Source organism: Panthera onca, chromosome F1 (genome assembly GCF_046562875.1).
Source record: "Panthera onca isolate mPanOnc1 chromosome F1, mPanOnc1 haplotype 2, whole genome shotgun sequence".
Taxonomy (NCBI): Eukaryota; Metazoa; Chordata; class Mammalia; order Carnivora; family Felidae; genus Panthera; species Panthera onca.
This window is the reverse complement of record NC_138355.1, coordinates 36,994,001-37,066,089: the sequence shown is the minus strand read 5'-3', so window position 1 is coordinate 37,066,089 and position 72,089 is coordinate 36,994,001. Positions and strand designations below refer to the sequence as shown.

General features: G+C 45.6%; 2 long non-coding RNA genes across 2 annotated transcripts; one reads left to right on the top strand and one right to left on the bottom strand.

The window, feature by feature from the left end:
• Window positions 1-36,842: 36,842 nt before the first annotated feature.
• LOC132685742 (uncharacterized) lies at window positions 36,843-46,570 on the bottom strand. The gene is made up of 2 exons (XR_009613297.1): window positions 46,204-46,570; window positions 36,843-36,983 (listed from the first exon to the last, which is right to left on the bottom strand). It is a non-coding gene; the product is annotated as an uncharacterized LOC132685742 (long non-coding RNA).
• Window positions 46,571-51,157: 4,587 nt separating this feature from the next.
• On the top strand, window positions 51,158-55,113 carry LOC144614908 (uncharacterized). Its single transcript, XR_013553212.2, has 2 exons — window positions 51,158-51,414; window positions 54,663-55,113. It is a non-coding gene; the product is annotated as an uncharacterized LOC144614908 (long non-coding RNA).
• Window positions 55,114-72,089: the final 16,976 nt, after the last annotated feature.

The following is a 72,089-nucleotide window of genomic DNA, read 5'->3' as shown; positions in this document are numbered from 1 at the left end:
CTAGGATTATTCGAACCAGATGGCTCTCTGCCTCCCCGTAGTTAGCTTGGACCCTAAGAGGTTACAGTTAGGGCAAGGGATCCTGATACTTGTTATTGGCGAGAACCAAAATACACATATGTTATCTACAAAACCCCAAAAAGAGGCACACTGAGGAACCCTAGGCGGGGACATCCATATCAATACATCCTTTGTTTCTATACTTTTATACATCGTGCTCTTATATGCCCTGCAACCCTTTCCTACAGAGAAGTAAGAAAAGTATGCGTGTATTAAGTACGTACAGACATAGATCATGAGATCTGGTTGGGTGATGATCATATGTCCTGGTTTTCCAGGAAAGGTCTGGTTTATATCCATTGTCTTGGTATAATTATTGAGTGACTCCTTACAACAAAAGAAGTGTCCAGATTCGGATGATACATGGTTATTCTCGATTGAGCTGATAGTATGGTTACGGGGTGTGCTCGTGTGGGAAGGCCCCGTACATTAGCAAAAAAGGATACCGTTGAGCACACGGGACCCTGTCAAGCCTGTGTGCAGCACTGGTCCAAGGTGAACCCAGGTGACCAACAGGAGATAACCTGATGGCTCCAACTCCGTGTGACTTCCCCAACTCGGGAAGCCACAACTACCTGAAGGTCTGAATGAGACTGCCAAGATGTTGATGCTTCTAGTGGGTGAAGAGTGAGAAGGAAGGCATTCCCTGTGGGAAAAGCATAGGGACATGCATGGTGGTTAGAACATTTGGAAAAACTAGCGTCCAGTTTATCTCGAGAATAGGATAGAAGTACAGGAAATACCAGGGGTGGACTTCAGAAGTATGTATAATGGCCACAATATGGAGGACTTTGAATGGAAGGTAAGAGCTTGAAACTTATTTCAGTACCTGGTGAGAAACCAGCTAAGGTTTTTTTTTTTTTAATTTTTTTTTTTTTTTTTACGTTTTATTTATTTTTGGGACAGAGAGAGACAGAGCATGAACGGGGGAGGGGCAGAGAGAGAGGGAGACACAGAATCGGAAGCAGGCACCAGGCTCTGAGCCATCAGCCCAGAGCCCGACGCGGGGCTCGATCTCACGGACCGCGAGATCGTGACCCAAGCCGAAGTCGGACGCTCAACTGACTGAGCCACCCAGGCGCCCCACCAGCTAAGGTATTATAAGGAGACGAAAGATGACAGTTGCATCTTTGGAGGATTAACCACAAGACGAGACAGAATCTAGCTGACTTTTGAAAATTGCTCCTTGACTAAAGAGATAATAAGAGCGAGACATGGCTTTAAATGTTTTCATTATTAAATAGAAAGTCAACAAAAAAAGAATAAATAAGTCAAGCAGTCAACTCAACAGATTAGAGACAAACTGAAGTAAGGGCAAAAATGAAAGATAAAAGGAGAAATCAAGAAATCAGTAAGATGAACAGCAAATTTCTAAATGTTTTTAAGAGACAGTTCTGTGAGAAAAAAAGTTTTTCATCTTTTGACATCTCCAAGTAAGAAATAAAAAGTACAAGTATATAAGATTTGTAACCGGAAGAGGGATATATGATCAGTATAAAGGACATTTTAAAAATTCGTAAGCCATGGGGCACCTGGCTGGCTCAGTCGGTGAAGCGTCCGACTTCTGCTCAGGTCATGATCTCACAGTTTCTGAGTTCAAGCCCCGCGTTGGGCTCTGTGCTGTCCGCTCAGAGCCTGGAGCCTGCTTTGGATCCTCTGTCTCCCTGTCACTCTGCCCACCCCCACCCCCGCCTCCCTCTCTCTGTCTCTCAAAAATAAATAAATATTTAAAAAATTCATAAACCAGACTGTACTTGTCAATAGTGATAAGTTTTAAGTTCTGAATGAAATTGATGATATGCTGGACAAAGTCTATATACTAAATTTATTTTTTTTTTTAAGAAAACCTAATAACTTGCCTTAAGAGTCACTCTTCTCCCACAAAGCTCAGCTGTAGATTATTTTATAGCTGCTTTCTGTCAATTTTTCAAACAACAATCTCCAAAAAGTACAATTGATTAGTCTGCCTAGAAAAAAAAATAAAAAATCTTCTAATTCATTTTAAGAAGCAAGCATTAACATGATACTAAAGCTTGACAGAGTGCCACCTCCACAAAATGAAACAAAACAAAACAGAGCAGAACACTGGCAGGACAATCCGAGTTATAAATATTGATGCCGAAATCCAAAACAAAAGATCAGCAAATCACATTCATAAGTACATTAAAAGAACTGTGGTATCATATAAAAAAAGTACAGTTTATCCCAGGATTGCAACACAATAAATATGACAAAGTAAAGGGCTTAGCCTTAATAGAACTCATTTGAATTCATAAGAGAGCTCCTAAAATCCCAATAGAAAAATGGGCAGGATGTGAATGGACAATTCACATAAAAAAATAAAAATGGCTAATAAGCATATGAAAAAGTATTAACCCCGTTCGTTATCAAAGAAATGTAAATGAGGCATCACTTTTTGTAAATCAAATTAGCAAAGCTTAAAAATAAATAAGAGTAACACGAATGCCAATAAACATATGAAAATACGCTCACCCTCATTAAAGCAGGAAAATGCAAATTGGAACCACAATGAAATGCCATTTTACACCCACTAGCTTGGCAAAAATGGAAAACTCTGGCAATACTCAACGTTTGGAAGGATGTTCGGCAATTAGGAGCTCTGCGGTTCCGAGGGGGTTGGACAACTTGAAAAGCAATGTAATATTATCTAGAAATATTGGAGGTATGCACACCATTTGATATCCTTCCACATGGGGGTGTATTCCCTCAAATAGTGGTTGTCAGTATTTTCACCTGCATACATACCCCTAAAAGAATTCTGAAGAACTCTGCGGCACTGGCACGATTTTACATTGTTATCTCAGGTTTTCATTGGATATTTTAATGTAGGCCACAAATATAATTTCCTGCCTATTGACTGTAAATGAAAACAAACAGGAACACCTGGCTGGCTCAGTTGGTGGCCCACGTGACTCGATCTCGGGATCATGAGTTGAGCCCCATGTTGGGTGTAGAGGTTACTTAAAAAAACTCAGGGTCAAGTTCTTAAATGGTTTAAGATTTTGCAATCACTTCTTTTACTCCTTAGGCCTGTATTTTTTATTCTATGTCTCCCTACATAATTTTATCCAAGTTGAATAATTTTTTTTTCACTTGAAAATCTTTAATTGGTTACCCTGCCACACATCTTTAGAGCAAAAATATATGTATAAGTTCAGTTTTTCAAAGGTATGCTGTATGACCATGAGGTTCTAAGTATCAAACCTTCTGGTATTAAAGTATCTAAGTATCAAGATACCTAAATATCAAAAAGCAAGTTATCATTACAGTTATTGATAGTACATGGTTGATTAAAACAATATGAATAAAAATTTTTTTAATAATTATGAAACTAAAATTTTATTGAAAACATATTGAAGTGGATAGAAATTTTTTCCATTGGTTTCATGTATCTAAGGATAAATATTATTTATGGCTAGCATGAGACAGATTACAGCATTAATTTTATTCCTATTTATTGTTTTTATGGACATAGGTGCTAAGAATTTCCGTTCTTGTAAATAAACAGAGGAATTGAAGGAGTTTTGTTTAGCAATGTCACTCAATTCTTTGAATTCATTCCCAACTATAAGCTAAATATCACCTAGTGATTTATGATTGACGATTTTATCATTGGAAATTACTTTTAATAATCTAGCAGCTGGAAGCTGGGTTCTGTGGACAACAAAGGACTGGAATGCACCTGCCTTGCAAAATGATTTGTTATCCACTCATTAAAGTCATTCGCTTTCTCAACATCATCATAAAAATTTAAAATATCCCTTTGTTTGTCATTCTGGAGTTTTTTAGACTCCAGTTTAACGCGGTGTATTAAGAATCTGGATGAGTGAGAGGTATGCTTTTCTTTTGTAAAGTGGGAAAAGAGCTATCAAATATGAGAGGCTAGAAAGCATTCGTTAAAGGGAAACGTATGAACAGAAATTGGTGATTTGTAAATTGATTCCCTGAAAGCTGTCTATGCTCCTGTGCCTTTGGAAAGCCCCATGTCTCCTCAGAGCCACACACATTCCTGGTTGTAAATCACAGCCAGGGAGAAACTCTCCTTCAAGAATCTTCTCAGCAGCATTATCCAAAAATAGACCCAAACGAGAAACAACCCAACTATCTATTAACAGGAGAAAGGATCAACCACGATGCATTTACACAGTGAAATACTTTACAGCAGTGAAATAAATGAGTAAAAAAATAAAAATAAAAGGAAACTTGCTGAAAAATACATACGGCATCATGTTTGTAAAGTTCAAAATCAAGCTAAATTATGTTGTGTAGCGTTTAGGTGATATGCGTATATGGCAAAACTATAAAGGAAGCAGCTGACAGAAACTTCAATGTCATGTTGACTTCCTGGAGGTGGGGAGGCTGCGGGAGTGTAGGGGAGAAGCACGTAAGGAACTTCAACACTTCATTATATTCTCGTAACTTGTCTGGCAGGTTTCACATATTTCTTCATGCTTTAAAGCTCTCATAAATTATTTTAAATTGTATACACATTTGATACCTGCAAAGAATAATATATTCCTTTGCATGTATCATATAGTTTGAAATTTTAAATGGAAAAAAGTGCACGCATTATTCCATGTTTGAGATGGTTTTAGTAAAACCAATATATATATATATATATATATATATATATATATATATTTTTTTTTTTTTTTTTTTTTTTTTTTTTTTACTTGCTTCTTCTGGTACCATGCTTCTGGAAAGTGATTAGAACTATTTATAAAGAGCCTTAAACCGTTCATACTTGGTAATTCAATAATACTACTTGTAGGAATATGTCTCAAAAATCATTAGAAATGTTATCAAAGATTAATACAAGGGTATTTATCACAGTATTTTTTGTAATGGAGAAAAATTGGAAATAATATAAATGGGCAATAATAGGAGAGGGTTTTAATATATTGTAGCAAAGCAATATGATAGATCATTCAGCCATTAAATTATATTTTAAAATAATATTTAATTATCAGCATAGCCAAAGCAGCTCATGATTTATTAAGGAAATAAAACCAGAAAGTTCTGTGGACATTACGGTTCTAATTACGTGCACGTGAATGTACAGCTGGTACGCCACGCTTTTGTCTTACACAACACTTGAGCCTAAGAAATGTCACTTTTCTTTATCTTACTAAGTCTGCCGCATCATCTCCTACCTGAGAGGGAAGCCACTTTCAACTGGATTCCCTCTTTGACCTTCTCTAGTGGATTACCTCCCCGGCCACCCAGCCTCACTCACCTGGAGCCTGGGAGGGTGTGATGCCTCCATGGATGTCAGAGGGCCACAGTGCACGTGGCAGACACGGGAGAGAGTCAGGCCATGTGAAATCAAGTCCCCATTGTCTTCTACAACCACGATTAATAATTGATGGGTCTCCCTACTTGGCTATGACTTTCCTCGTCTACTGCCATCCAAGTTCTACCCAATTCCCCAACCTATATACCCCTGCTCCTCCTCTGTGAAACTTTTCTTTCTGTATACAGCCCTCATGACCCCGCTCCCTGCTTTTATCTGCAGCTTTCCTGCCCCCAGCACATAATTTTACAATTTTCCTAGTGTATACAGAACGCTTTAATTTTATCTGCACCTAAGAGACTACTTTTGAAATTACTTTTATTCTTACAGTCACCAAAGTACTTAGTAGAGGGCTGGGGACCCAGGTGGCAACTATCTAGTGGCAAATTGATTAATTGATCAAATTGTAAGAGGTTAAACCTAGCTTTCGGTATTAGATCTAAAATCCAGACTATGGCACATCAACTTTCCCTTCTCTCTCTAAAATCGCTCCATCCTTTTCAAAGAGTTTGGCTAAACACAGTTCAGGTACTGAGAAGGAAAAAAGAAAAGGCAGGAGGAGTTAGGCCCTTTGATGTGCTCGCTACAGAGAGAACTAAGGAAAAATTCAAATGTTCCCTTCAACTAAGAGAAGCTTATCAATATTAAGAAGTACAGGGACGAGAAGAAAGAGGGAAGAAGAAAATATATAACACTTAACAAGAGGATAATTTAGCTTGTTGGCAAGCACTTAGGAGTCGGGTTCATGAAAAATTACTCACACAATTGCATAGCAGGTTTTTCTGGGCTTTTGTGTGTGAATCATGGTATTGATTTCATGCAAATAATCACATTCTGTTGGGTGTTAGGCAGTAGAAGGGTCAGTTGGGGAGGGAGGGGTAATTGAGGGAGAAATCAAAGGGGGGTGGAGAAAGAGAAGCCTGTTGATCTTCCAGGCCTTGCTAGAATGACCAGAAGCTAGAGGGCACACACGGCTAATTAAAATATGGCAGTGGCCTCCTTCTGCTTCCTTTCCTCAAGGGTTGCTCTGGAGAGACACGTGCCAAATAGAGCCTTTTATTCTCCTGTTTTGGTTGAGATCAAATTATTGGAAGGGAGAAGAAAGGAAAACTGTGGAGGTACCTTAGGGATAAACATAGACTTGATTTTTGTTAAAAAGACAACCTCTGTCCACGATGGTGGCAGCACACAGTTGGGACTTATTTGGCTGAGAAGAGCCCACTAATTTGTCTGCCAGTTGGCCCATTTTGGTGCCTTTCCAGAAGCGACAAAGTTTGCCTTTTATTTATTTTTCTAAATAATTCGTTGGCTTTAGTTTTTCTCTAACAGCTGACAGAGAGGAGCATTCAGAGGAACTTGGGTTGGGACGATGCGGTGATGACAGCAGAAATATTTAAGATTTATCGGGCGTTCACTCGTTGGCCACCCGCTTCCTGGGCACTCTATGTGTTTCTATTCCCTCCGTCTTCAAACCAGTCCTATGAGTTAGGGAGTCGCCAATGAAGAAATGTTAATATTCTGGCATTAGGAATCGTGGACGCCCCGGAGCTCACTTCTGTTCATTCGTGTCTCTTGGGTCCAGAAGGGACCCATGATTAATCACAGGGGAGGTGGGAAGAAGTAGTCATAATGGTAAGGATTGCAGAGGGCTGGAGTTATAAAGGGACCTAAGATGTTACCCACGAGTGAAAGCCCCCAGAGGCGCCAAAGAGAGAGAAAAGAAACATCGCACCCAGAAGTCATGGGGCCAAGAGTCCCACGTCTCATCTACGCAATGGATGTTCAGACCACCCAACACAGCGGTGGATGAAGCCCCGCAAAGAGCAGGTGGAGCCTTGGGAGAACACCGCGGGTCCCAACACTGACAAGCAGGCCCGGAGGTGGTTGCTACGTCACGGCACTCGATACTAACCACTTACATGGAACCGTGATACTCAAGAAAGTCAGTGGATGGAATGAAATCTTGGCCACTGGTTGGGATGATTCTGAGGCTATGCTCCTAGTGAGCTCAGGGGGAAGAAAAACAAAACATAAGAGAGGAGTACATTTATCTCAGGTCTGCTGGTTGTCAGTGCAGGGAGGGTAGGGGAGCCCGGCTTGTCTGAGCTGGGATTATCGCTCAGACTAGAGTCATGATTCTGTTTCTCTTTACTCTGTTCCGTGGCTACACAGAGACAGGCTGTCGCTACTTTATTTCGGGGGTAGATTGTCAAAATCAGGGGTAAACTCTTCTCTCATTTACATGTGTTTTCCAGTGCTTTCCCTCCCACTGGGCCCCTTGAAAAGCCTTTTCCTTATGATTTTTTAATCGCCCGTGTTTTGAAGCTTGGCTAACTGCATGGCTAACCTGGGCAGCTGGTCCAAATCTCAGGGCCACGCTATTTGGCTGGAAAGAAGGAACCGGCTTCATGAAGTTGCTGCGGCGTTCCTTTGGGCTTTGAACAAATTGCTCTAATCTGAGAAGTCACCACCACTCTGCTTCCTGGTGTCATTAAGGAGCCCCATGTGAAGGAACGATATTAGTTTTCACTTAGAGAGCGAAGGCCACCAACAACGGGAGAAAAGAAACCTGAAATGTGGTTAATGGGCCAATTTGGTGACCCGTTTGGGAGCCCAGACATTTTGCCTCCTGCCAAGCTCTCTTGAATTTGTATGATACAGAAACAGATCAGGAGAAGTCTTGCAGGGCATGGCGGGAAGAGTAAGTCCACGCACTTGCTCATTCTCTTAAGGAGAAAAGGGAAAAGGGGTAGTTTTTGTTTCTGTCTTTCAAAATCAATTCCTCCACCTCCTAGGCGTGAGAATTACATAGCACTGTCTTTTGTTCAGAAAGCTGGAAAGTGTCCCAGCAGGAATAGGTCAAGTTTTATATGTAAGAAAATTTGACGAAATAATCAGGCTTTCACCCCAGCGCTGTGTGTTGTCTTAAAAACTTAATAAATATTAATTACATGTTAAGTCTTGCCCCATTTCCTTTTACAGAGCTAACGCACCTAAACCTTTTTCTTTTTTTTAAAGTAGGCCTCACACCTATCGCAGACCCCCACGGGGGGCTTGAACGCATGGCCCCGAGATCAAGACCTACGCTGAGATCAAGAGCCAGATGCTTAACCAACTGAACCACTCAGGTGTGCCATGTCCGAGCCCTTTTTAAGTCTGCAAAGAAAGGACTATTTTCTTCTTTTATAAGAACTCCTGTAGCATGACTTGGCATTCTATCTGTTTCGTGTTTTCTTTCTAATTCTGAGGTTATGACAAAATTGGACTATGTTTTAATATCTAACTGAATTGGGGGTTTTGGGGGGTTTTTGTTTTGTTTTGTTTTGTTTTTTGTTTTTTACCACGGGCGATGAACAAAGATAGATCTGACAGGGAAGCAGAAGACCTGCAGAGCAAGGAATTCCGCTCAGAATTGTCCAACCTTGGATCTCCTTCCCCTTGCCAGAGCACTCAGTCTTACCCTCAGTCTTACCGGATCATGACAAGAGGAGAATTGCATCCTCGTTGGGGACTTGTTGCTTTCACCTGTGCAGCATTCTCTCTCCTCTCCTGACAACAAATACCTAATTCACTTGACGAAAACCCCTTCCTCATCCTGAGTCCCTGTCATTCGAGCGGTGGCTTCGGGAGTAGACAAATGACCTGGGCTAGCTCGGCCGGAGCATCCGATACCCTCACCTCATTGATGGACTCGGGGACAGATGTGTGATCCAGCCCCAGCCAGGCAACACCATCCCCATTTTGTAGGCCATGATGAAGAGTTTAAGGATGCGCACACACCTAGGTTAGTCCAATAAAAATCAATTCCAGGGTGATCATTTGAAAGGGGATTTCCTTTTGGGTAGGCGTAGAGCTGGAAAGTCATATGCCTGGAGTGGATGGAGGCCACTCACAGAGAAGCTCTGCTTCGGAGTGAGGCCACCATGAAGAAGAGCAGAGTTAAGACTTAAGAGTTAGGACTTGAGCCCCTAGTCCAGCCATGTCATGGACCGATTTTACCTCTGGACCTTCCTGAGAAGTTAGCCATGTGCAGTTATCAATGCTACCATTGCTCCCAAAACATGATTAGTCCATTCAACAAGTATTCACTTAAAAAAATGTTTACTTATTTATTTATCTTGAGAGAGAGAGAGAGAGAGAGAGAGAGAGAGAGAGAGAGAGAGAACGAGTCGGGAAGGGGCAGAGAGAGAGGAAGAGAGAGAATCCCAAGGAGGCTGTGTGGCTCGATCCCACAAACCATGAGATCACGACCTGAGCCGAGATCAAAACTCAGTCATTTAACTGATTGAACCACCCAGACGCCCCAACAAGTATTCACTTTTGTATCTCTTATTATACTTGACTATTTGGAAATTTTAACAAGCACCAGTTTGTTAAGTCATTTAATATGCATTTAGGGAAATAAGATAGGAGAAAATTAGAACATGTACATTAAAAAAACCACGTATAGATGAATGAATAAGTGTCCCAGGAAATGTGTTGAGAGAACTCCAACTCAAAACCCACTGAAGAGTACGAGTGATCTGGGAAAGCTCCACTTGGGTTGTAGATCTGAATTAGACCCATAAGGAAATATGCAGATTGGATTTGTAGGAGGTAAGAGAAGAACACTCACAAGAAGGGAACAGTATTGGTAGATATCCAAGACATGGAGGGGTATGGTGAGTGGTGAAAGCTTTGTATGGCAATGAATACGATTGGAGAGAAAAAGGATAAGGTTGTGTGTAGAAAAGGGGAAGTTGTGAATTTGGATGTGACCCAGTTGGTGCTGAGAATGCTGTGGTCTCACAAGCAAGAATTCCGACGCCAGAGTGATATTTTGCAGAGCCTTGTGTCGGTAACGCAGACTTTGGAGACGAAGATGACAGACAACTGGGCAGAGGACAAAACAGGGAATGTGCTGCACAGATCTAAGGATGTATTGATAAAGAAGTGTTGGCGGAGGGATCGGTGAGCAAGAGAGAATGTAAGACTTTTGAGCAAGCCTGACGATTCCTCGGGGACTGACCAGAAACACTGGACGAGGGCAATAAAATGGCAATGTCAAGGTTTTAATAACTTTGCGATACGAAAAATAAAGGATGAAAGATCTGCCTGAAAGGAAAACATATCAGGCTTGATTTAAGATGTTATACGGGGCGCCCAGGTGGCTCTGTCGGTTGAGTGCCCAACTTCGGCTCGGGTCGTGATCTCACGGTCCGTGAGTTCGAGCCCCGCGTCGGGCTCTGTGCTGACAGCTCGGAGCCTGGAGCCTGTTTCAATTTCTGTGTCTCCCTCTCTCTCTGACCCTCCCCCGTTCATGCTGTCTTTCTCTGTCTCAAAAATAAATAAACATTAAAAAAAATAATAAAAATCGGGGCGCCTGGGTGGCGCAGTCGGTTAAGCGTCCGACTTCATCCAGGTCATGATCTCACGGTCCGTGAGTTCGAGCCCCGCGTCAGGCTCTGGGCTGATGGCTCGGAGCCTGGAGCCTGTTTCCGATTCTGTGTCTCCCTCTCTCTCTGCCCCTCCCCCGTTCATGCTCTGTCTCTCTCTGTCCCAAAAATAAATAAAAAACGTTGAAAAAAAAAATTAAAAAAAAAAAATAATAAAAATAAATAAAAAGATGTTATCTGGTGGCAAATTTCAGTTACAAATCCCTATCTACCGCTGGATCTGTGGATCTACAGGTGAAACGTAAGGCTGAAAATTAGAATGGAGATCCAAGGATCGTTGTCCTGATGTCTTTGGCCAAAGTCCTCAAATGGGAAAATTCTCTAAGGGCACGACGATAAGCAGAGAGGAGAGCCCTGAGCGAGCCTTGAATCTCACACAGGCAGCACTGAGAAGGAGAAAGGAAATGGCAGCCAGCTTTGGAGTCTCGGGGAAGGAAGATTAAGTATTGCAGAATTTGTAAAAGTTGCGGTGAAGGGTTTGTCAAGATAAAGCAGACTGTAATTACACACCAAAGGGATGTATACAAGCGAGAGAAAGAGGGCAAGTGAGATCTGTTAACTTACTGTGAAAAATGCTTTTCTTGGGAAAAGGGCCACACATACGTGAGGGAAAGGATTTTACACGGGCCAAAAAAAAGGAAACCCAAAGCAGTTTGATTGGGCAGAACACTGCCTTTGAAATACATTTCCCCCGACCATCGTATATACATACGCACTTAAAATTTTATAGTTTGTAGCCATGTATAGACACGGACACAAATGCATTAGGAGGGTGTCTAAATAGTCTGTGTGGTGAACAGAGGGAAAAGGATGCTATAAAAGCAATCCAGACAGAATTACTCTGCATAATGACAGCATGTGTGGCTTGTTGCCATCGGTGGCACAATGTGTGTTGCAAACCAAATCAAATTTTTGTTTCAGTTTTCTTTGCTCTGATCTCGCAAGAAACACACCGAGAAACCCGCGATCCCTATTCAAACACACCCCAAGACACCCACTGAGACTTCTAAGGAACAGCACAGTCGGTCTGAGCTTAGACCCTCAAAGTTAGCACCGTGGTTTCTGAGGTAGGAGATCTAAGGCATAGAAGCTGATCCTCTGTATTAATGGAGGGATGACTTCACAGAATTTTCGAAGGATAAAAACATCTAGACACACATCCACATCGACTGCCTTCTCATACACACATGGAGACAGTCACGTTTAATAAGATCCAGACTGATCTGACTTTAAAAATATATATATCTGTGCTTTTAAAATAATCCGTGCTGGCTTCAGTTCAACCCTTCAAATAGTAACTAAAGTCAGCCCATCTTCCATAATATGCATTTGTTTTGCGTCCCTGAAATAGAGTCCTTCAGTCGCCTACAATAGAAGGGTCTGTGAAGCTGAAGTTATTAGGTACAGTTTCCTGCACCTTGGAAAAAATGATCCAGTTCGAAAGGGGTCGAGTTGCCTATCTCCTGCAGCATGACCTGTCGCAAGGAGCCCGGTTAAGGGGAGGCATTGCTTTCCATTGATTTTGATAATTCCCTGGGCCAAAGCCCAAGTAGATATGATTTGGAGATCCTGGGATAGGCTAAGAGGACTTTTGGATTTCATCCCATGCTTTAAAAGAAAGGATCATAATGTTTCCTGGGCCCCCTTCCTGCCAAGTCCCAACTAAATAAAAATGGACCTTCAGAAATACACCAGAGAAAGAAAAACAGGTAAGGGAGACGTGTGACCAAAAGGAGAAAGACAGGAAGGGGAAGCACTGTGGGGTGGAAAGAAGGAACGACAAAAAGGAGGGAGGGAGGGAGAGTAGGAAGTCAGGAAGGTAAGGGATTTCGTGAAAGAGACAGAAAGAAACGGAGAGCCTGAGACAGGGGGTCATGGGGGAATGGTGAGGAGAGGTTGTCTGGAGTAGCTCATCTGAACAAAATCAGACTTCCCACAGGCAGCCGCTCGGGTGGCTCAATCCATCATTCACATCTCAGGCTCCCACGATCAATGGGAAAGTCAGTCATTTGGCCATCCGTGTAACATCAGAATCATTAAGAACCGAACACCAGAGGCCAGCGTATTGAACTCCTCAGACGGTGCACCAGAGGTAAGGAATGCCAAACGAGCAGGCTCCACACGCTGTGCTTCGGGGACTGTGTGCTTAGTTGGGGATGGCGTCATTTTTCTCGTGCTCTGAAAGTGTCCTAAGACGAATCAGGTTCTTAAGAGATGGCTTTCATCCAGTCGTTCCCCTGCTGAAGAGAGCGACTGCAATGACTTCCCATGGCACGCACGGTCAGGTCCAGAACCCCTTGTGGCATCACGACTCGCCTTAATCTGTCCCCAGTGACCTTCTAATCGCCAAATCCATTAGGTACTTCTCAGGCTCTCTCTCTCTCTCTCTTGCATGTGGTGCCGGCAGTCATTCTTTCTGGAACTTTGCTTCCCTTGGCTTTCAGACAGCATATGCAGCCAGTCCTCTCCATTGGGAAGACCGACCGTCCCGGTGTGCCCAGGACCGAAGGGTTTCTGGCACTCGGGACTTTTAGTGCTAAGACCAGAAAGTGCCAGACAAACTGGTACAGTTTGGTCACCCTGTCACACTTCGTGAATCTTCCCTGCCCAGCCCCCAACATGGGCTCCTTTTTCATTTTTTTTTCGTTTTTTAAAAAAAATGCTTATTTCTATTTGACACAGAGAAAGTGCACGAGCAAGGGAGGGGCAGAGAGAGGCAGAGACAGAATCCAAAGTGGTCTCCAGGCTCTGAGCTGTCAACACAGAGCCCGACGCGGGGCTCGAACTCACGAATGGTGAGATCATGACCTGAGCCGAAGTTGGACGCTCAGCCAACTGAGCCACCCAGGTGCCCCATCTGGGCTTATCTTCTAACCTCCCCTCAGACAGCACATTTTCTGGTGTATCTTGTTCACGGGGCATTGAACTCTTCCTCCGCACTGGTGAGCTCAGGAGGACCTCGGGTTCATCAGGTGCCTCTCAGGGTCCCATCTGCGTGTGATGGTTTCATGTATGCTCTTCTCCCAAAGTCGTTCTCAATAGTCCTATTGATCTTTTGGGGGCTAACTTCAGTGTGACCTGTTCCATACAGTTTCGCCTGATTTCTCAAGCCATTTCTGGTGTCTTTTTACTTAAACTCCCGTTCACAGAGACTGCACTCTACACCCTAGCCCTCAATCATACCGCATCCTGAAATGTTATTTAGTTTTGTACATTTCTTTGAAACAATGGTGTTAGAGACAAATAGAACCGAGTTTCAAGCCCCGGATTGACCAGTAATTCCCTGACATGTACTGAGCTCTTCCTTACTAGGAAGGGCCAGTATTTCAACTGCTTTATATTGGGCCTCATTTATACTTTTACGACTTTACGAGGAACCGTGTTACAGATGGGGGAAATGTGTCTCCAAGATACGAAATAACATGCCTGCCGAAACGCGGAGGGTCGGGTCACGCGTGAGCCGTGTGAACCCAGAACCATGCTCTCAGCTACTAACTATTGTTGGGTTTCCGTGAAAGCAAGCTTAAGTATGCTGTGACTATTTTCCAGAAGATCTCTTTAATACTCTACCGTTGATAGGAGTAGTGACCAAATCTTTCCATAAATTCTCTTCTCATTCTCTCATAATCCGCCCAGAATGTCTGAACAGAGCCCTGAGAGACCCCAGGCCCATTAGAGCTTGATGCTAATGTATCCTATGGCACGCTTGCCCTATGCCCCCCCCATCTCCCCGTTTGGCCTCAAACCATTGTAACCCCTCCCTCCCCCCCCCCCCCCCCGCAAATATTTTATCTTTCACAAGCAGCTGGAAGGAGAGAGGCGCGAGAGCAGCAGACTGGGTCAATCCTGTTTAAATATTGATCACAAACATCGTTAAAATAAAAGTCTATCGACTCCACCGGTGACTTTGCAGCTTCAACACTTTGCAGAATGCAATATTCCATGTGCGGCGACTCCAAGCTGCTTGCTTGAGTTATGATGTTAATAAGTGAGGCTCCTCCTCCGGGAGAGCGCTGGTGTCCTGAAGGCAGCTGCAGAGACGAGCCAGCCCTTTGGTCTGAGGCAATTACGGTCGTTCCCGGAGCCTTATAATCCCCGTAGGTCAGTGCTCTGGATGCTACCATTTCACCTTTGGAAGCTGAGTGGGCATGCTTCCAGGAGTTGGAAGTCCGTGTCTTTCGTGGCCTTGAAAACACAAGGGTGACGTGACGGGATGGGGATTGCAAGGGATCTGGCAAAACTGGGCTGAGTCCATTCCTCTGCAGCAATTTCCAGGCATTAGTCTCAGCTCGGTAACCTGGAGGACTTGTGAAAACACAGACGGACGGGGCCGCCTCTAGGGTCCCAACAACTGCGGCTGGGGCACCTGGGTGGCTCGGTCAGGGAAGCATCTGACTCTTGATTTCGGTTCAGGGTACGATCTTGCGATTCATGAGATTGAGCCCTGGGTCAGGGTCTACACTGACAGGGCGGAGCCTGCTTGGGATTCTCTCTTTCCTTCTCTTTTTGCCCCTCCCCGTCTCACTCTCACTCTCTCAAAATAAACAAACGTAAAAAAAAAAAAAGAACGACTGCGGCTGGGTTCAGGAATCCTCATTTCTCACAAGTTCCCAGGTGATGGTGACGCTGTGTCTTCAGGGGCCACACTTGAGGACAGTACCAGCGTGAACAAAGATGGCCACTGGACACCAAACCGGGGTGCCCCCAGCGTGCTTTCGGGTGCTAGGCAGCCTCTCACTTTTCAGCTTAGAGCTCATTGAGCCCAGTGATTTTCAGACTCTTTTACTGAAACTCATCACACATAAGATCCCACGTGGAGGTCCTTGCTGAGAGCGATAGACCGGTCTGCATTGGTCAGAGGGAAAGCAGAAGGCCAAGGACTTCCCAGCAGAGCCCTGAGACTCTGGGGAACCATGGTTTGCTCCAAACGCCCTCATTCTACAAATAAGGCAGCCAAGAACCCACAGGTAGATATGACCCATTTCCCTACTTCCCAGAGGATCTATTACATCTAACGGATAACCGACCACTCCCAGGAGAATAGTTACGGTGGGCGAAGGTACCTTCCAAGAGAAAACGCACCTACTCATCACTCTTGTGGGAAAACCTGTATTTTTCACACTTAATGGATGGAAGAAAGAGGGCAGTGAGGGCTCGAATTTCTGAAGGCTTTCTCAAGTGGCTTGGCTGTGGGAATTCACTCGGTTTCAAGAGTATGTCCAGGCTGCCTATGACTCGGACGTCTAGATAGACAGAGACTGCGGTAAAAGGGTGTAACTAAATGGAAGAATGAAGAGGAGTTGGCAGGCTGAGGCATAGCCCAGGAAGCCGGAGGTCCATCAGGCACGGAACAAGCACATAGTCATAACTGACACAAATTGGACAACGGACAGATTCTGACAAAAGGAAAATGAGAAGTTGGTCTGCTTTTCACGTCTTCCTATATGGGAATGTAGGTAATTGGGCTGATTGGTTAGGAGTGGCAAAAAGGCTAAGTACCAGAGCAATTCAACAGAAGACAGTCAAGGGGCAAAATTCTGTTGATCTATCTCCTTTTCTCGCTCTGGTCCGTTTCTCCCTCCCGCTACCCCTTGGAGTCATGGCAAACCCAGGGATCCTGAGTCAGCACATTCAGATAGTTGCCTTCTGGGTTCCCAGGAGGAAATCTGAGTAGAATCTCATGCATGAAAATTTTCCCTCTAAGAGGGAATGCGAAGACAACAGGAAGGTCACCATTAACTAGTTTAACACTGACAGAATCGCAAGGAGACTGTTCTTTTCTTTTTTAAGTTTATTTTTTATTTATTTTGAGAGAGAGAGAGAGAGAGAGCGAGCACATGTATGCAGGGGAGGGGAGGGGGCAGAGAGAGAAGGAAAAAGAGAATCCTAAGCAGGCTCCATGCTGTCAGCGCAGAGCCCGAGGCAGGGCATTAACTCATCAACCGGGAGATCATGACCTGAGCCAAAATCAAGAGTTGGACGCTTAACCACCTGAGCCACCCAGGCGCCCCCCAAGGACACTGTTCTATGCCCTGCGGTGCCAAGTGGCCGCGAGCCGGTGACTCAGGTGACAGAGAAAAGCAAGGAGAGTTTGAGCCTCACGTACATTTGTTCTGGGAGGCAGGACTGGCTATTTATGACGCTCTTGCCCCCATATGCGGAGAGGGGTGAGTGGCGTAAGTTGAGTTTCCGTCGTCTGGTTTAGAACGGGGGCGGCCTACAAAAACGACGATAAAGCAAGTGTGTGTGATCCCCCCCATCCAGCAGAGGTGATCCATTTTGTCCCCTTCTACCTTTCTCAGTCCCACAGCCAACCCTCTCTGCTGGGAATTTGTCAGGAGTCCTGCAATGTGTTGACGCGCCTTCCTGCGGCTCCTTTCCCTACGGTGTTTCCAGAAACTACCACTCCTCCCTGAACCCTGAAGATAAACCTGGAGTTGAGACCTCAGGCCCAAACGCTCCTTCAGGGGTACGGGGCCCTTATTTAAGACAGCTGACACCCTGAGCTCCGTTTGAATGCCAAGTTTATGCTGCTGCTATATTACTCATAAAGAGTGAATAAATAATAATTAAAAGACCAAATCTCTTTTAGGGAGACCAAAAACAAACAAACAAAAAAATACTGAAAAGGATCCTGAGAAACCATTTCATCTGTACAGGGATGGGTATGCACTGCCGTGCTGGTCTTCAAATACATCAAGCATATTCTTGCCTCAGGCCTTTGCACTTTGCTTTTTTTACAGAACGCCTACCCCCCGCCCTCCCAGAAAGTCATATGTATTTCTCCCTTCCTTCATTAAACTTTCTGTTCAAATGTCAATGCCCCGGAAGGTTTTTCCCTAACCTTCTTTCCTAAAATGGCACCCCGAGTGACTTACTCTCTATCTTGTAGTGGTTATTCTAACACCTCGTTTGATTTTCTTCTTAGTACCTAACATCCCATTCTGTTTTCACATTTTCGAATTCTTTCTGGATCATCTCTACGTAAGCTCCCTGAAGAGAGGGTTTCTTTGTCTTCCTCCGCACAATACCCCGAGGACCTCATGGTGATTTGCACATGGTGGGTGCTCAGTAAAGATTTGTTGAGTGAATGAATTCAAGAGTTATTGCTGTCAGCTCCCTTTTTGGAAGCCTCTAGAGAAAAAGAACCTGCCTTTCTAAACTGTAACGTGCTACATAGATGTATATTATTACTAACGTATTTGTCTCCGGTTTTAAGCTCTTGACGTCGAAGAGTATTCGTCTTTAACTTTAAAGTATTCCAGTCCAAAAAAAATTTGTTTTTTTTTTCATAAGGGAACACTCAAGTGGCAGTTAGCCTCCTCCTTCAAAGACAATAAGAGCAAACTCCCATTTTCTTACGACAGCTGGCATGTTTGATAACTTGCTTCCCAGTACGAGGGAGGGAGAAGGGAGCCATATTTCCCCCAACATTCCCAGAATTACGAATCACGGAAATGGTCTAATTCCATTTGTATACTACCAGGGATCCTATTTACTCCTCAGCAGCCCAAAGAGAGGCACTATTCTCCTCCTTATTTACTGGGGAAGGAAGCCGACTCGGAGGGCTTAAGTGGGCTGCCCAAGATCCCAGAACCTTGGCAACTGGAAACAGAGCCAGCCACTGGAAAGAAGCAGGCTTCCAACTCAGACATTCAGGCCGGGAGTCCAGGGCGCTTTCTTTCCGCACTGCCTCCTTTCCAGGGAGGGTGGAATCAGCTCTCCATTTCCTACCTGGGCGCTCACCTAAAAAATACCTCTGCATTTTTCTAGCCGCCCTCGGGATACAGAAACAAGCAAACGTTTTGTCTCCTCGCACCAGCCTCTTCAGCCAGAGTTCCAACAGTCCAGAAGGAGACAAGCATCCAGAAATCAATCAGAGACCATTAACAGACTGTGCTTGCTAATAGTCTAACAACAAACAGTAAATCCTGCTTGCAGCCTAGACTCACCATGCTGGCCCAGCAGGGTCATTTCCTCGGCGGGGGGGCTGGGGGAATGGAGAGACAGGGAGTAGTGTCGCTGAGAAGAAAGCCGGGCACAGCCTCAGAGAAGCCAAGGCCAGGGGGATGCCTCCCCGTCAGTGGTGCCCCCTCCAGCCTGGGGTGCTTCCTGCGGGAAGAGCATGAATTAACCAGGCGCGGAGCGGAGGCTCCGTCCCAGCTCCGCCGGGTGTGAAGCTGCTGCACCGTAATTGCCTGACTCAGGGCTTGTGGCCAAGGAGGAGGTCAGGTGCCCGGGGCCTTCTTGAGTTGAAAAGCACAGTTATCGCGGGCTGCTGCTGCTTTCCCGGCGGGTGAGATTCCTTTTAGGAAACGGCTTATCAGGTGATACCCCACACAGTCTGCGGGGCGCCGTTCTTCCGCTTCTGGTCTCCAATATTAATCGGGCAGGGGAGCTCGGTGATGGCCCAAACCCTAGAAGGGACTTGCGGGGGGTCCGAGAGGGAGGCAGGCTAATTTACGGAGGAGACTGTGGTCTTCGGAAGGCAGAATCCATAAAGTGGAAAGTAAACGCTGCCTCTTTTGAATGAGAATCATTAACTGAAGCCTTTGCGAAGACCTACCACGTGTCCAGGAAAATGCGCTATACGCTGGGGCGGGTGGGGGGGGGGGGTGCAAATAAACACGAAGCGTGGCCCTTGCCCTCAGGGAGCTAGAAGACTAGGTAGGGGGAGAAACTGACACATGGGCCGTATGTAAACAAAACACAAACGCAACCCGAGCCCTGAACCGGATTCGTGGTAAGTGCCAACATGACATTGAAGAAGCGGACATTTGGCATATTTAGTAAAGGCCGAAAAGATTCAATGAATGGACAGGGAAGGCATGCCTCCTGGCGAGATGTAGCCCACACTGTCCACCTTGAATCGTGGATGAGGGTCGACCAGACGCAGACAGGTGGGGAGCCTTCAGGAGACAGGAAGACAACGATAAGACGAACGGAAGCCGGCCCGATGATGACAGTAGTAAATATTTCGACGGCTTTTCATCGTGTACGGTGCACTTTTATGTATTTAGCCCTCGTAGCTAAATTTGAGATACGCTCCTTTGAGTAGATGAGAAGTCTAAGGCTTGGGAAGTGTAGAAAAACATACTTAATATTACTCAGTTGATAGGTATCAGAGCTGGGGGGGGGAATCCAGTTCCGTGCCTTTTCCTATAATAATTCAGAAGACGTTCCAGCCTTTTTTTTCCTTTTTTTTTTTTACTACAACCCAGAGCTAGAAATACATTTTTCATCATGACCTGGTACACACATGTTATCGCTTCGTATCCTAGTGCTTTTTGCCTTGACCGAGTGACGCGGTTCCTGATCTACCCTGTTGTAGACCATTGTTACGTCAGATAGTTTGGGTTGCGTCAAGACCACCACAAAACTTAATGGCGTAAACCAACGACTATGTAATTTGCTCATGATTTTGTTGGGTGATTTTTTCTACACCGGTAGTACTCAACTAGGAGTGATTTGACCCTTGGGGGACATATGGCCATGTCTGAAGATATCTTACTTTTTGTAACTGGGGCAGTGCTGTTATTGACATCTAGCTGGGAGAGACTGGACGTGCTGCGAAACATGTACAGAGCAGCCTGCACCCAAAGAATTACTGGGCTCCGAGGTCCACGATGCCAACACTGAATAACCCTATTCTTGACTGGGCTCAGATCCGCTGACCTTAGCTGGGCTCGCTCATGAATCTGCGGTCAGCTGGTGGTTGGCTAGGGGGGTAGGAGGTTGGCTGGTTCTGGATGGACTTCAGTCACATAACAGGTGGTCAGTTTGCAGTCCAGGGCACAGACGACTGAGGCATGTGTCTTTCTTCTTCTATCAGCTTGTCCAGGCTTATTCACATGGTGATGGTCTGAGACCTTTCAACAGCTTCGGAAAAGGACAAGTTCCAATGCCCAAACATTTTGAAGTCCTTGCCTGTATTGTCCTTGTATTGTTCCATTGGCCAACGAATCTCGTGGAGGCAAGAAAAGAATTGTGGGCCATGACTCTAGAAATCTACCACAATTTCGTTAAGAGAAAATGCTGGTCATGGCCTATTAAATTTATCTCACGACTTACAAATGGATCACTACCTCTAGACTGAAAGATCCTATTTTATACTAGGCCCTTTGCAAGCTATTCAGTGGGATTTTCTTTCTTTCTTTCTTTCTTTCTTTCTTTCTTTCTTTCTTTCTTCTTTCTTTCTTTTCTTTCTTTTCTTTTCTTTTTTTTTTTTTTTTAGTTTTCAGAATATTGGACAATATCATAAGCATAGTAGGTGCTCATTATATATCTTATGAATGGCATTAGAAGTTAGAGGTGCCAGAAGAGAAACTTGCCCAACTCTGCAAGATAAAGTTGGCTTATTGAAGCGGAACCAGATTATGGCACCTGTAAAATGCCAAGCAAGGTAATATCATTAATTCAGTTGGCAGGATGAAGACTGGATCTACCAGATTCTTTTTCTTTCTTTCTTTCTTTCTTTCTTTCTTTCTTTCTTTCATCCTTCTTTTCTTTCTTTCTTTCTTTCTTTCTTTCTTTCTTTCTTTTCTTTCTTTCTTTCTTTCTTTCTTTCTTTCTTTCTTTCTTCTTTCCTTTCTTTCTTTCTTCTTTCCTTTCTTTCTTTTCTTTCTTTCTTCTTTCTTTCTTTCTTTCTTTCATCCTTCTTTCCTTTCTTTCTTTCTTCTTTCTTTCTTTCTTTCTTTCTATCTTTCTTTCTTGCAAGAGAGAGAGAGATAGTGCACACACGCGCATTCACGTGAGCAGAGGGAGAAAGAAAATCTTAAGTAGGCCCCACACTCAGCACAGAGCCCAACGGGGGACTCATGACTGTGAGATCATGACCTGAGCCAAAATCAAGAGTCAGGCACTTAACCAAATGAACCACCCAGAGACCACTGAATCTACCAGATGCTTAATCAGACTGACTTCTCTGGATTTTGTAGGCTCTCTCATAACTGCCTTTCCCTTCTGGTTGATTTATTCATTAGTAACTCAGTTAAAATTCCTCGGCCTTCCCTATCAAATGAGGATATATGACAAAAAGGAGGTTTTATACCTCCTGACAAAAAGATGGTTGGGAGAAAAAAAAAACTCTTAGAAAGTCAAGAAGTTGTGACCCTGTTAGCTTTCTCAAAGAAAAGTTTTGCTTCTTCTGGAGAAAACATGAAAACCCATGGGTATGAATCAATGAATGCTTTCTGTTAAAAGTTCAGAAAAGTTGGCTTGTGGTTAATGGAATTAAGCAAGCTGTATTTTGCTGCCATGGAGAAGTCAAGAGGCTCTCGGAAGGTGAGAGATGGGGAAAGAGGTCTGCTGTATTCTGGTTGAGCTGTGACCTGCCTTGTATTGTAGGGCAAGCCAGAGCTCCTGCTTAGGCCCCACTTTCCTCCTCTGTAAAGTGGTGGGGATCCAATGGGCACAAGGGTCCCTTCATTGGGCGGTTTTGAGAGCGCGAGCACCTGTGTTTCTTGCGGCTGGGAAACCTTCTGACCTTGGCTCCTCCCTTCCGTCATTCTTTCGGTCACCAGGCACTGTCCTGGCTCGCGAGCAGAGTGAATTCTTGATGTCAGTCACAATCGTCCTGCCTACCCCCTGCAGGAAATTGCAGGCAGAAAATTAACCCAGATCTTTACACCAGACCACCCTCCATACAGCATCTGACAGGGAAGGCCTCCCACTTCCCTTCTGGTTCCCACATGTCACAGAACCTGTTGCCACATGATTCAATCCCCCGTTCCCATTAAACTTAACCATCCCCTTGAAAATGAATGCACAGTTAACAAAGTGATAAGTTGATGCTTAAACTTTAAGCAGATTGCTTCCAGCTAATCTCAGTTAAGTGGCAGACAAAATCAGAGGCACTCTCGGCTCTCCATAAGCCCCAGCGCCCAAGAAAATGAGTGGGTTCCTAAGGGAAAATCTTGGTAATGTTTCTTCTTCCAGAAGCTGAAATGGAGTGGGCATAGGGTGGGGACAGGGAAGACAGGAGGACAAGAAGAGACGGCCTGCTACATTGTGGACAAAGGTAACTGTGTAGCTGCAGGAACACCATTTAACCTCTGTGAGAGTCAACTTCCCTTTCAGTAACACGGGAATAATGATATGTTTGTTTCAGGACTCTTGTTAATTTACGAGAAGTAGACAGCGAGAGAGCAAAAGCATTTATCCGATCCTTGCATTTCCTCATCACCAGTGGAAATCAAAGAGGAGACTGCCCCCCCCGCCCCTCCCCAAGTGTATTTGAAAGTCTTTTTAACAAAGAAGAGGCAGAGTTGTTTGTATTTTGGGAGAAGATTTCAGATTTTGAAGGGAAATATAGTGTGACTCAACATCTGTCAGATACCGTACAAACCATGAGCTCAAGGTGGCTTATGCTTCAACATTAGATTGTGTTACATGTCCTTTGATGACGCTGCATCTTTTTTAAAAAAAAAAATTAACATTTATTCATCTTTGAGAGACAGAGAGAGACAGGGTGTGAGTGGGGGAGGGGCAGAGAGAAAGAGAGGGAGACACAGAATCCGAAGCAGGCTCCAGGCTCTGAGCTGTCAGCACAGAGCCCGATGCGGGGCTCGAACCCACGAACTGGGAGATCATGAGCTGAGCCGAAGTCGGACGCTTAACCGACTGAGCCACCCAGGTGCCCCAACACTGCATCTTTTTTTATTTATTGTGGTAACAGAAGTTACAATTTTTTTTTAACCATTTTTAAGAGTATAGTTCAGTGGAATTAAGTATATTCATGTTTTTGTGCAGCCATCCCCACTATGCATCTTGAGAACATTCTCATCAACCCAAATTGAAACTCTGTACTGTGGAAGGTGAAATAAAATGGAGTCACTTTGATCAAGGGGTCTGAAATGCAGCTGGGCGACCTGCTTCAGGCAGGTCCTCACTGAGTGTAACTCTGACACTTTGACTGGCAAATGCCCCAAGGACTTTGCAAGAATACCTGTAATTTGCTACAGTAACCGATTTTTGCTTTGTGATAGCTTTGGCAATAAATGATGTTCAGCCAAGTGTAATTTCCTGCCACCAACCCCAATCAAAATTCTTTGTAAACGATGTATGCAAGCATGCCTTCTTTGTCTTTAAACACCCCTGACTTTTGCTTCCAAGTAGGGCACCATTTAAGTGGCTGCCCGGATCTGGGTACCCCCAATTGCAATTCTTTGATCCCAAACAAATGCTTTGGCTTCATTACTGCCTCTTGACAATTTTAGGTCGACCGTGTCTGTTAACGACTCCCATTCTCCCCTCTCTTCAGCCCCTGCTAACTACCGTTCTGCTTTGTGTCTCCATGGATTTGACTGCCTAGGTGCCTCATGGAAGTGGAATTATGCAATAGTTGTCTTTTTGTGTCTGGTTTATTTAGCCTAATGTCTTCAAGTTTCATCCACGTAGCAGCTCATGTTGGAGAATTTCCTTCCTATTTTTGTAAATTGTTTTTAAATGTTTTATTTATTTTTGACAGAGAGAGAGAGACAGAGCATGAGCAGGGGAGGGGAGGAGAGATAGGGGGGACACAGAATCCGAAGCAGGTTCCAGGCTCTGAGCTGTCAGCACAGAGCCCTACGTGGGGATCGAACTCACAGACCGCGAGATCATGACCTGAGCCGAAGTCGGACGTCAACCGACTGAGCCACCCAGGCGCCCCAGAATTTCCTTCCTTTTTAAGGGTGAATAATATTCCATGCTATGTCGATGCCACATTTTGTTTATCCACTCATCCGTAGAGGGACAGTTGGCTTGGTTCCATCTTTTGGCTACTGTGAATAATACTGCTATGCCCGCTGGTGTACAAATCTGTCCAAATCCCTCTTTCAATTCTTTCAAGTATGTTCCCAGAAATGGAACTGTTGGATCATATCATTCTATATATAACTTGTTGAGGAAGCACCGTGCAGTTTTCTGCAGCAGCTGTCTCCTTTTATGTTCCCACCACCCATGCACTGTCTCACCATTGTGAAACTGTGTTTATAATAGTTACCACGATCATAAGCAAGCATTACATTAAAGTCAATGTGAAACAGGCAACAAGAGTAGCAGTTATTTAATCCGACTTCAAGGTCTGAGAGCTCTGCACACGTCCCATCTGTAAGTAAGGGTGGTCATTTAAGAATAAAATGCAAATATTTTTTTTTCTGTCAGTTGATGTGCATTATTTTTAAATGGCTGCCTTTGATTAGTACATGAATATTATTGTTTTGATGTTTATTTATTTATCTGGAGAGAGAGAGAGAGAATGAGAGTGAGTGGGGGAGGGGAGCAGAGAGAGAGAGAAGCCCAAGCAGGCTGTATGCTCAGTGCAGAGCCCGACTGCGGGGCTCGATCCCATGACTGTGAGATCACGACCTGAGCTGATATCAAGAGTTGGACGCTCAACCGACTAAGCCACACAGGTGCCCCAGGACATAAATATTATTGCGTATTTAACCTAACTTTAGGTATGTAATAACCTAACTTTAGGTATGTATTTAACCTAACTACTTGATAAGAAACAGGTCTTTTTCTTCGACCTGGAGACACCAAGAAAAAAAATTACGGGACTCTAAGAGTGCCACGAACTAGGAAAGTCTGGAGACTTCTGGCTCAGAGCATGAGTGTGAAGGAGGCCGTCTTAGAAACCCTGGGGCTTTCTCCACTCTCTCCTCAATGGTTTAGGACAAGGTGCTGCTACCTGAATCTTCCAGAATAGAAACAGCTTCTGTCCCACTTCAAAGTGCTACGAAGCTGAGCGATGCCTGCAAGGCACGGAGCTGCTTTTTCAAATTGGGGCTAAATGGCTCAGTCCTTCTGCATTTGGTAATTTGGGTTGTACGTGCTAATAATGATTATTAAATTAGCTAATAGTACAGGCAAGTACATCTTAAAACACATATAACCCCTGGGCTCTTTCTTCTGTGTTAGGAGAACTAGCTTTAACTACCTCAACAGCTCCGACTCGATCGGACATAACAGTTGTCTCTCCAAGACAAAGTGTCAAATCAAACTAATAAAAACATATTTCAGAAGTCAGTTTCTCTGCAATGTCCCTCACTCTCCCAGCAGAGAAGTGTGTTTTCTGCACGTGGGCCTATGGTTTTGCTCAGATGCCATTCCGTTAAAACACTTTCTCCACTGTATTTTGTTACTTGTCTGTACATACTTTCTTTTGCTCTAGCAAGTGAACTCCTGGGGACAGAGACTTCAACTTATTGTTACCACTAAGGTCCTTGTTCTAGCAAGTAGTCGTTTAATTATCTGGGGGGAAAAACAGTGGAAAAAAATAGTAACTTTAGACCTAGAAATTCTACTTGTATAATTTTGTCACAAAGAAATAAGAGGAAATATGTAAGTTTTATGGACAAAGATGTTCTTAGCAGCATTATTTCTAATCTAAGAAAATTATACTTAACTTTAAAGGTTCAACAATAGGAAGATGTTTAATTAAACCATCATACATCTGTGTCATGATCAGGGGGCCATGAAAAGTGATGTTGGTGCAGAGTTTATAATAACAAGAAAATGCTTATGTCAGTATACAAGTTTCAAAAAGTAGGACTCAAAACTGTGCTTACAATATGGTCTCGATTTTGAAAAACAAGCACCTTTGCACTAGAAGAGAAAAAAACCTTGGGAGAAAATAGATTAAATCTATTTTAACAACTATTGTCTCCAAATAACGAATACTTTTCTTCCTTCTCCCCTTGTTACGTTTATCATGACTTGTCGAAACACGAGACTTAGTTTATGATACTCTCCTCTCTGGGAATACCTTTCTTTTTCCTTTGTGTTTGTGGACAACTCTCTTGAGTTGGCTCAAACCCTAGCCCTTCTTTCGCGTCTTTTCCATCTACTTCTCTGACCTCTTACTGCTGTTGTCATAAAATTTTGAGCTAAAAAGGTGCTGAGTTTTAGATTTCTCTTTAGTATCTCACAGTCAGTGGAAATGCAAGGCAGTCTGAATCTGGAGGCAGGGTGCCCAACTGTGAATTTTCATCCTCTCACTTATTCCCTGAGAGGCCCTTTATAAGTTCCTTATTCTCTTGGTGCCTCGTTTTCATTATCTGTATATACAGCCTTATCTTGTATCTAGAAATAAGCTTCTTACAGGCAGAGACCATGTCTTCCTTGCCCGTGATTTATCCTAAGCCCTTGCTGTACAAAAAGTAAGAAAATGTAAATTTCAGTTAATTACATGTGATTTACCTAGGGAACATCATCGCACTGGCAGTAGACATATTCATAGACACGAACTACTTTGCCGTGAAGTAGATCAGTAGTAATTGCGACTGGCTGTAGTTGGTATTGCTTTAAATCTTAAAGGTCATTATTTTTTATTTACCTGTTAGAATTCATATAACTCCAGGAAGACTCTCATTTGCTCATTTCCTGCCCAAACTTTCTACTGAATTCACATTAGGTGATAGTCACTATTCTAGCTTCCGGGGACGGAAGTGGTGCGAAACAGTTCTTGCTTTCAAGGGACCACTAAATTTCAAGGAATTTAGTGGTCATGGTAGTGGTGGGCACAGACAAAGGTGACAGGCGATTACGATGCAGTGTGATAAGATAGCAGAACTATGCATAGGACACGTTAGAAGCACAGAGGCAAGATCGCTCTGTAAGTCTTAAAGAGAAGCCAGAAAACCTTTCCAGAGGAAGAAGGGAGGCTTGAGAGGAGCCTCAGAATGACGAGGAATTATCCAGGTGAATTGGATTTGAAAATGCCATTCAAGGAAAAGAAAACAGCAGGTTCAACGGTTTGGCATTTATTTTTCCGCTGACGCTCTATCTTGGGGAGACAACTGTTATTTCTGGTTGAATAAGAGCTGTTGAGATATTTAATGGTAGTGCAACTGACCCAGAAGAAGGAGGCTCAGAGGCTGTATATGTTTAGAATTGATTCTCATCGTGAAAATGAAGGCAACTCAAAATGTCTGCAGCATGAATTACTGAAACTGTGGAGGTGTGTATGAATGCCATGTTGGAACCTGAGGCTGGAAAGCTGAGCACTGGTTTTGTGCCAAGAGTCCTGAGTCTGAGGACGTGAGTGTGTGGCCCACACAGAAGGTCCTGAGTCTGTTACAGGTAAGCACGGACATATATTATGCTATGGCCTGAGTGTGAACTTGAATAACACACCAAGGGACCTAAAACCGGAGAGGCAACCGTGTGTTCCACGCCAAGGCGACTTGAAGCCATCTCCACAATGAGAACAAGCTTGGGAAAGATTTTAAAAGCCAAGCGCCATCATTGGATTAATTTCTTTGAAAGACTAGGTTGGAAGAAGGGAAATTTACTATTAGGCAATGTTGCGGGAATCCAGGAAGATCTTTTTTTTTTTTATTATTTTTTTTTAACGTTTATTTATTTTTGAGACAGAGAGAGACACAGCATGAACGGGGGAGGGGCAGAGAGAGAGGGAGACACAGAATCGGAAGCAAGCTCCAGGCTCTGAGCCATCAGCCCAGAGCCCGACGCAGGGCTCGAACTCGCGGACCGCGAGATGGTGACCTGAGCTGAAGTCGGCCGCTTAACCGACTGAGCCACCCAGGCGCCCCCAGGAAGATCTTAATAAAGGTAGATGCAGCACAGAGACAGCGTGCTGTCAGGGGAACTTATCTGGGAAATAGTAGTCGAGGTCAACAGAACGATAATGCCTTGAGTGTGGGTGGTTAAGAAGAAACACACGCAAGTTGTCGCAAATATGTGGCTTAGGGAAATGAGTGAACGGCAGCGATGTCACCAAGACAGAAATGTAGGAGGCTTTGTCTGTTTTAGAAGGAAGAGTAAAAGCATGATTTTGAACGTCGTCCTGGGCTTGAGTTTCTGTGGAATATCCAGGCAGAGATATATAGATAGTAGACAGCTGAATATTGGGAGTGTGGAGCTCAGGAAGGATAATCTAAGACATACTTCAGAAACATAACGATCAAATAAGGCTTTAAAGCAGAAGTAGAAAACAGAAACCATAAAAAACAGAGGAAGTGAAAATTCTAATAATTACTGAGGTTGAGGATTTAATTTAGTTTGGAGCTTCCTGGAAGTCTGAACAAAATGGAAGCAGATATTCTGTCCACGTTATGTTTCTATTTGTCAGACTTTATGGAAAAAGTGAGTTTGCCCAATATAATGTATCAGAAAATTTGGGGAAACTGCAGCGTGCTGATGACAGTCCCCTGAAATGAAAGGCTGGAAAATGCAATTTAAGGACTCTGCATTCACGCTACTGCGCTGAAAACACTTCCCGGCAGAGAACAAATATTTGACCCTGTCAGAAGCCATAGAGAAACGTATCAATATGTTGTTTAAATATTTGTAAGAGTTGGATATTTTAGAAAAAAAAAAGCGATTTCTTAAAAATGCCTTGGAATAACCCTTGTGGCTCTCAAAAGATTGATTGCTGAAAGCTGATTGGAGTTGACCTGGCACCCTTTGTCAAGCCACTAACAGTTCTCGTGTTCTTCTCCCCATCTTCAGACATCTCTTCGTCCCAGGTACTGGATACCGTAATCGCATTGGAAGTCTAGACCCAGTAGGGTGCTCCTGCTGAGGAGACACCCAGCCCGTATCTCTGTCATGGCTTAGTTGGGTGCATTTTTGGAAGAGATTCAAATATCTCAACCACTGCAGATGTATGCCGTCCCCTTTATCCTTTATACATCCTTTATATATCACTTACATACGCCGTCCCCTTCATTACTTTACATATCCAAGGCTGCTATAACAAAGCACCTCAAACTGGGTGCCTTAAACATCAGAAATTTATTGTGGCTCAGATTTCTGGATGCCAGAAGTCCCAGATCTAGGTGGGGGGCAGGCTTGGCTCCTCCTGAGGGCTGTTAGGAGAATCTTGCCCGCGGCTCTGCCCTAGCTTCCGCTCATTTGCTGGCCATCTTTGGTTTGTGGCCCTATCCCTTTGATCTCTGTCTCCATCTTCCCATGGCATGTTACCAACTGCCTGTCCCTCCCTGTGTCCAAATTTCCCCCTTTTATAAGGAACCAGTCTTATTGGATTAGGGCGCACCCTAGTGACCTCATTGTTGACCTGATTATGTCTGTGAAGGCCCCTCTTTCCAAACGAGGACACATTTGAAGTGCCGGGAGTTAGGGATTCAACATGCTTTTGTGGGGATACAGTTCAACCCACTTCACTTTCTGGGAAAGCGCAGGGTTCTCAGATTTCGCTTTTCTTGCGCGTTAGCCTTACTTGAGGAGCAACAAATCTGGGACCCCTTCCTCCTGCTGCCAGGGCAACCTAACCCTTTTCTCTTGTGCACATTGCTATCGTTCATACAACAGCCAAGGGTAGTATGAATCATGCCTTATCTTTCTTTAGGGAAACATTTCCCAACGTGTGCTCTGAAACTTTAGTCATGCAAGATATTCCGCAATAAAAGATTCCACGGTCAATTTAGTATTGGAAAGATATTCACAAATCCCACGCTTAAAACAACCACCACAACCCTTTCACTTTATTGTTGTGTTTTGTTGTGTTTTGTTTTGTTTTGTTTTGTTTTGACTTGAGAATCTCACTAACATCCCATGGAATTAATGTTCTACAGAGAACATTATGGGAAATGCTAGTTTAATGTTTTACCGTTTACAAAACATATTCACAGTTATTATCTCATTTGGTTCTCGAAACAGGCTCTGGTGGAGGCAGAGTGGTTATTATGGTTTTATTGTGGATAAACCACTGTTTATAGAGGTCTCATCACCGGCCAGGATCGGGTAGCCAAAAGCAGCGGTGAGAAAGCTCCGGTCTACGCCCTCTTGACTCTTGGTCCAGTGTTTCTTGCCTGCGAGTAAATTTCTCAAGCTAAGCAAAATGTTACATAATCTCTTCCTCCCACTTTCCTTGCTACGGCGCCCCAATTCAAGGCAATTCTGTAACTTTTTCTGAGAAGCGGCCCATCTATTTCTGGGTGAGGGGAGAAGGACAAACCAAAGGGTGGGGAACAAGCGGATGCCCAGAACACCTGCCTCACACTGCCTGTCTCCTCCTCTCCCTCACTCTTTAAAAAACACGTTTTAATGTTTATTTATTTTGAGAGAGAGCGTGTGAATGGGGGAGGGGCAGAGAAAGAGAGAGAGAGAGAGAGAGAGAGAATCCTAAGCACTGTCAGTGTGGAGCCAGATGCGGGGCTCGAGCTCACGAACACGAGATCAGGACCTGAGCTGATGTCAAGAGTCAGATGCTTAACTTACCGAGTCACCCAGGTGCCCCTCCCTCGCTTTTGCTTTATATTTAGCAGTGGGTATGCTCTCTTCTTCTCGTTTACCTCTGCCCTCCGGGGAGACACTCGACAGGCTTTGTGTATAATAACCTGGCTTCAAACTCACCACACATTGTCCCTACTCTGATGCCCTCTTTCCCTCTCTGCACCCCCCAACCCCACCTTTAAGCGACCTTACTTCATCAGTTCCCCAAGATGCTGGTGACTTTCGGAAGACGCCTTTCAGCTCTTAGATGTTGTCTGTTTGCTCTAGAAGTTTGTCTGAAGGGAGTCTTCAGGTTGCTGGGACGTGCCTTGTGAAGATCACAAAAGCTCTCAGACACTGTTGCGACTGGCTGGCCCCTGGGCCATTGTCCCCTGACCTATGAGTGGGAAATGCTCTATGCTTCCACCACACCACCCACAACCCACTGCCCAAAGGCAGCGTGAGGGGAAGACATGCCACATGTAAGGAGGAAGTGCCATTCAATTTAAAGAACATCTGTGGGGGCTCTATGACGTAAGGTGCTCAAGGGACAATTCCCAAGCAGGTGTAGAATGGAAGGGGAGTGTATGTGACAGACCGATATGATCTGACTACGATCTGACATGGCCGACCTTCTTGGTATGACAACCTCAGTGTCATCCTTGGGACGCACTCAGCAGGAAGCCATTCTGGGAAGGGATAAGGAGCTGGGGCTAATTTTGCGTGGTGAGATTCCCAGCTGTCAGTTCCCCCATGGGGTGTAGCAAGTCCCCCAAAATCAGTCTCCAAAGGCATCCGCAAAGCCCATTTGGGGCCAACTGAAGGGTGACCAGCCAAGTGGGTATGCAGGGCTTTAAAACCATAGATAGTGAGCAAGATCCAGAATCTGGGTTGCCGGTCCTTGGGTGACCATGTGTTAACGGGAGCCCTCCAGGCACTGTTAGGGGTCACTGGGAAAGAAATGGGGGTGAATAGGGATTCCAGTAAGGGAATCTTTCATATTATATTTCTCCTCCTGTTTCCCCTGTTCTGTCTTGTTTTTGGCAGTTAGTGCAGGGATTTTCATTCTGTATCAACCCTAGGTCAGCGTGTTCAACCATGGTGCTACAGCTATTTTGGGCTGGGGAAGTCTTTGCTGGGGGAGCTGTTGTCTCCATCGGGGGCGGGGTTTACACACCAAGTGCCAGTAGCAGCCCCCCAAATCGTGTCAATCCCAAACCGTCCCCAGACATTGCCAAAGGATCCCTGGGAGGAAACATTACCTTCCCCCCCACAGCAAGTTAAGAACCAGTACTCTGGAGAAAAGGACGTCAGGGGTGTTATGAAGAAATAGAATGGGAATGAGAAATGAAGGGTCGAAGAGGAGTCTTGGGGCCCTGGAAGCTTAGTCACAAATATAGAACCCATTCAGTAGGGATTAATGGGACACTTGGTTGGGGCACAGCTGGTACCTGGGACTCGTAGGGCTCAGTCACTCTGGGCGCACGAGGTCCGGAGCTCACAACAGCAAGATTAATCCCAGACTTCACCTGCTGCAGGATAGAGAGTCCTTGAACTTGGTCAGTTGTGGTCAGAATGATTCAAGACTGAGGAGGACAGTTAGGTCTCTATTACCTGCAGCAGAATAGACTCGGGGAAAGTAATAACAAGTATTATGGTGATGGGGATGATGATGATGATGATGATGATGATAAATATTTATATAAGACGGTGTGCCAGACTCTATTCTAATAACTCTGTCCTTTTTTCCTGCCATCTTGGTGTATGTCCAGTTCATTTCCTGACTTCCTTCCCGTCTCTGTTGAAAGGTTAGGTTATCGGAGAAGCTTTCCCTGGTCATTTTATGTAAAACAGCAAGTGCCTTCCCTATTAGTCTCTGTCCCTTTTACCCTGTGTTATTGTTCCTCAGAGCACCTATCACCATCTGACGCACTGCATATTTACCTTTTAATTACCGATCTCCTCGCTCCTGAAAGTAAGCTCTAGGAGAATGGAAAATTTTCTCCACTTCTGTACCACACTAGGAACATAATTTGAGGGGCTATTACGGGCTGAATTGTGTTCTCCTCAAAATTCATATGCAGAAGCCCTAACCTTTAGTGCTTCAGAATATGACTGGATTTGGAGATAGGGCCTTTAAAACAGTAATTAAGTTAAAATGAGGCCATTAGGATGAGCCATAACCCAATCAGACCGGTGTCCTTATAAGAAGAGAAAATTTGGACATACATAGAGACACCAGGAGTGTGCACACACAGAGAAATGTGCCCATGCGAGGGCACAGCAAGAAGGTGGTCATCTCCACATCAAGGAGAGAAGCTTCAGAAGAAACCAATCTTGCCAACACCTTGATCTTGGGCTCGTAGCCTCTAGGGCTGTAAAAATCCATTTCTGTCATCTAAGCCATTAACTTTGTAATATTGTGTTATGAAGCCTTAGCAAATTAATACAGGGGCCCAGTACGAAATGAAAATGCAAGCCCTTTATTCAAAAAGCAGGAGATGGGGCACCTGGGTGGCTCAGTCGGTTGAGTGCCTGACTCTTGATATCAGCTCAGGTCATGATCCTAGGGTCGTGGGATCGAGCCCCACCTTGAGCTCCACATTGAACATGGAGCCTCCTTAACGTTCTCTCTCCTCTCCTCCCCTCTCCTCTCCTCTCCTCCTCTCTCCTCTCCTCTCCCTCTGCACCTCTCCCTAGCTTGGTTTCTCTCTCTCTCTCAAATTAAAAAAAAAAAAAAAAAAAAGGCAGGAAAAAAGTGCTGTTCAAGGTCAAATATAAAGCTTTTTTTTTCTTTTTTTCCAGTCTCTCTTGGGCTCTCATGGTGGTGTTTCTTTGCTGATTAAGTTGCTCTCTGTCAGGCACAGGCATAGATGCTGAGCCAGTGCAGACCCTCACTGGTGCCCACATGACCACTTTGCGACTCAAGGCACTTGAGGTCCGTGGACTGCCAGGTTCCATCTGCAGGACTGAGGCAATGTGCCACACAGAGGCAGAAATGTCGAACCGGGTCATCTCGCCTTCCCACAGGCCCACTACTCTAATTCATCATGGGCAGGCAACCCCCAAGGGTATTGCAGTCTTTGTGCTGGGACGCTCTCTTTACCCGGATCGGGGATGGACGAAGGCCACCTGCCAAGTTACATGTTGGCACTGCGACACCAGAGCAGGAATGCTCAGTCATGCTCTCAGCCCGCATGCTCAGCGGGCACGCCTGGCTCTCTCCAGCTATGCACTCAGACCCCCGCTGGGGGGCAAGGGCAGCGCTGGTTGCTGGATGGAGGTTGGGAGGGGGAGACCAGGTGGGTTCAGAGCCCCAGAGAGCAGGGAGGAGCAGTGGGCCCTCATCTGTTTCTGGGAGACAGGACTGCACTTGAGGCTGAGGCTCGAAGCCCTCGGCATGCTCCATTGTCCCATCAGACTTGCAACATACAAATTGAAAGATACAATTACTGAGAATTTTAAGTCAGCACCACCAGAGCCCTGAACCCCAGGTGGGAGGCCTTTCTTAACACAGGACTCTACCCAGCCACACAGGTCGTATACCCAGGAAGCCATCTCTGCTGCTACACCCCCGGTGCCCGGAACCGTGCCTTGTACATACTGGTTGTACGTGACGATGCATTCATCACCATGATCACGCTAAGCATTAATCACGAATACCTTTATATCATTCAATCTTCGTAACAGTCCTAAGAGGTAGTGCCTCCATTCAACAAACAAGGGTCTGGAGGCACGTCAAGGTGAATAATTGACTCAGGTACGAGAAGCTGACGTACGAGGTTACGCCAGGGGGTCGTGTGAGAGCCGCAGGTAGTACCTCCTTCTTCTGCTGGGGACATGGAAGGGACGAGCTCAACGAGTGGTAGGAGAACGGGCTTTGTAGTGGGACAGACCTGGCTCTGAGGCCTGGCTCTGGCACTTCCTAGCTGTGAGATTTATGTGATTTTCTTCACCAGTCTGAGCCTCAGTTTACTCATTTGTCAAACGGGAGTAATGACACCTGCCACATGCAATTGTTTTGATATTTACAGAATACAATGTTTCACAGCACACTAGGCACTTGGTAAGCAATCAACCAATGGTGGTTATTATTATTATTATTATTATTACTGGAAATAGCACAGCACTTTGTATGGACTCCAGAGTCTGGCTGCCTGCCTTCAGATCCCAGCTGGATGAGCCTTGAGAAAGCTACGCCTCTGTACCCCAATTCCTTCATCTGTCACAATACAGATAAAAATAGTACCTCTCTTACAGGGTCATTTTGAAGATGAAAGGAACTGACGTTCACAGAACACTCAGAACAATACCTGTTTCACAAATACGCACTCTTTCCATGTTTGTTTAAAAAATAAACATCAGTCTATAGGACAACTCTACCAACTAGCTCTTTTCTGTTTATTTCTCTAAACGCCTGTCTTAAAGCCCCGCATGTGCGAAGGCTGGGAGTGGTCCAAGCCCTGCGTGTTCTCCTGGGTCCCTTACACTCTGCACAGCGGTGGGCAGCGCACCGAACCGGGACCGAAAGGATCCAGCTCCCTCACATTCGCCTTCCTTACCTTCTGGGTCTCGCTCCCCTTCTCCGGGCCTTGCTCTCCCCAAGTGCGTGGGCCGGGGAGGGGTGGGAGGGGGGACACCGAACTAGCGTTTTTCCCAGGCCCTTTCCAGTTCTGATTTTCTACTTGTCCCATCACTTTCTAAAAATCTCCCTCGCCTTCCCCACCGCAGCCCCAGACGCGAGTGTGACCTACTTGGCTTCTCAGCTTCCATTTTGTGGGAGGGCAAAGGGTGCTTCTGGTTCTGGGAGTGTTTCTCTCCTGACCTGACCCCATAAGAGAGAGTAAAACAAACAGATGGGCTCATTCTCCTGGGATGCAGCTGTTGGGTTTCCCTCTAGAATTGCTGGCCTCCCCCTTTCCTGGCTGCCTTCACTCTGAAAGCTCATTTATAGTATTGTCCTCAGTTCCAAAGATCTGTTTCCCATTTTCTTCCCAATCTTCCCTGCAACCCACCTCTCGCGGACTTCGTCTGTCGGTGCTGGTAATCCCTCCTACGCACCGTCCCCTTGGGGCCCCAACGCCCCCCAAATCCCATGGATCCCTCCTCTGATTCTGCCGGAGGAGATGCTGAGGGGGAGGAGGGTACCCCGAGAGTGAGGCCAGGTTGAAGACTTTATCTGCTCTGTGCAGCTGCATTTTTGTGACTTGCTTTCTCCGGCTCGTCAATACTGCTTCCCATTAAATTAAATAGCTTATTGACTGGTGTGCCACATGGCAATGGGGTTGATGGGATTCGCAGAGACTCCTCACTCCTCCTGCACCCCCCTCCCCACAATCACAGGTCACTGCTCAGTAAATCAGCGGGTAATGGAGTTTGAACTCTCAGAATCAGCTCTGTGTACCCTTTTTATTTGTTTTTAATTTGTATCAATGGTAATTCTGTCTGTTTCAATTTATGTGATGGTACAGGTTGCAGAGCTGAGGAAGTACCCTTTTTTACCCCATTAACCGCAGAGAGGGCAACATCCTTTCCAGGCTTCTTTGTGATAGACCTGCTCCACTGGGCAGGGAATGTTCCCTTTGCACAAGAGGTCCCCCTTTGTCAGGGGTCACCACTGCACCTCCCTCCATCTCCACCAAATCCAGGGCGGGGCACTGAATTTGCTTTCCTCCGTTCATGCCCCGGTACTCCTTCATTCAGACGTGCTGTAAAAGGAACATAGCATGGAAGTGTCTGGAGGGAGAGCTTGCACCCCAGGACCTGCAGGGTCCTATGGCTGGCCAGCTCCTTTCTGCCTAGATGCTTAGGTATTTTGCATATTGTTTCCCCTGGAAGCTAAGGCAGTGTGACTAGAGTCGCCAGTTTATTTGTCTGCAGGTGGATGCCATTTACAGCTTATTAGTGTCAGGACACGATTGTGAAGTAGATATAGTTTGCTGCAGTGCCCTTTAACTTCCTCTGACCATCGTCTTTTCTCCCCTCTGGCCCTGCAAGAAATACAGAGTTACAGAAGGAAAATTAAAAAGCACATAAAAATGGCCGAAATGAGACGGAGAATATAAATCCACCAGGATTCCCCAAGACAGGGGCGGCCAAGGTTGGGAACAGTTAGTTCGGGGCTACAAAAGGGAAACTGACTTGACAGGGCTGGTCCCAGGAGGGAAGCAGAGGGGTCTGTGTGCTGTGGGAAGGGTCACACATTGATTCCGTGTTTCTTTTTTTTTTCCTTTCCTTTCCTTTCCTTTCCTTTCCTTTCCTTTCCTTTCCCTTCCTTTTCTTTCTTTCTTTCTTTCTTTCTTTCTTTCTTTCTTTCTTTCTTTCTTTCGAGAGACAGAGAGCAGGAGAAGGGCAGAGAGAGAGAGAGAGGGAGAGAGAGAATCCTAAGCAAGTTCCACAGTGTCAGCATGGAGTCCAACTCAGGGCTCGATCTCAGGACCATGAGATCATGACCGGAGCTGAAATCAAGAGTTGGACACTTAACTGACTGAGCCACCCAAGGCACCCGTGAGTTTCTAAGGGCAATGGGGTAAAGGGCATGAGGGGTTCAGCGATGAGATAAGGAGAGACAGTAGAGCAGGAACCACTCTGAACCGTGACCCCACCTCCACCCCCTGTATGATCCCACAGATCCTCAAAGAAAGTAAAAAAAAAAAAAAAAAAAAAAAAAAAAAAAAAAAAAAAGACAAGAAAAGAAAAGAAAAACAAGTGAATAGGATGATATTGAACTCCAAGCAAGAGACAAAACCAAGAATGGCTGCCCAGAATGCAGAGGGCTAGAGGGAGGCATTCAACCTTGGAACTGAATGGTTCGAGGCACAATCACCCAAAGCTTTGAGGAGGCTGGAGCCCCAGCTGGCATCGGGATGGCTTACACAGTGTACAGAGAGTGGGTCCCTGCTCCCCCAGGAGCCCCACTCTCCTCTGGGCTCTACGGCTCCCCTGTCTTGGGATTATCTGCTCTAGGCTTTGGCCAGGCAGAACCACCTCTGTGTCTTTGGGTTCCTTCTTCTCTTCCTCCCTTCTTACCCATGAGAGCTTCATGCTCTATCTTGCCCTGAGTCCTGGAAGCTGGCACTTAAAGTCCATGCTGTGTGTGTGTTGGTGGGGGGGGGGGGGCAGAGGGTATAGGGGAAATATCTGAACCTGCCTCCCAGTTTTGCTGTGGACCTCAAACTATTCTAAAAAATGGTCTTTCAAAAAAAAAAAAGTCTATGCTATCCCCACTGAGGACAGACTTTCCCTTGTTTAATTTTATTTTTTTAATGTTTATTTATTTTTGACAGAAAGAGAGAGAGACAGAGAGAGAGAGAGACAGAGCATGAGCGGGGCAGGGGCAGAGAGAGAGGGAGACACAGAACTGGAAGCAGGCTCCAGGCTCCGAGCCGTCAGCACAGAGCCCAACGCGGGGCTCGAACTCACAGACCGTGAGATCATGACCTGAGCCGAAGTCGGACGCTCAACCAACTGAGCCACCCAGGCGCCCCTCCCTTGTTTAATTTTGAAATTCAGACTCTCTCCTGACCTAAACCTCTTAGAGTGCTGGGATTTCTCACTGTGTGGTGGTCTAAGGGACACTTCCTGCAAAATTAATTTGGTGGTTCATCATAGTAACTGAAACTCCATTCATCGTGACATTGAATTTTTTAATTATACCAAATACTTTTGGTCCCCGAGTTCCTGGCTCTTCCCATCACCGGCCAGTTTATAAAAACGGACTCAAGGTGCCAGACTCCTATGATGCACCTGTCACAGGGATCCAATACCAATCGGACCGTTGACTGAATGGTGGGGGGTTTGGGATCAAGTTCAGGGTAGACGGAGAGAGAATTTTGGATGGAGGACCCTTTCCATTGAGGACTATCTCGGCATAAGAGAATGTATGGAGAGTGCTTACCGAAGCACATTTTACATCCGATATTTTGTTTACTCCTCATATAATCCTGTGACGCTGACTTGAGGGAAAACTCCTTTTCCCCATCTGTAAAATGGGGATAACAGTTTTTACATGATTGCGTGCTTTTGAGGAGCAAATAGACCACAGCGTATGTGATAAGGGTTTGTAAACCTCATACATTTTACAAATGTTAGTCGACACTATTATTATCCTTCAAATCAAACCCCGCAGGCAAGTGGTAATTTCAGGCACAATTTCATGTCTCTGTATAATTTGCTGCCTCCCTCAGACCTAAACTCCTCAGCTCTGTAGTCAGAATTGTGAATTTGATTACATCTCATTGCCTTGCTGTTAGGCACCAACATTTCTTTTGTACATTAAAGAAGGGTGTAATAAGGTGGGAGTTTCTCTCCTAGCTCGGGGCCTGGGGACTAACTCAGCTTCTGAAGGGCACGGTTTCCCAAGTCCTTGGGCGAGCTGGCTGGGTGACCCTCGGGTGGAACGAGTCTTTCCTCCAGCTGATGAGGTCGGCCCTGTTGGAAGTGGCACAGGTTTGCCCATTTGACGCTCTCATATCCGACTCCTGGAAGCCTCTAGCTGCTTAATGGATTCATTTAAGTGATAATAGGAGCCGATCGTATGTCAGGTTGTTAAAATGGCGATAACATATTGCACTAGGAGAGCATTATCTACGGTAACTGCATTATAATGGTTAGGGAATGTCGACAGAACTACATATGATATTCCCATAAACACCAAATGAATTCAGAGTGACTAGGCTATTCAATCCAAGTGTGGCCAAGGCAAGAGGTAACACTTCATCTTCTAGACCCTCGCTTTCCAAACATTGCAAAAGGAGACACACGCAGACAAGTGTTGACACATCAAAGTCAAACAAATGCACATGCTTCTCTGATTCATAACCAATCTGGAAAGCCGCTCACCCGGCCTCAAGGGAGTGTGGGAATTTGCCAAATGTTCTCCCCCCGAGGAACAGAGGGGAACAGAGAAAGGAAGGCATTGGGGAACGATGATGGCCGAGGCCACAGGTTCTGTGTGTCAAGGTTCGAGGTTGCTCTCCTAAAGGATTTATAGGGGGTCGTAGGCTGTGCAGTACAGCGTCAGGATACTCTAGCTGGCCCGCCTCCCTGCTCCCTGCGCCCTAAAACTACGTCGAAAAGAGAATGGTGAGGTCAGTAACGTTTACTTTTGTCCCCCTGCATCTCCAAGATTCCCTTCTGTAACACTGGTGTCGCCTCCCCAATACTGGACTGATACCTTCTGCTCTGATGCTCCAGTCTTAAACTGTTATACATCCCTGGGTATTTCTACCTTAAAAGAAGGTACTGCACCCCCAGAGGGCTGCTTTAAAAAATGCAGCTGTAACTTTTAGCTTCCAATTTCCAACTAGCCACAATAGTAGTCGCCATTCATTCAGGGCTCACTATAAGCCAAGCGATGTATTTACGTTATCTATAAATCTCAGAAACTTCAACAAGGCAGCGTTTACAATTCCCATTTTAGACATGAAGTCACCACGGCTCGGTTAAATCACCAGCAAGAAGGGACGGAACTAGCATTTAAATCCAGTTCTGCCAAGCCCTCGCTTCAGGCTGGTTTGCCCAGTAAATTGCCTGACATCTCCGAGACCGTTTCCTTATTTGTTAACGCTCCGAGATGGTGTACCTCTGTTACAAGGCTATTATGAAGGTCACTTGAGACAATGTATGTGAATGCCCTTTGTAAATTGCAAACATAGGCCCGTTATAAGCACTTCTGCAAAGCGGAAAGCCCTGAGTCCGAAGCTAACAAGTTCTTCGGTCAATCCCTTGATATCTTTACAGGCGTAAGGCCTGGGTTTCTTCCCGCGAGAGGGGCTGGGAGCGCCGCCATTGGTTCCCGTCTGCCCACTATGTGCCCTGCAGTGTGCCGGGTCTGGAAGCTTCCCCTCTGTGGTACCTCACAGCCTAACGGGGCAAGTAAACTGTGTAAACAAATAGCTATAATAAAAGGTGCTAAGTGCTGTAATAGAGGTAAGCGGAAAGTGTTCTGGGAGCGCCAATGAGGCCAAGCCCCTCGTCTTCAACAATCTCGTTACAAGGAAGCAGATGGATAGTGCTCTATCAAAACTAATAGAATGAAAGATATTGCAAAGGCAATATGTGCCCAAGTGCTTGGTAAACTGAAGCGCTAAACACGTGGAGGGCGAGTTTGTGATTTACCCAAAGAAAAGAATTGCTATCCGAGGAATTCCTGTGCCAGCCCAAGAATATTTTTAGGGCGGAATCTTCCTGGTGGTTCCCGCGTGAGACGTTTGGGAGGCCGTTTGGTCCCTTGGCCCTGCTGGAAGGCCTGTTTCACAGCGTCAACCTGAGTCTCTCTTCCCTCCAGGATAACCTCCGATGATAAAGGGCAGAGAATTGGGACCTGAAATGCTTGGAGGCCCGAGGCTTTCCCATCACCTGGAGCGTTGAGCTCCAGGGACTCCCCCGGGGACAGAAGGGATGGCATTTATGCTTTTTGACAGGATGATGAGATAGGGAGCTCGGAAACCCTGATCCTCTGCCCCGGGGGACCCCAAGGGAGGGGGCGTTTCAGTCAGCCCCTTCAACACTGCGATTCTGCCAGCTTGCCTAGCTGTGATGTGGGGTCAGGGCTATTGTTTTCCACCGCTCACTAAGGGAAATGCTCGCCAGAGAGCAATGCGTTCCTCTGTTAAAACAAAACACCTGTCATAAAAGGCCACATATTGTGGGCTTCCCTTGACACGAAGTGTCCCGAACAGGCAAATCATAAACTTCATAAACAAAGAGAGTAGCTTAATAGTTGCCTCCGGCCAGGCAGTCAGGCTGTGGGTGATGGGAGGGTCGGGTGTGACTGCTCATAGGTTGAGGGTTTCTTTCTGGGGGTGATAAAAGTGTCCCAAAATTGACGGGGCGTGGCGGCTGCAAACTCCGTAAATACACCAAAACCATCGAAGTGTACAATTTAAACCGGTGAATTGTATGTTATGTGAATTGTATCTCGACAAAGCTGGTCACAGGAAAACACAGCAATGCCGAAGCTTTATCTGGGAAGGCACAGAAAGTCGCCCCCTGATGGTGGGAGAAAACTTCGCAAAGTGCTGGGCTCTGACTCCTCCTCATTTTGGTTCCCATTTGGAGTTCCGTTGTTCTTTTCCACCTGGCATATTCAGGAACTTCTGATGCTCATCCAGGACAAAGCCCTAGCTGGCTGGCTCGCCACTCCTCTGCCTATGGCCTAATCTGTCCCAGCCAAGACAGGAGATCCCCCTTTGCAGGGCGATTAAAATTGTTACAGCTAAGTGAAAAAACGCTATTAGTGTGTTGGGGGGGGAGGTGGGGATGGGGAGCTATTGTTTAACGGGGACAGAGATTCTGTGTTGCAAGACGGAAAGCGTTCAGGGGACGGACCCTGGTGACGGTTGTGCCACAGTGAATGCCCTTGATACTAGCTGTATTGAGCTGTATGTACACTTGACAATGGTTAAAATGGTTAATTGGACGTTACGTGTATTTTAACACACTTAAAAAAATGACTGTTGTCACCTAATCGAGAGGTTCCCTGAAATGTTATGAGAAGTGAAAGAATCGTGGGAAGGAGGATGCCGTGCAGAGATAGTAGGGTCAGCTTAAGGAAGAGCTAACAACCGATCCTAGCTTAGTGAATTTCACAGCGCAGGCCTTTGGGGGAGTCTCGAAACCCCTGCAAATGAAAAGAGTGCTTCCTCCTTTCAGGTGTCCTTGATCCCAGAGACGAGACATGTGCCGTGCTGCACTGTCCAGTCAGAGCTGGGAGAACTGCATTCCACACAGGTGCTTTTGAAAGACGTATTGAGAAACACCGATCGCAGAGGAAAAAGGAGGTGAGCACAGTAGAGCTCGCCCATCTCACTCCCTGGACCCAACATGCTGCTCTCATCTGACCGCGATGTTTCCTTTCTTCTCACGTTGAAATTACGACCACCACCCACCCCAAACCACTTCAGTGTTCCCCACCAGTTCATCCACTCAGTCGCCCCAGCCAGAATTCTCCAGGCAGCCTGATCTCTCCATCACCTCCCGAGCAATTATCGAAGGTCTCTTAATTCTAAATTCAACGGACCTCATGAGTCTGTCTGCTCATTTCCATCGATGCTGCCTCCACGCTGGGCCATGCCATGGGGGTCATTAGTCGAGACTCCTACAACAGCTGGTTAAGTGGTCTCCGAACGTGGGCCCCTAGGTCCCAACCCTCCCTTCGTTCTTCAAGCAACAGCCAGAGCGATCCTTTGAGAGATCGAATCAGATTAGGTTAACTCCTGGGAGAAAGCTTCGCGGGCCAGCCATGCCAACAAGAGAAAACAAAATCGTGCCAGTGGCCCACGGAGCTCTGTATGATCCACCATCCCCCTGCCTCTGTCCTTCACATCACCTTCCCAGCTGATCCTCTTCCTGGCTTTTTTTCCGTTCTTTAAAAGTCCCAAGCTCTTTTCTTGGCTCCTTCCTATGCTTCTTTCAGTTCCGAGCTTAAATATCACTTACGCAGAGAGACCCTTAATTAATTCATTTACTGCTTGTCCATTCACTCAATAAATATCAATCTAGCACATGCTCTAGTGCTAGGCACTCTACTCGTCCTTGAACCTCCCTCCCTGTGTAACTAAGGCCTCCTGTTACATTCTCCCCGGCACCTGCTCTTTTTCTTCATTGCACTGAACACAATTTTTTTTACGACAAATTTGTTGTTTGATTTTTTTTTTTTAATTTTTTTTAACGTTTATTTATTTTTGAGACAGAGAGAGACAGAGCATGAACGGGGGAGGGTCAGAGAGAGGGAGACACAGAATCTGAAACAGGCTCCAGGCTCCGAGCTGTCAGCACAGAGCCCGACGCGGGGCTTGAACTCACGGACCGTGAGATCATGACCTGAGCCGAAGTCGGCCACTTAACCAACTGAGCCACCCAGGTGCCCCTGTTGTTTAATTTTTTAAAAAGTGTCTTCTTCTTCGAATGCACTAAGGTCTTTGAGGGTAGACTAGTTAACTCACCTCTGTGTTGCTTCCAGAAATAGCTATTCAATAAATATTTTCTGGGATGCCTGGGCAGCTCAGTCAGTTAAGCGTCTGACTCCGGCTCAGTACGGAGCCTGCTTCGGATTCTGTCTCTCTCCCTCCCTCTCTCTCTGCCCTGCCCCCATTTGCATTCTCTCTCTCCCTCTCTCAAAATAAATAAATACACTTTAAAAAATAGATAAATATTTGCTGAATGAAGAAATCTTTAAATAGAGATCTTTTTTTTTTTTTTTAAATCTGATAGAGTGTGGCATATGGAAGGTTTATTTCTTCCTCTCTCTTCCCAGCTTCTTCCACATCATAAAATAACAGCACATGATGCTGAGGGTGGCTAAGTGGGAGACAGACTCACCAAACTCTTCCTAATGAGAATCCACGTTAGCTAATAAATGACAATATTAATGACTAACATTCGTAGGGTGTTTTACATCTAGCAAAACATTTTCCCATTGCATTCTGCCCTTCAATTTAATAAAGAAAATCTAGCTTTTGGCTGCCCTATAAAAATGAAATCAAAAAGAAATAAAAAGTTTAAGGACAACAGGGATTAAGCTGTTATGATATTTAAAGTCCATTAGTAAAAGATTGGCGAGTTAGAAAAAAAGGGAACACCCTTCAATACGGTTTCTCCTTTCAAATTCTGAGGGCACTGTAGGGGTTTATAGAAACAAAGATATGTCTTTTAACTCTGTTATATCTGTGCCCTGCCAGAGCTTTGGGCTATTTATTATTAATTCTTTTTTTAATACTTATTTATTTTTGAGAGGGAGAGACAGAGTGAGCAGGGGAGGGGCAGAGAGAGAGGGGGAGACACAGAATCTGAAGCAGGCTCCAGGCTCTGAGCTGTCAGCAGAGAGCCCATCGTGGGGCTAGAACCCAGGAGCTGCGAGGTCACAACCTGAACCGAAATTGTTCACTCAACCAACTGAGCCACCCAGATGCCCCCTTTTGTAGAAATTCTTTTTTTTTTTCAGTGTTTCTTTATTTTTGAGAGAGAGAGACAGCCATGGTGTGAGCAGTGAGCTGCTTATTATAGGAATTGAATCTCATGGTGCCCTGTATGTGATATGATGGATTCCTCCCAGTTTTTCATCAGTATGAGGAGTCCTCCCAAAGGCTCAGGACAAAGAAGCAGCTTTACACGTAGAAGCTGGAGTCCAGGACTCTTAGTTGTTGTTCATAAGGAGCGGGAGTTTTCCCTGAATTGAATGCCCCACCCCTGCAACAGCCATACCTGTGGGGATTACTTAAGCTGACACTTCTTTCCCTCTCCCTTCTTTCCTCCTTTCCTTCCTTCCTATTCATTCTAAAAGTCTTGTCTTTTTACCTTTACTGTGTGCCTTTCTACGTGCAAGGACCTACGATACTTATTAGAAGCAGACACAGGAAGTTGGCTGGGGTATCTGGGCAAATGGTAGTGCACAGCTTAAGTAGGAGATACCCCCACGTGCACCTTCCTTTACAGCACAGCCACTGTTTTGCTCTACAGAATAAAGGTCCAAAGGTCTTCAACTCTGCAAAGTTCTAATCAGTTTACCTTTATCAATGCACCGTGGCATTTTCAAGGATTCTGCCTGGCACTTTCAATCTGCTTCTCTTCTTGGTATTGATTCTCTGGTGTCATGATCAGCAAAAGGCCAGCCTGAGGGGTAGAGGCCCCCGGGGAGGCAGAGGAGAGTAAAATGACAGAAAGGATAGATCTATCACCTTGAACGTACTCCAGCCCAGCCAATCTTGGAGTTGGCCGGAGTCAGACCTGTATAATGTTTGGATAGGACACCACGTTGGAATAGCAGAAGCTGCAGCCTGAAAGACCAGATGCTACTGGGGAGTCGGTACTGGAACCCTTCCACCATCTGGAGCCATGATTTCTGGCAAGTTACTCACTTCTTCCCCTGCAAACTGAGCGGTTTGATCTATGGTCTCTAGGAGCCCTTTTGCCCTAGCATTCTATTGCCCTAAGTTTTATTTTCTCCTTCCACAAGTGCTCAGAAAATGAGGACATAGTTAATGATGTCAAAGGCTAAAGAGAGTTGGTGGAAAATAAGGCATCAAAGGTGTTCACGGATTTTGAAACGTTGTGCTTTTGAAACTTTGTTGGGGTGGAAGAACACACTGAGCTGGGGACTGAATGGAAAGAAGTGAAAATCGTTGTACGGGAGAAAAAGAACAGTAGCCAGAGATATGATGAGTGCGGTGAAATTAGGGAAAAGAGAAACAATACAGATATTAAACATACCTCGTCATAAGATGTGGAAAAGCCATAGAAGTAGCCATGTGCTACTTGTAGCTTGTAGGATACTTTTCAGTGCTTAGGAAAACATCCACTATTACTGTCTGAAACATGGAATTTCCAAGTGTTTCCGTTTTTGTTTCAGGATGACCTGGTGAGAAGACAGCGCTCGTGGAACCAGAGGAAAGTGACTTGTGCTCAACAGGAGGGTGACAAGATCTTTCTAATTATTCCTCAGCATTCTAGAATCCAAGGTGAAGAATGCTCCCCGACAAGGCGGAGGTAAGCAGACATAGGGGAAAGAGTATGGAATCAGAGTGTGACCCATTTGAGTTTCCAACCACAGTCACGGGGACAGTGTGGGACAGGGACCTGCGGGCATATAGGGCAGACTCATGATTTAGCCCGTCTTCAATCTAAAATTTTCAAAACATGTGTCCAACACATATTCAGGGGAGAAGCTGATGAAGGAGAGGGCAGAGAAGGAGCACCGCCAGAGCCTATGGCTCAACTCTGGCCCCACATTTATAGCCTCATCCAACGAAACAAAAGCTGACATTTACTCAGAGTTTTTCTTCTTAAAGGTCGTTGAGCAGGTTCTTTAGAGGTCTTGTCTCCCATCACAAATGGTTTTTCAAAGTCTTCTGTTCCAGGAGTGTCCTTAAAGATAAATGTATACGTGTGTGTGTGCGTGGGTGTAATTTTACACGAGAGTGGAAAAAAATACAGTTGACTCTCCTTATTCGCAGCTTTTATGTCCTATAGTGTTGCCATGAACATGACTTAGCGAATACAGAACTGTTGTTCCTAGGGGACTCACAGGGTTAGGTTCCTGTGAGCCCCTGGCCATGACAGCTTCAGCCACTGGCCAACACCTAATCTTTATCATGTGCGTTTTTGTTTCAAGGCACCTAATTTACTATATTTTGCTATTTGTTCACATTGAACTCACAGCCAACAGCACTATAACTCATGCCTGAGTGAAGCTTATCTAACTAACACACGTATTTTCTCCAGAAGGTACGTCACAGCCTTTTTGCGCTTAGAAACACTGGCACTTAGCATCGTGCTCGGGGCCCTTTTACACAGTGAAATCATCCACAGAAAAGCACAAACATAAAAAATGTGGCACTAAACAGACCATGAAAATAACGCTGGGTTACAGTATGAGAGTTGAGACGTGAAGGGAGAAATCACCTCATTCAACCTTATCTGAGAATGTGCACTTTGGGCAACTCTCATTTTTCCTCACACTATGCATATCCTCAAATGATTGTAAAACCCCCATGAGTATCGATTTGAGGTTACGATCCATTTTATCTGGGAGGCGAATTCTCAAATACAGAATCCGTGAATATTGAGGATCAGCTGGATGTATATGCCTTCAATAGATGTGTGTATATGGATATTGGGCAATTTCCCTTATCTCTTTAAGCCGACCTATGAAATAAGATGAATATTACTTCCTCATAGTGGGAGCATTAACTGAAATAACACATGGGAAGCACCCGCAAAACTCATGGTACACTTTCTGAGACACCGAGGGGGGAGACTTTTACTCTTTCCCCCTGATGGGGAAAGGCTACCTTTCTCTCCACAAGGTAGCCTCATTTTTGCATCAGGCTGTCTGTGGTGCACAGCTCTGACTTCTGATCTGGCTAGAACATTTTCTCCTTGTATTAAAATTACTTCGGAAAACTATTGAGTTGATTTTCAGTCATCACAGCTCATACGTCTCCTATTGCAACGGCCAAGTATTCAGTGCTTCCTTCGGCTTCTCAGATCTTCTCTCTCACATTTTGCATTTTGTACTTGAAGGTGAAATCCACATCTAGTGAGACAGACCCTTTGTATCCAGACCAGCTGCATCTGAGACTTGAATGCCTTTGCTTTCTCTCCTGTTTTTATATTTTGTTTTGTTTCTCTTCTCCACCTGATCAATACCTTCCCATCTGAAGAAGCAAAACATTCTCTCTGTTCTGTTCCCCTTGCTGCTGATTCTGACTCAAGGGGATTGGGGTGGGTGTGTGGGGGGGGAGAGGGTCACCGTCTATATTTAACCACAAAGATAATTCCTTCTCCTTAACACGTCCAGCAGTGCCAGAGAGAATTTGACATTTGAGGGGACTGAGTGGCAAGGGCAATTCTTATAATCGGGCTATTGGAATAGAAGGGATTGGAGCAGCAAGTGAAATGCAGGGGTGAGAAAGTCAGGGATTTGGGGGAGGGGATCTAGCGCAGGAGAAGAGGGAGAAGTTATCCGTCAACACTGGTGGAAGAACCGACAGCAAGACTTAAATGCTGCACTAAGTCGCCTCCAGGAGAACCTCGCAAACGTGGAGCGGGGCAGGGGGCACAGCTGGGGAGGGTCATGGCTGTGCCAGCTGTTTAAATGCTCTGCACCCTAGATGAGCACTTCTCAAACTTCGATGAACACGTGACCCCCTCTGGATCTTGTTAAAATGCATATTCTAGTTCCGTAGGCCTGGTTTGGTCCGAAGATTTTGCACTTCTAGGCATTTTCCAAATGAGGCTGATGCTGCTGGTCTCTAAGCCAAACATTGGGTAGCAAGGCTCTACTACAGTCTTTTAGGAGAGCACAGGCAAAGAAAAACAAGGGAAGGTGGTTGGACAGCTCTTTCCTCTTCTTCCCTGCCTATCAGTGGCCCTGTCTGGTTTCCAAACCATTTTGAAAGTATTTTATACTTCCCTCCCTCCTGGCCTTCCCCATCTATGCTCAAAGCACTGGGAGATCGGGGGTTGAGTTTTGTTGATCATTGCATCTAAGGCTTTCTCCAGAATAGGCACTTCATAAATATTAAAGTTGTACTTAAAACATCTTTCTCCGTGAGGCTTTGCCAGATCATTCTAGCCCTACAGCACTCACTATCTGCGTCATTCATTTGGCAATTAATCTTATACAGTCTTATGACAGTTTTTGTATTGTTGCACTGGACTGTTATATATCTTTTGAATTGTTATTTATTTTTCAGCCCCTCTGTGTATTGACTCTGCAGCTAGATTGTAAATAAATTCTTTGAGTTGAGGGACTGGATTTTCATTCATTCATCAATCATTTGGTTTGTACCTACCATGTGTAAGGCTGGGGTCTTGATACACAAAGATAAATAAGGTAGGGTCACTGAGGGGCAGGAGAGTATGGTGAGAAGGGCTTAGCTCTCGGAGTCGGAGAGAACTAGGCTTGAATCCCAGATCTGCTACTTTCTGGCTTCCTGACTGCACACAAAATACATAACATACCCCAACCTTGATCTTTTCAGCTGTACAAAATGGGTTAAAACCATCAATCTTATTGTGGTGAGCTTGACTGAAAGGACGTGTACGCAGTCCCTGCGATGAGTACTCAGTGGGCACTCAGGAAAATATAATTTCTCATTCTTCAGAGAGTTACCACCAAATAGTTTAGAGAAAACTGTAAATACATAAATAGTCAAAGCACTGGAGAGGCTGTATGAGTGGAGCCTTTCTTTGTAATTCCCACGGGGTCTAGGAGGGAAGGCCTTAATAAATGCCTGGGGTTTGACTAAAGGCAATAACACACCTTCTCCAACACAGGCATCTGAGAGCCTTAAGTGAATGTAATCCAATTTATTAATTTCGACACGACTTACTTTTACAGACTCTTCCTACGATCGAGCCACAGCCTCGACGTTTATAAAGGTATAAGGATCTGTCAGAGGCAGTCCTCGCTTTATGGGCCTCTTAAGACGAGCTCTGTTTATAGACAAATCTGTAATTAAAGGATGTATGGCATTAGCAAGATCTATGATCCGTGCAAAGAAAAAAATAAGCTGAGGAAAGTAACGAATGATCCATTTTGATGATGGTAGGGAGGAAAAGGAGGTGGAAATTGATCAAAAGAAGGGCCTGAGCAGCAGGGCAGACGATGAGAGACAGGTTACGATAGCTTGGGAGGAAGTTAGGGTTGGAAGAAGGCAGCCTACAAGTGTCCCTGTTGCTGTGAAATAGCAGAATCCATGACAGGAGTGCCAACGAAGCCTGAGGCTCCCCAGACGTGGCCTCGTTTGCTCTGACACCCCCATATGAAGGATAATCTCTCCTTCGATCCGGGTGGGGAGCGTGAAGCAGAGGCTAGGAGATGCCTGCCCCTTACAGAGATAAGGCAGCATGAATGTCTGCCGTATCTGTCTGTCAGCCTAGAAATCCACTTGGGTCCAGAACCTACTCCACTTTGAAATAACTGGAAGGAAAAAGATCAGGAGAATGGAAGAGTACCAAATTCCTTCTGGCTTCTGGGCTAGATTATTGCCCTTGTTGTCTATTTGGACCAAGGCCAAATATTTCTTCCACTCTAGTGTGATGTCTTCCCGAGACAGCACCGGAAACATGAACGGATGAACTATGGCCTCTAGTTTGGGCAAATCCAGGAATTTCTGCCTGTGGCTGCTCTACGGAGGCAATGAACCCAGAGAGGCTAACAACGTAAGTTTGTCTGAGCCATCACTGTGCTCAATTCTTAGCCTCTAACTAAACCCTGGTTCTGTAATATAGCCTGGGGATCCACTAGAATAAACGTGGGCCTGACATATGGTCAGTCTCCCCGCTATGCCTAGGGACGTCATCCAGGAGTGGCACATGATGTTTCAAGAAGCCAGGTTGCATCAGCCCTGCCTTTCATGGTGCTACCTCCCTTGGAGAAGATTAGCAGAATGTTCTTCAATCCAGAAAGGCTGCTCGGAAAGATTTTCATCTGGCCTAAATGAGAAATACTTCTCAGAGCTGTGTGGGCTTCTCCAAACATACCTAGAAACTAACAGATTTCATGCTCACTTCTATCACCCAGTAAGCAATCATGGGTCACCAAACCATAAATCGGCAGTTAATGGATTTTCGTCTACATGCTCTGGCCTTTAGTATCATCTTTAATTTGGTTTTAATTTGTGTTAATCTCCCCTTGCTTCTTTGATCTCCCAGCATCTTCAGATTAGAGGATGCTGCAGTGACCACCTCCCCCCAGTCCTAGACGATCTGGAGGGAAGGAAGGACACATGACTTTTCAAACACCATCTGCTACAAGTGGATGGCAGAGTCTACGAAGAAGAAACGATATGTGTTTAGAGGTGGGGGTGAGGAAGAAGCAGACTGAGAGCAGGCTGGATCTTCTTACGCCAACTCAACACAGGAGGAATCTGTCCCGCGATTCATGTGATGTCGGCCTCTAGAGAAGAACACTGGGTGAGTGGTTAGAAACATAAAAATCAGAGCTGGGGAAGCCTTCTGATTAAAATGGGCGGCCAGGTGACCTGAGTGTGGCATCAGCTGAAAAATTCATCTCCAGTCCCCGGCCTATTAAAGACCAAGGGTGGAAATTAACCTCACTTAGCACAATGATTAAGCTGCTGTCAATGGAGCCCTTTTCCACTAGTGCTAAAAACTTACTGATTTTTCTTTTCTTTAATTGGATTAAAATGAAGGAAACCCAAGACCTCGGGGGAAGGAAAGCTGAGCAGAAACCATACACTCTAGGGGCTCCGGGCTCCAACAATCATGCCGTTTCAGGTGTCAGAGGGCTGTGTGCGCCTTTGATGCTCAGGCTCAGCAAGCTGGGTACCTGAGTCTCAGTACTAGAAGCCAAACTCTGCTAGCCTGTGGTCCAAAATGGACTTGTTTCAAACCCTAGTGACCACCAGAACCAGAGAGAGAAGTTAGGGTGTCCTTCGGGACAGGTAGTTTCAGCCTATCGCTAAAAGACTTACGACATTAAGTCTTTAGACATTAGGTACCTCTGGCTAGCGATGAGCACCCAACCACATTTGTCTTCTCACTGGCTTCAGGCCTTCCCACATCTCTCTCGTTTCTGGAGAAGGCCTCTATTCTGCTTTCATTACCCTGTCTTGGGGTGAGAGTCCTGAAGAGGACCCCCTGTGCCAACACAAGCCTATATAGTATCTCTGAGTCAACCAGAAAAGGTGCCCATCTAGGTGGACATAGTCGCTTGTCCATACTGTTTATTGACCATGTTTGTGCAGAGAGAACAGTGGCCCTTCATGAGAGTGACGATGGGGGTAGGGGGGATCAGACACAACCCTGACGGAGCACTCTTTGGTAAGCAGAAGGCAAGCTGGATTCCAGCCGTCCCTTCCTGCCTCAGTTGGGTGTCCTGGGGGAGGGAACAATCGGCATAACCCTAAGGGGCGGCCCTCATGACAACCCAGGAAGCAAGGGAACAGAATAGGATGCCTCAAGACAAGGCACCAGGGCTACAAGTGAAGGAGGAAGTGTCCTTTACTTTTTTAGAAAAAGTTTATTTATTTTGAGACAGAGAGGGAGAGAGCAAATGCTTCTCTCTGTCTCTCGCTCTGTCTCTCTCTGTCTCTGTCCATCTGTCTCTCAAATGGTGAATTTATTGCAGAATAGAAACTAATTGTTCTCCTCTTCCTAAGCATTTTTCCTTCCTGCATGTTGCCTCTTCTTTAATATCCTAAAAAAGCATTACCACGCGAGTAGGTTTCAGCCAGCATAATCGGGAGCCCTTTCTGGGGTTTGCCAGATGCTAATCCCATACTCGTGAGCACCAGTTAAAAATTTAAAGCTGTTGTTCATCTCCCTCAACCTCCACCCATCTGCACGCCTCCCTTCTTCTGTGGGAATACAAGTCTTAGTAAGGAAACTGGATCTGGGGAGTCCCTCCTGAGCATTCCTCAGTGCCTTTTTTGAGCTGACTTAGCCTGTGTCATCACCTGGGATGAGTTCTTTGTGTATTTCTTCTGTCCCTACCCACCTGAGGACACAGGCCAGTCAGGGCCCTTCTCCAGCACTGGCAACATCCCCTTAGCTAATGTGGATTCAACAAACTACAGTCTCTGGGCTGAGTCTGGGCTGCTGCCTGTTTATCTCTCTCTCTGTCTTTCTCTCTGCCCCTTTCCCCCACTCATGCACTCTCTCAATCTCTCTAAAATTAAAAAAAAAATTGTATACAATTCAAATTTCACTGGCAGAGCAGAACAATCACAACAGCGATGTGATTATTTACAGCCCCAATTATTTACTCTCTGGCCTTTTCTGGCGAAAAGTTTGCCAACCCTGAGCCAACTAACTGAGCTCTGGGTCATGGAGGGAGAACCCTACCAGGCTTGTTTTCTAGGCTCGGTCGGCCCTCGGAAAGCAATAAACCAGGAATACGAATCCCACTGGAGCCTGGGGTAGGAGATCAGCCTGAAATGGGATAGGGATTTCTGCACATAAGTTCTAGAAATGCATTGTTGGTGGGCACATGACAGATGCAACCCTCTCCCTCCCCAGTCCAGGGTCTTTGATTCATGGGACTGTGGTTGCACCCCATGTCTCCTCTGTAGGTCAGGTTGTCAAAGAGGCTTCTACGGCCAATGGCAATGCGGCGTGTCTGGATTAAGACTCTGTTAGTGATTAGTTCATTCCTGATTACTGTGAAATATTCAGGACCCATTTGCTCTTATAAGTCAAACAAAACCCACAAGGAAAACAGCTAATCATTACAAGAATACCATTTCCCTCCTTATGTCTGCTTCGTCCCTATCTAACTCCAAATGAGCCTTTGGTTGCTGAGTGCAATTCAATGACTGACTCCTGCGGGTCTCAATCTTGGCTATGGAGCACATTTTTTGGGGGGTGGGGGTGGGGTGAGGGGTGGAGCTTTAAAAAAATACAGATGCCTAGGCCTCACTCATAAGAGATTCTGGTTCTGTGGTCCTCCGTGGAGACCGGTCATTTGCATATTCGAAGACTGAGAACTGTTTTCCTTAGAGGTGTCAGAAAGGTCCAGAAGAAACATACCCTGCCCCTTTCGTTCCTCTATCCTCTGCTTCGGTTCTATTCCATTAGTGCATTGAGGGTGCCTTGAGAACTTACTAGAAGTCAGGCCCTGTGCTAGGTCACACGGGCACCAAGGTCAATAAGACACTGCTCCTGCCTCTTGAGAACCTATAGTCCGAGCAGGGGTGGGCGGGGCGGTGGGGGGTCAGGGCCCACCTGAACACTCGCCCGTTACGTGCTCTGTTGGGTCATGCTGCCAGTGCCATGAGAAGCCAAACTGGGGTTGCCCCAGGTGCTGTGACCCACGGCAGAGGGCCTGTGCCTACTTTTTAAACCCACATTCACCCAGATGGGCTCTCAACTGGTTGGGCTGCTCCGTCATGCTGCCCCTCTCCGGAGATCTGTCACCTCTCCTACGGCCAGGCTCACAGGGACGCCTGTAATTCTAGGGAAGAGGGATGGTCTAGGGAGACCGGCGAGCTCCCCCTCCAAACGGAAAGAGTCCCCTCTGCCTCACCCTGCCCCTCATGCAAGGGGCCGGAAGGGACGATGAGGTCTGCACGCAGCTGTCGATTCAGCGGATGATGTACGAGCGCTGGTGTGGTTTTCCATGGACGGGCGATATTGGCCCCATGGCGATCAGCTGGGGATGATACATACTTTCTTCTTTTCTTTTCTCTTTTTGTTATCAGTAAGCGAAGCAGATCCGCTGCCAGGGTGACAGAGGGACGAGATGTGGACTGACAAGGTGCCCGAATATATATTTTTCTGAACTATGATGAATTTTTTTTTTTTTCCGCGGAGCCAGTGTTCTGACCACTGTCCCACGTTGACACTTTTATTATCTGTAGCTCAATTTCATGGAGCAGATTTGGTTTTCTTTTCCGATCGCAAGATTCTTTCAAAACAAATCAGCCTCACTCTCTGGTGGTAGCTTCGTTTTGTTCCTCTTCCTGGGAGGACGTTCCTTGAGGACAGAATTCATGTAGCTCTGTGTAGAATAAAATCATTCATTTTTTTTTTTCCCATGAAGCCTCTTTTTTCATTCCCCTTGCTTCCACAAATAACCCAGGCCTTCTTCTTTTTTTTTTTTTTATTATGAGAATAACAAAAGTAAATAAATAAAAGGTGATATTTATTGAACGCAACTCTGTAACAGGCACCTTCCGTTTGGCTCTCGACACATAATGGCTTTTGTTCATCACAGCAGCCCTATCAGGACAGTGCTCATATTATCCTCATCATACAAAGCAACAAAGGCAGACCCAGAGAGATCTAGGAAGTACCTTGCCCAAGATCATAAGTTCATAAATGGCAGACTCAGGATTCAAACTCGAGTCCTTCTGGCTCCCAAGCCTGCACTCCTAACCTCCTTCGGACACTAGTCCTCCAGATATAACCTTAGCTTTACTCCTTGGACACTGAAAGCATCTAACACAAAAGGGGACAGAGGAGGAGTTGTGCATATGGTCTCCTTACATTGTGCTTTTCCTCAGAATTCGTAACGGAGGGAATTGCGATTGGTCATGGGGACAAGGACACACCACACAGCTCAGGATGAAGCTACTGAGGCTCCCTCCCTGAAGACCCCGTGATGCCTCCAGCTTGGGTCTTATTTGGTGGGGGGAGGGGGGGCACATGATAGCCCCACTGCCTGCAATCTGTCTAGTTAGGACGACAATGTGAATTTGATAAACTCTTCAACTGGCTTTATTGGCTATACATACTTGGCGATGGCTTATGGAGAGGAATAGGAAGCTTTTATCAACACAGAGACACTCAACCTCATTAGGTCTGTAGCTGTGATCAATTCATTATGTGCTCTCACCTGAAATTAAAAGCTGTGAGTTATCAAAGCAAGGGTGAGGACGAAGATATAGGATAGTACCTCTGAGATGCCATTAAATAGCCAAGAATATCCCATCAATTTCTCCAGGGAGGACTTCCTCTTTCCCCCCACTTCCCCCTCGTGGCTTTGCTTACTCACATTCTAGCAAGTTACAGCCTGGACATTGCTTACCTGTCTCTGTCACACAAGCTTATTAAAGGTAGTGCTGAACTTCCAGGCACTCGCTGCCCAATCATCTTCTGTGGAGCTCGGACAATGGTTAATCGCCGAGACAAGGGAAGGAAGAGGTGCCAAACCACCTACATGACCGACCTCAAATGGTACCTCCCTCCACCTAAGTCACTTAGCCTCATTTACTCCACGCATCCATTCATTTATCCACCAAACCTTTATTCAGTTCAACATACACTGAACATCTCCTGTAGGCCGGGCTCTTCGCTAGGCATACAAAGTAGATAAGAAATGGTCCCTACGCTCAACATGCTCACAGTTGAGTGGAGTTGACAAGCAATCAAAAAACTGTTATAATTCAATGTGGTTAGGGCCATATAGAACACTCTGGGAGCTCCTGGCAGGAAGGTGAAGTGTCAGTAGGGCATCCTAGGTAGAAAGAATGGGCTGTGCAGGAGTGCCTGGGTGGCTCAGTTGGTTAAGCGTCTAACTTCTGTTCAGGTCGTGATCTCATGGTTCCTGAGTTCGAGCCCCGTGGTGGGCTCTGTGCTGACAGCTTGGATCTTGGAGCCTGCTTTGGATTCTGTCTGTCTGTCTGTCTGTGTCTCTCTCTCCCCCTCCCCCACTTTCACTCTGTCTCTCTCAGCTTCTCTCAAAAATAAATAAACATTAAAGGAAAAATTTTAAAAAGAATTATCTGTGTAAAGACTTACAAAAATGAGAGAAAACAAACACAAAGGGGCAGAAAGTCCCTATTTTTTGCTATTTTAAACGCTCATTTTCTTCTAGTATCTGGCAGCCTAACACTTCTTTCCGAGGTCCTAGGGGCGAATTTTGATTTGTTTAAGTCAATCCCATTTTCCACTGCTAGTGATCAGTCAAGGAAGGTATGGGTAAGAGACGATGTCCTGGTCAATGATGAGAAGTCTACTGTGGCTTCTGGGGATGTTTTTCACACTTGTAAAAAGAATTGCAGACAGTGACAAGCCCCTTTAGCCTTTGAACTTTATTGCATGAGGATATGATGCTAAGAGCTTCTGGAGCCATTTTTCAGATCTGAGAGGGGATTCTAAGAAAATTGCGGAGAAGCTGACACAAAGCCCAGACATCACTGAGCTGCTAAATTAACCAACTTTGGCACCATTTATTTGATATGGGGGATAATAAATGTCCTTATTAGTAGACAAGTTTTAATTGGTTTTTCTGTTACTTGCAGCCTGTAGAGCCCTACTTGACGGAGCAGGTGTGAGAAACCACCCCATAGGACACTACCGACACACACACACACACACACACACACACACACGCACGCACACTCACTCTTACCTCACTGTCTTTGCCACCGCAGATGCCTCCCTACCAACTCCACGTCCTACACATTCCATCAGACCCACCTCAAATGTCACCTCCCTCCATGCAAACCAGTATGATTCTCCTTCCTATCTGACTTCATACCCTTTTATAGAAGGCAATGGTCACATTCTTGCTTTGCAATGATTTCTGTGCTGATCTGCGTCCTACTACTAGATTGGAAGCTCTCTGAGGATAGAGACAACGTCTTATACTTTTTTTTTTGCAACCCCCGAAGTGCTTTTCCAGTGTCTGACCCCAGTAGATGCTCGAGGAATTAAATGGGTTGGAAGGGGGACCTGGGAGAAGTGAGATATAAGCAGAGGAAAAGCTGCGGAATGGTGAAATACAAACTTACAGGGAGACCCATCTAAGCAGAGGCATAAGGCCTGGGAACCTCTAATATCAGGGCATGGGGAATTGTCATGTTTAGAAAGGCATGTTGAATGGCACCTGGGTAAAACACTTGGTTAAGCATCTGACTCTAGATTTTGGCTCAGGTCATGATCTCATAGTTCGTGAGTTCAAGTCCCACATCATGCTCCGTGCTGATAGTGCAGAGGCTGTTTGGGATTCTCTCCTTGTTTCTCAACCCCTCCCCTGCTGGCTCTCTCTTCTCTCTCCCTTTCTCTCAAAGTAAATAAATAAAATTTAAAAAAAAAATAAAAAGAAGGCCATGTCACGTGGCACCTTAGGTTAAAGCTGTGAAAGGGTTTCTGGACCCAATTTCACTGTGTGTGTGTGTGTGTGTGTGTGTGCGTGTGCGTGTGTGTGTGTGCACGCACACTTAGGCTTATGTGTAGGCTTTCCCACAGCAACAAGCAATTCTCCACACCAACAGGACATCCTACAATTCAACTCAACACTGAAGAACGCTACCTGGAGATAGTTGCAGACTCCATAGGCTAAGGGTTTAGTCCCTTGAGACTGCATCACCTTCACCTCACTTCGGATGCCTGTCACAAGCCCAGGTTGTCACCTGTGCTTCTGATCAACTGGCTATAAATCAGAGGTTCCCAGGACTTCCTCTTCAGGTTCAATTAATTTTCTAGAGCGGCTCACAGGACTCAGAGAAACAATTTACTTACTAGATGACCTGTTTATTATAAAAGGCTATTATCCAGGAACAGCCAGATGGAAGAGAAGCACAGGGCAAGGTATGTGGGGGAGGCATGCAGCTGTCATACTCTCAAAGCATGCCATTCTCCCCAAATCTTTATGTGTTCACCAACCTGGAAGCCCTCTAAGTCCCCTGTTTTGGGGTTTTTATAAAGGCTTAATTCTATACGCATGATTGATGAACTCACTGTCCATTGGTGATTGATCCAACCATCACCCCCTCCCCCCTCCCTAGAAATCAGGGGGTGGGACTGAAATGTCCAACATTCTGTTAATGGTTGCTTCTCTGGCAACCAGTCCCATCCTTAGGTGTTTTGCAAAAGTCACCTTCATTAACATAAACCGGGTTGTTTGTGGAAAGGAGCGTGGTATGAACATCAAGATACCCAGTTCACCTTTTTGGCTATGGAGTGGTTTCAGGATGTGAGGACAAGAGACCAAATATCATAATGAAACCAGCCCCCATTGCTCCTCATGAAATTCCAAGGAACTGGGATCCAGAAACTGTGGAAGAAGACCAAAGATATCTGATAAAAGTATTTTGGTTATCTGAGTGACCAAATACACACACACACACACACACACACACACACACACACACACATATTTCTTATAAATCACAATATTGTAGGCTGATGGCACCACGTTGGGTCCAAGTGGACAGCTGAGGATGAGGGAACTCTGAAGCCGAAAAAATAAGAAGCACAGAGATAAATCCATACGTATAAACTTACAGCTCATCTCCAATAATGTCTTTGCACCTCAATAATGTAGGCAAGAGGGCCTGACTTTGAAATCAGGAATGGTCGCTCTGATGCATACCTAACAGGTAAGATGGTGGGCGAATAGAAGCATCGCTCATTGCCAGGTTCTGCTCAACAGGCCTTGGGTGCTATGACATCACCTTACAACAGCTGCCCGGAGAGAGGAGCAGCTCCTCTCCTGGTTCATGCTACTGTGGCTTTCAAAATTCAAGAAGGTGTGGGAGCTGCAAAGAAAGTGGTAAAATATATTTGCAACTGAGCGAATTTCAGAACTTCTTGTGACTCTCGAGGCTGCCGGGGAGTGGGCCAGACATGACACAAGGGTAGGTGTGGAAGATGCTGCTTCTACGATCTGAGCTGGACATGAAAAAAATGAGGATGTGAGAGGTTTGAGTTTTATTTTGGGTGGAAAAATGAGAAAGCAAAACTTCTTATTCCAGAGCTTGAAATATAAGAGAGGCGCTGGGGTGTGGGTACTGAGAAACTTTTGGCTGGTGGATCCTTTTATTCTGGGTAGACCAGAGAGTTCGTGTGCATCCTTTCTTTTTACATTTGTCATTTTCTCCTTTGTTTTCCTTCTGTCTCTCCTCCTTTTCTCCTCTCTCCCTTCCCAAAATGCATGGCTCCTATATCTGTGAGGCAGTGCAGTGGCCTCAACTGGACGAATTAGTGGCCCAGTCAATTTATGTCTGCATCCACTTATAAGAAAGTTCGTGTGGGAGCCAGCTCAGAGTTGTGGAAGTAGGCTAGGGGGTGTCCAAATTGAAAACTCAGTTTGGCCTCTCAAAGTATGCCTCGTTTATGCTAGCACTTTCCATGATGTATTTGGCTCTTGGTGGCGAATATCTGTGTCTTTGCTGGACGGATGGACGTGCCAATAGACAGACCTGATGAAAGACCACAGAAAATGATTGCTAAGTAAAACGTGTAATATGGGAAATAACAATCTTGCGCTCTCCTACAAGAACTGGGAGACAGCCCTCCTTATTTTATAAAGCCCACAGGATTAGAAGTCAAATTCGAGTCTAACTGCTCAGACGTAGCCCTTGGCTGAGCGTGTCACTTCTCCTCCCTGGACCTCATCCTCTTTACCTATAAAGTGAAGGCACTGGACCGAACGATCCCTCAAATCCCTTCCAGGCATTTTACATGGTATTTCTGTGATTCCTAACTACATACTCCTAGGCTTACAAGGTCATAATGACTGCAGGCAACATTAAAACCCTCATAGTGTACGTGTTTCCTCCAGGGAACCTGGGCCCCTGGTGATTCATGGAGAACCCACAGGCTCTAGATATTCTGGGCCACAGAGAAGGACTCTGCTGCCCCTTGACCCAGGCTGAGGTGAAGCTCCGTATGAATTTTTTTTTATAAAGAGAAATGTTTTATCTGCTAGGCATGTAGCCAGTCAGTGATGTTGAGTGGCCTTAACTTTGTGCTGATACCCTGAAACCCAGGGGTCAAATAGGAGCCATACGTCAAAATGTCGCACGATCCTTAAGCTGTCATTAATTTTTTTCGCCATGTTTAGAAAAATGGCCATTGCCCTTCCAAATACCTTGCCCCATCTGCTGCTCTCACCCCCATAATTGCATCCAAAGGATGCCTCTATCATGTATCCATCCCAGCTCATCTCCTTTTCACTCCACAGCACATTCCACCTCTCTTTTCCTCAAATTCTCAGCTTCCTGTGTTCCATGGAATTGAATCTAAGTGGAGTTCTGCTCACTCGATTATCTAGTTGTCATCCAGCCTGCAATCCGGGTCTGATTGCATAATGTTCCGGGTTTGCAAGCCAGTGCTGCTTTGTGACTGTAGCTTGTTTACGTTTCATATGAAACACGCGTATACACAAACATCAAGCAATTCACGTTGTGTTTATTTTAAGTGCCGATGTAAACCCACAACTAAAAACCAATAGTTGGCTTGAGCCTGAACCAGGAACCCAGCTCCAAGGTGCACCCAGAAAGTAGCCTTGCCTCTGCCTTCAGCATCTGGGACAATCCTCTCCTCTCCCTCAGAGCCCAGAAACCACAAACGACCATTGCCATCCGGGGACGGGAAGGGACCACAACTTCTCCGGGGCCTACTTGTCTGCACACAAAGCCCATCATTCTCGGCTACAATATTTGTCCAAGGGCCAAAAAGAGCAAAGAGGAACAAACTGGCAACTCCCATCTGCAGCACACTCTACAATTTGCAAAGTACTTTCACAGGGCTTGTCTTTGGGAGGTGTTATTCCCACCCTGTAAGGGTACACAGACGATCTCCTTTGTGTGGGGAGGAAACCAGGGCCCGGAGAGTTTAACTCATTTTTTCAAGGTTTCCTAGTTATTGAACGATGAATTCGGAATTTAAGCCCATAGTTGCCTCCATGGGGGTGGAGGTTGGAGCGGGGGGCGGTGAGTCCATGGAATTTCCATGGTATAGAAATGCTGTGATAAAGAAATATGGACTTTAGGAGAGACTGATGATCATTTTACCTGGATTTATTGAACTAAATATTAGTATGCCTTAGAGATCAATGATCCTAAGAAGTCTACTATGACTGGTAATTAGAGGCTACAACATATAAGCTTTCTTTTATTTATCCACTTATTCAACAAATACTTTTAGAATCCACTTTCACTTCAAGGTTTCATGCCAGTTGTGTGTGTGTGTGTGTGTGTGTGTGTGTGCGCACACACACCCTCCTACACACCTCCCTATTTGTCCACACGTGTGCTACTGTTCCGTTTCCACCTCTAGTGGGCCTTTGTTCCAGCCAAGACCTCATAAAACCTTTCCAAGTTACTGCTCAAGGAGTGCTCTACCAAGGGCTACGAGGAAGTAGCTTAAAGGGTCTTCAAGACCCCTGAGTAAGGAGATTCCAGGACTGGATGGTACCATCACCTCCTTAAGATCCCCTAGTGTCCCCCTTCACCTCTCCCTGGGAGCAGCGCTCTTAGATTTCATTATCTGCAAACAAGGGCATTCCCCCCCACCCCCCCACCCCCAACCCAGCCCCTGCTCACTGTTTCATAGATTACAAGCCTGTCTTTGAGGCTGCAATACTAGTTGGTGGGTTCAAGGTATAATTCAGACTCTAAAGCCGCCGGTCAACACCGGGCCTCAGGAGGAAGGGTGAAACAAGACCAGGCAGCCAGGGAGGAGGAGTTCGGTGGGGGTGGAGGTGGGGAGAACAGGGCCTTCGGGTTCCGCTTTGTGCCTCAAGGAAGGTCAAAGACAGACCATTGTGCTTGCTCAGTGGCTTTCCTTTGGCTTGGTTCCTTTCGCAAATGCTTGACTGCCCGTGGGCAGAAGGGGTTGCTTCCTTGTTTGGGTCGTGTCTTCTTTGCGTTCTCAACAGCACCCATCTACAAAGAAGGGAAGAATAGTTTGTTGTCCTCGTCATGTCGTTGTTGTTGTTGTTTTCAAAAAAAAAAAAAAAAAAAAAAGAAGATTCTTTTGTTTCCTTTCTGGTTCTCTGCAGCTAGGAAACGGCCCTCGTGAAGAAGGATTTTTCAAGAAATGCCACATAATCCAAAGATAGGTCAGTCTACTTATCTCTGGCCCCACCAACTTTATGATCTAGGTTCTTTCCAGCATCTTGCCCACCACCAAAGAGCCACCTCAAACCTGGGTTCTAGAAAACCCATAAGCGGTCACCCTCATTAGGGGGGGTTGCTGTCCAGCACCACCGTAATTTATTTTTTAATTATAATGGGTAGAAACTTGGGTTTCTGAGCTTTCGCTGATGCTGCTAATTCTTGGCAGCCACAAGGGAGAATTGGCAGGTTCGGTAACCCAAAGACAGGCGCTATGAAGATCTCTCCTCAGAATAGCACCAAAGAAGCAAATGATTTGTGATACTCAGAAGTAGTTGTGACTACTCAACTAGTTCAGGATTTACGTTGGGATTATTTCGTAAACAGATCATCACAGAAGAAAGTCTCGAAGGGAGAATAAGTGGGAAATAAGGGAAGGTGTCGCTCAACGGTGTCTGCCCGAACCCCGGGGCTGGGCTGAGTCCATGCGACCTTGACAGAGCATCAAGGCATGGCATTGGATGGTGAGTTTAGGTCCATTAGAGCAAACGACATGTGGTTTTCATGTTGCAACAGATTTACTAGATGCTGTCTATTTGGTGTGGCTCGCTAGATGGAATTTTAAGCTTAAAAAATGGGAAAAAAATCAATTATTAACAAAGAGTCTGACGTATTGGTAGAAGCAGCCATCCAACCTCGCATACAGGTGGTTGAAACTCTCAGATGTTGGATTATAACACGTACTGGTGAAGTCTGGGATCGCATCGCATCATGGATTTTATTCTTTCGTGTAGTCAATATGTGCACTCAACATTTCGTAAGCAACTACTACGTGCCTGACACTCTTCTGAGGCTACATGGTAAATAAAGATTGACATATTTCCTATTCTAACGGAAAGCACATCAATTGAAGAGAGACAGATAATAGCCAAATAAATAGGATTATTTCAGATAGTGGTAAATGCTATAAAAATGACAAAACTTGGCAATGTAATGGTAAAAACAGCCATGGGGTCAAGTGTGAGACTCCTTTATCTTGGGTAGTTCGGGAAGATCTGACATTTGAACTGAGACATTTGAATTGAGACCAAGCTAAGAAAAGGTGAACCATATAGAGACTGACAGGAACAACATTTCAGGAAGACGGGAGCATCAGATGCAAAGGCCCTTCAATGGGAACTCATGTGATGTGTTTGAGAAGAGAGAGGTGGCTGGGGGGACCGAGGAGGAGAAAGCCTGAGGGACTGGTATAAGACAAGACCAAATTAGGGGCGCCTGAGTGGCTCAGTCGGTTAAGCAGCTGACTTCTGCTCAGGTCATGATCTCACAGCTCGTGAGTTCGAGCCCCGTGTCCGGCTGTGTGCTGACAGCTCAGAACCTGGAGCCTGCCTCGGATTCTGTGTCTCCTTCTCTCTCTGCCCCTCCCCTGCTCATGTCCTCTGTCTCTCTCTCCCTCTCAAAAATAAATAAACGTTAAAAAAAAAAAGACAAGCCAAATTGGAACTAGGACTTTGGATTTTAAGTGTCTTGGGAAACAAGCAGGTGGTTTTAAGAAAGTGGGAAGATATTATTTCAGGTTCAAGACCATCACTTAGGCTGCTATGGGGAATATACCGGCAAAGCGGAGCAGCCAGGAGGCTGGGCAGCTGAGCAGGCAGAGATGAGGGGTCATTACCAACAGTAGCAAGAGATCCCTTCCGAGAGAGGTAAGAGGATGTTTTTAAGGATTTCCAAATTATGGAATTATCGCAGGTGTTACCACTGTATTATTTCTGAATTGGGAAACTAATACTCAAATTAAGTACTTTCCTAACAGTGAATACTTAGCATCAAACTCAACTCTGTCATCAACATCCCCCCACAAACTGACCCCCAATTCTTTCCCAAAGTAGGTATGTTTTGTCCATAGTACAGCGATTAAGAGTTTAAACTCAAAAATCAAATAGGCCTGCTTTCTTTTGAGAGGGAGGGAGAGAGAGAGAGAGACAGACAGACAGACAGACAGAGAGAACGCACGCATGGGAGGGAAGGAGGGGCAGAGAGAGAGGGAGAAAAGAGAATCCCACGCAGGCTCCATGCTGCTAGCACAGAGCCTGATGTGGGACTTGATCCCATGAACCACCTGAGCCGAAATCAAGTCTGGTTGCTTAACCGACCGAGCCACCCAAGCACCTCCAAATGGGTCTGTTTTCAAATTTTGGCGATGTCCTGAGATGTTTGACAAATCGTTACATTTCCTGATTTGCAATTTTATTAGCTGAAAATGGGATTAATGAAAGTACCAACCTCACCGTTGTCGTGGGGCTTAACTGAGGTCACGTATGCAGACAGCCTGGTCGCAGACACATTACAAGTTCTTAATGCATATTAACTGATATTGGTTTTAATACTTCTTCCAGGTGGAGAGAGATGCCTTGCTCCTATAGTCCGATTTGTAAGACACATACGTGTCTTGTCTGACTTGTATCTTCATAGAGAAATCTTAAGATTTCCAGATATGTAGGTTTTCACTTTTTCTCATTTTTAAGTACAATTGACATAATCATCTGTACATATTTAAAGTTTATAACTTTTTTGGGGCTCCTGGGTGGCTTGGTCGGTTAAGCGTCCGACTTCGGCTCAGGTCATGATCTCACGGTCCGTGAGTTCGAGCCCCGTGTCGGGCTCTGTGCTGACAGCTCAGAGCCTGAAGCCTGTTTCAGATTCTGTGTCTCCCTCTCTCTCTGCCCCTCCCGTGTTCATGCTCTGTCTCTCTCTGTCTCAAAAATAAATAAATGTTAAAAAAAAATTTAAAAAAAGTATTAAAGTTTATAACTTTTTTATAATGTAAGTTTTGATGTAAGTATATACTTAGAAAGCCATCACCACGATCAAGATGATGAACATATTTTCTATCTCCCAAAGTTTCTTCGTGTTCTCCTGTGCCACCTCCCTGCTACTCTCTGTCCTTCCCATGCCAGTCCCAGCAACCACTGATCTGCTTCTGTCACTATAGATCGGTTTGCATTTCCTAGAATTGCTAGAAACGGAGTCGTACATTCAGTATTTTTTGTTCTTCTGGCTCCTTTTCTCTCAATGCAATTATTTCGAGATTCATCCATGATGTTTCCGTGTCAATAGTCCGCACCACAGCTTGTTTATCTGTAGCTTTTGATGGACATTTGGGGTGTTTCTAGTTTCTGACTCTTACAAATAAAGCTGCTGTGAGCATTCTTGTACAAGTCTTTGTGGGGACATGCGCTTTCCTTTCTCTTAGATAAACACGGAGAAGTCGCTGGCTGGATCTTGTGATCAGCATATGATTAACTTGGTCAGTAAGTGCCAAACTCTTTCCCAAGTGGTTGTATCATTTTCTACTGTCACAGCGCACGGGGGACTTCCTGTGGTCCGGGCACTAGGTCTGGTCAGTCTTCTAGATTTTAGCCCTTCTACTGGGTATGTAATGGCTTCCCATTGTGCTTTTAATTTGCAGTTTCGTAATGACGAATGACGTTAATTAAGCATCTTTGCATGCGCTTACTTCTTCTTCCAAACTCTTGAAATAGTTATTTACCTCCAAATTTCATTGGCTTTTATAGGCTCTAAGGTGGAACAACAGTTTAAGAGGACCTCACATCGCGACGCGTAGGACCCCCACTGCCTCGCCAGGCCCTTGAGGGCTCCTTACAACACCTCCCTTCGGCAGCATGTTGCCCCACGGATTATGCTCAAGGCATGTTCGTTAATTAATTATTCTTATTTCTACGCCTTCTTCCACGATGGCAGGGACCCTCCCATCTGTCTGTTTCGTTCACCGCTGAATTCCTCTCGCACAGCTCAGGGCCGAGAACACGGTAGGCCTGTGTATAATAAACGTTAATTAGACCAGTGAATGGAGGAACAAAAACTGAATGCTGCATAGGAAGAATGTGATATACAGAGACAACCCAGTCAGTGCCAGCACGGAGGCAAGGATCCAGATTTACAGTCACAGCCAGCCGAGGCCACTCTGCCAGCTTCCTCCTCTGGGCAGACATCTGTGCCACGGCTCCCCCAGACTTTTGTTCCTGTCTGTTTGGCACTGATCCCATTCGGGTGCTCTCCCGGGTGTCCTTGTCTCCACCAGAGAACTGCCTGGTTTCAGGTAAAAATCAACAGCTCCAGGGGCTCCTGGGTGGCTCAGTCGGTTAAGCGTCCGACTTGGGCTCTCAGGTCACGATCTCCCGGCCCATGGGTTCGAGCCCTGCGTCGGGCTCTGTGCTGACAGCTCAGAGCCTGGAGCCTGTTTCAGATTCTGTGTCTCCCTCTCTCTCTGGCCCTCCCCCGTTCATGCTCTGTCTCTCTCTGTCTCAAAAATAAATAAACGTTAAAAAAAAAAATCAACAGCTCCAAATCCCTCCTCATGCAGCCTTACTGTCCCGCTTACCACATTCTGCGTAATTCGTGATGTCAGAAATGCCTTCCATCTCCCGACTGAGAGCTTCTCGAGAATCGGTGGAAGGCGGTCTTATCAACCTTGTGACCCTCGTGGCCCCACTGTGGTATTAGATACAGAAGAACTCAGTAAATATTTATTGAATTAAATTGAATCCTGAGTCCCTCTAAATGATTCAAGATGTCACTGAAATATCCTTCACCACTCCAGAAGGCAGAACACACACACAAAATAGCCTGTGTTCCTGAAACATGAGTGGTTAAGGTTAGACTTAAGGAAACTTTTTTTTTGTTGGGTTAAAAACCCACACATATAATTTTATATTTGGCAGGTTTTGAAAATAGAAGCGTTTGGTCTGAAATGGTTTTGAATTGGTCCAAAGAAGAGACAGGGACACGGATGAGAGGACCTTTAAAAGTTGTTCGAAATGTGTTCAGATGTGTCACTGGGCCCTATTCGTAGGCAACATTCTCCATTAGCTCAAGTTCCAACCCCATGGAGCTGCCCGGGCCTTTAGAGTCCCCTGAGGTTCCTCCTAAGAACCGCGGACCCTGCCGCCCTGTCCCAAAGTTTATAGCCACTGCAGAGCTCAGGAACGGTGGCCTTGCATGGCAGGGAGGAGACAGGAGGCAGGTCTGCCAACCAGAGTTCCCTGGAGGATCCCAAGTAAAACCACCACCCAAGGCACGTCGCCTCCGTCACAACCTGTGCTGTGCAGTGTGGAAGAGGTTTATGGCGGCCTTGCCCCAGAGCCGTAAAGTTTATTCCTGCACATTAGCCCGTCCATTGTCCCCTGCCCTGCTGCCTCTTTCATCTTCTTTAGGTTGGCCTGTCAGGATCCCCTTCCAAAGGCAGACCCCACCGGGGTAGGACAGAGCTGCAGGAGAGGGGGGTCTGCTCTATCAATACCTTCAATAAAGGCACTCATGGGGCACCGACCTCACCCTGGCAGATCTTACATTGCTCATTATCTGTTGTGCTATGAGAGTCTAAATAATCTTGGTTCGCCTGCCTGTGCCCTGACTCTGAGGGTACTCTGAACGAACAAGAGGTAGGATAAATGCTAACAAAAGGAAACGTCCTCTCATTGGATGGCAAGTTGGGGGAGAGGGCGTTTGTGTCTGTATTCACAGTTTTATTTGCACGAGGCCCTGGGTTCCTTCCCAAGTCATGATCCCTGAATCCATAAGGCAATATTTGAATGCATTGAGGGAATAAGAGAAAGCAATCGTATTCTTACCCATAATATAGGGATAATAGGCCATCTTCTTCATGGCTTTTTTGAGGATTAAAAGAGAAAGGCCAAATAAGAGTTCCACAGAAAGACCAGCACCCAGAAAGGGAGCCATAAATGTCACGTTGAATCACTATCCACCATAACTATTAGATCCAACGTTCTAGGAAGTCAGTGGGTATGGGGAGAGGGAGAGGGGGGATACAAGAATAGAAGTCTAAATAAGACAACTGAGGACCCAATTCTTGCAGAGAAGCCGTGTAAAGTGGCAAAGAAAGTGCCAACATTGAGTGAGAGACAGACCTTCTATGTTATGGGAATGAAAGGCAAGTCAAGAGTCACCCCCCGCCCACATAGGGGATACACAATACATGTTGGTCCTTTTCTCTTCCTTCCTTCTTTTCACCTCATTGACTTGTTTCTCAACAGGAAATTCTTTCCGAAAGCAATTCATGATTCGTTTATCACTAGGCTCAAATCCCGCCGTTGGAGATCCTTTTTCAATCGTGACCGTTCTGGTTTCCAATCCCAGTTGTGCTGCTTATGAAGCGTATGGATTTGGGTATGCGACTTGGCCGTATGGAATCTTAGATTCCTCTTCCAATGAAATGAGGCGTTAGCATCTATATCAGAAGGTTATTAGGATAATTGTATGAGATAACGCACAAAAGGACGTAGCATACGGTGGCGCTCAAGAAATGGCACCTTGGTCGGTGCCCATACACATGCTCGGGTACAGGAGCGACTGCCAAACAATTACACTGGGTAGAATTTATGCAATTTTTACTAACCAAGAGGAAAAATAAGTTGCTTCATCCAAAACATTGACGAAGTGAGCTGTAAATGAAAGATGTTCACATCCCAGAGGAGGAGTGCCGGGGAGGGCACTTAGCTTTCTGTCTCTATTCCTGAAAATCTCTTTCATTGTCCCTTTGATGAAATGAAAAACATTCCTACCGACTGCCTGCAATACGACAGCCTATCCGGCTTGCTTTTGGCTTCTCCCTGAACTCTCGGAGACACTGCACACCCACTCTCCCGTACGTGGCCCTCATTTGGGGTCATTAGGCTCTTCTCTCCACAGCCACACACACACGGGTAGCTTGGGGCAATAGCTTATGACTTCTGAGAAGTGCTAACCTCGGGCCTTATCCGTCTGGTATTTATTTACCACAATGCCTCTGTTTTGTAGATTGCAGTACCTGAAGCTTCCCGCTTAGAATTGAGCAGGTTAAAGCTCTAATGAGAAAATAACACAGAACGATAGTGAATTCCAGGCTGTTTCCAAACTGCTGTGGACTTTTTGTTGTTGTTGTTTTTTGTTCTTTGTGTGTTTGTTCTGAATCGTGAAAGCTGTTTGTGTTGATTGTTCTAAGACAAACAATAGAGTCCGACATGGGAGTAGCTGGAGGCCGGACCCGGTGTGGAATGCATATGGCGACCACCAACGCCCATAGAACCTGTTTCACCCTGAAGAATAATTATAATTGCAAAAGCTACCTTAATTGTGTTCCCGCTGAAGGCAAGGCTTTAGTCACCTCATCCCTTAGAAGTAAAAGCTGCAGGGTGTTCTGACCCTTATTGATGCTGACCAAGAAGGCTACTCATAACTTGGAAGGAAGGCAAACAGTTCTATCTGAGGAACAGTGATTAAATCCAGTTTGTGCCTACAGAACTGAGGAGCAGTCCTGTAAGAAGGGGCTGTCTTGTCACTCTGCTTGACTCCAATCCTTCCATTTAGGCCTCAGAATGTTCTGGTTTTTTTCCTTCTGTGTAGTCTGTCTCTGCATTTGCCCATGTCCTTGCCCAGTCGGAAAGCTATCTGCTAACCTGGACTGATTGCCCTGGATTCTACACCTTGCCTGCTCCCTCTTGGCTGGCCTGACGTGCTCAAGTCTGAACTTGACTGTCCTCCCTGGATTCATGATACTCATGTGTCTTTCTGCGTTACTAACTGCTCCCCTGTTTCTGACCTCACCAGTGTTCCAGGGGCATCCATCCTTCTGGCTTGGCTGTGGTTCCTGGACCTTCCAGAACCATCCAGTAAAGCTGCTGGGACAGTCCTGTGCCCCCTGTGCTGGATTCTCCTACACTCTCATCTGGGTACCTCAAAGTTTTTGTCACTTTTCGATGCCCTCGCATTACCCATAAGAAATGATCACAAGAAAGACTGACAGTATAGCAAGAGTACTAGCTGCATTTTGCAGACAGCTAAGTGAAATTCTAAACTGATGAGGCATCTTGGTCAATCAAACCAAGACCAGCTTCAAGACAGCGCCCACTTGCCCTGACGCTCATCCCTGCTTTCTTGTCTGCCAACATTCTCAAGATTCGGGAGGATGATCGTGTTAGAAGACAGGAGGTGAGATGCAGAGCAGAGAAAACCCGCTGCCAATTTTCTGCCCAGCGTGGGCGCTCTGACATGACCTGGAAGGAAAAGGAGCAATTCAGTTCTTTGTAACAGACACCATCGTGGGGAAAGTCACTGGATCGTTTTCCTGGTACTGTGGTAACAAGCAAACTGGGTGGCTTGAAAGAACAGAAAATTGTTGTCTCACAGTCCTGGAGGCCAAAGGTCTAAAATCAAGGTGTCAGCAGGACCACGTTCCCTCAGAGACCTGCAGGGGAATCCTTTCTTGCCTCCTCCTAGCTTCTGGTGCTTCTTGCCATGTTTGGCATTCCTTGGCTTATAGATACGTCACTCGTATCCTCTGTCTCGCCTGCTGTTCTCCCTGTGTCTCTATCTTCAATCTCTATCTCTATCTCTTCAATCTCTATCTTCACCTGGCTACTTTCTCATAAGGACACCAGTCATATTGGATGAGGAGCCCATTTTACTCCAGTATGACCTCATCCCAGCTAATTACATCCGCAATGGCCCTATTTCCAAATAGGGTCACATTTTCAGTTACTAGGATTTAGGACATTCAACCCACCTTTTTTTTTTTTTTCCAGGGGGGAGGGGAAGTCAACTAATAAAAAACACTTATGTTAGACTAAGTTGAATTCCTTGTCAGGAGAGAGGGAGGTCATCCAAAAGGCATGGGGACCACAGCACAAGGAAAGAAAAACTCTCTATGTTTATGAGGTTTACATCAAGAAGCAGATGGTCTGTCTTCTGGATCTCCTCCTTGCGAGGCGGGAGAGGCTTACCATCATCAGCTTCCTCTCCGGGGTCCTGATAGGAAGACTGATGATAGCAAAGTCCCCAGGCACATGCCATCAAGTTGGATGTGCAGGCATTTTAATTGTTCTTTTGCTCCTGGGAAAAATCCTGCATTCACACTTTTCTTGATGGCTGACTCACTGGTACACCCCAAATTTTCCAAGATCTGGAGGCCAGGTCTTGGGTTCAATTCTTGGCCCTCCTGCTTCCTCAAAATACAACTTGGAACATGCCAAAGACTCACAGAACCTGAGAGTTGAAAAGGGATTCGAGGCAATGTCCTTTCTTCCTCTTCAGAGCAGGAAATACTTTTATTGGTTTCTTGACAGTGACCTTCTAGCTACTGTTTGACCATTTCAAAGACACAGAAGTCACTACATTAGAGCATCCCATTTCCTTGTGGGTAAGTAATAAGTAAGCTTTACTCATTAGAAAACTCTTCCTTATGCTGAGTCAAACTCTAAGCCCTATTATCAGCCACCCTTTGATAGATCCAACTTTTAGCTTCCAGTGCATGTTTTTCAA